The following is a 72089-nucleotide window of genomic DNA, read 5'->3' on the forward strand; positions in this document are numbered from 1 at the left end:
TGAATGTTTGATGTGTTCTTGATGGATTTGAATATATAAAATGTGGTACCAATGGTGGTACATTGGTTAGGCATATTAGGTGATGAATTTGATGTATTTTGGGCATGTTTAATCGTGTTTTGAATGGGTTAAATGATTAATAATTGAGTTGCTTAGTAAAGTAGGAAATGATAAACTTGAGTTTTCAAGTACTTTTAGGTGTACACAGGCTGACCACATGGGCATGTTTCACACACAGGCACCACACATGGGAGTTAGTGAGTTACACGGGTAAGGACACGGGTTGGGACACGGCTGTGTGTCCTAACATCAAGAGTCACACAGTCTGGACACATGGGTGTGTGTCCCTATTTTGATTATTACACAGCCTGAAACACAGGCGTGTGTCTCAGCCGTTTGAGGCACACAGTCTGGCCACATGGGTTTGTGTCTCAACCGTGTGAGGCACACAGCCTGGCCACACGGGTGTATGACCCCTATAACAAAACTTTTGTCATTATTTCCTAAACTTCCTGAATTGTTTCAAATTAGTCCTTAACTATTTATAAAATACTTTTAGGGTCCCGTAGACTCGTAATAGAGGCTGTAAGAGTAACTTTTACTCTAAATTGGAATGAATTAGCGACCCCATATTAAGTGCATTCTACAAACATCATCGAAGATAAATTAAAAAGATAATCGTAGACAGAGTATGGACCAATACTTTGATGCTAATAATTGGAATAGTCTTGTATGTATCCAAATTCTGACATTCTAGAAAGGATAAATAGTGATAAGAGTGTAGACAGTGTAAGACTAAGTTTAGCAATATATAAATAGTGATAAGAGTGTAGACAGTAGAACACCAAGTTTAGCATTGCATAGCATGATTAGTTATTTGACTGTACAAGACATCATTATGAAAATATTAGATTAGCATATATTGTACGACACTATTATGAAATTTTAGATTGGCATGATTTGCGCTTGGATGGTATGACGATATTAGTTAGCTTGTACTACCGTTTGCAATGTAATTAAATATTCTAATTAGTTGTAATGCCAGTGACCCTACCCTAATTTGACGACGGAGAGTGGTTAGGGGTGTTACAAATTGTCATTCCAACCTCACATCGTTTCTAGATTTTTCATTCAAACCCCAAGCTAAAAATAAGAAGCCCATTCAACCACTCCTTCCACCTAGAATTTCCGGCCATATGAGGGGAGATTTCATGCTATTTTTAGCTAACTTGAGCTGCCAATTTCAAGTATAAGTAGCCCCCTTCACTTCTTCATTCAACACACATCTCATCTTTTATTTATCTCTACTCACTTCTCTCTCTCACTCTCTTGTCTTCCTAGTTTGCGCCTTTCTTCCCTTTGACGATTTCCACACTTGAAAAGGAGCTAGCACGCCCTTTGGAGTAGCACCAATCAAGCATTCGCGAAGGCCTTTGATCAACAGAACGAGCAGAGAAGAAGAAGAGTACACTAGTTTGGCTTCGAAAATTCACCGGGATTTGTTTCCTAGTTCCCTTGCAACACCCCTTACCCGTATCTAACATCGAGATAGGGTCCGAGTTATTACCAGACTCAAACATAAACATTCATGCAAAACCAGTTCATAAAATTTCACCCAAATTAAAACCGTTTATACACAAGCATATTGTCCCTTATACGAACCCACGAGGCCTAAAACATCCATTGAATGTGGCTCGAGACTAAACCGAGAACTTTTAGAACTTTTACGATACTTAGAAAATTTTCTAGTTTTGAAGGGTTGCACACTCTATTTATGACGTCATCAACAAAATTAGGGTTACACAGTCAAGTCACACGCCTGTCTGCTTAGTCCGTGTGCCGAATTCAATTCCATACATCAGGTGTAGACTTCACAGGCTAGGGCACACGCCCAAGTCCTAAGGCTGTGTCCTTCACAAGGATGAGACATACAGCTGTGTCTCTGCCCATGTGTTTACTACTGGGCATTCTGTTTTACCTAATTAGGGTGTAGGGGACACACGGCCGGATCACACGTCCGTGGGGTAGACCGTGTGTCACACACGGTCTTAACACATGCCCGTGTGTCTACCCGTGTGGACAAGTTTGAGACTATTTCCAAGCCTTTTGCCACCCTCAATAATACATGCACACTTACACATCTCATAAACATGGATCATGCATATCAACTTCTTATCAATTTACATTAGCTTAAGACTTCATAATTTATTTAGACCAAGCTTACGAAATCACATGCAATATGTAACATCAATTTACTTCCATTTTACACATTCATGCCTTAGTTGTTATTATGCCATTTACTCACAATTCCATCATCAAACATCCATGACCATATTCACAATTCATCCATGCCAAATGAATTTAACCACATCATGAGTGACCATAGTACATGCATGTATATACGAATAAGATTACATCCCCATAATTAATATGAGCCATATCTCATGGCCATATACAAAATAAATCATCAAATCATTATAAGCCAACATATCTGGATAAACCAATATGACATAAAATACTTAAATTTACTATACCCAAAAGATTAGTTTGATAGTGCGAATCAAGCACCGACGTTCTTCGATCCCCGAGCTATCTTGGCGATACTATAAGAAAATGAAAAAGAAAAGGGAGTAAGCATAAAGCTTAGCAAGTTTGCATGTAAATAATTAACAACATTAACCTTGCCTTATTATACACATGACATAATAATATTTAACACAATGTCATCAAGTACCGTAGATACATTTTAAGTTAGGTCATTTACATAAGGTACAATAAAACTCATGATCATAATCCATTCATTCACTTCTTACCGAGGTCTCATCGATTCATAATCTCAATATTTATGAGATTTGTGTACATACCTGTACCCTTTCAACATGATCATACCCTGTCATCTCTTTGACATAATTTTTGGATTACCCGTTGAACCACTTGGACTATTAAAGGATACTCGGGAACTCTAATGTACATAGTAAGATGCCAATGCCATATCCCAGATATGGTCTTACATGGGATCACAGATCGAAGCCGATAACCCAACTATGGTCTTACACGATATCTCATATCGATGCCAATGCCATATCTCAGATATGGTCTTACATGGGATCACATATCGATGCCAATTCCATGTCCCAGACATGGTCTTACATGGGATCACACATAACCCTAATGTCATGATATTTGTATCCTAACTATTCCTATGGTTCAATCGGGGTTTCGAGATATCAAACATCGAGTCATCATTAATTAAATCCATAATGACAATTACAAAATTCATGCAATATTAAAGCATTAAAAACATAATAATGTAATGTTGCATTATTACACACGAACTTACCTCGGTACCAAAATATGAGTAACTGTTCAATTTAGTCCACAACCTTGTTCCGTAGTTTAGGTTCGGACTCTGTTTTTCTTGATCTATAATAGGGAATTTCACTTATTTAATTATCACATTGTTCAAATCAGTCCATAAATCAACCTTTGGCAAAATTACAGTTTTTCCCCTACACTTTTACATAATTACAAATTAGCCCCTAGCCCGTACAATGAAATGTGTTGATTTTCTTTGTTACCCAAGCCTAGACAAACTTACAACATGCTCATAACAGCCCACATTTCTCATTAAATCATACATCTTACTACTCATTTTACAAACTTTACAAATAAGTCCTTTTTAGCCATTTTCACTAGAAATCACGTAGTAAAAGATGTTTATCACACATCAAACATTCATATTCTTCAATTAAACATCAAAACACATGCATGTCATATATGGGTCAAACTTCAAACATGAACCCTACTTCAAAATATGGCTAGAAATAGGTAAATCAGGTTACCAGGGTTTAAAAAGTGTAAAGAGCATTAAAAACTAGTCTAGGATGCAGTTTCTATTGAGCTTGAAAGTTGGAAAAAAACCCTAGCTATGGCTCCTTGAGATTTTTGGCACACATGAAGTGGACACCAATTTTTGACTTATTTTTCTTTTTTATTCTTTTATTAACCAAATGACAAAATTGCCTTTAAGGCATTTCTTTCAAATTTTTCCTATTCATGCCCATTTTTGTCCATAAAAATAGAAATTGGGCAAATTGCTATTTAAGAACCTCTAATTAATAATCCATGGAAATTTCATGCTTAAAGCTTATAGAACTCACATTTTTAACTTTTGCAATTTAGTCATAAAAGTTAAATTTGACACTTATCAATAAAATTTCTTCATGAAATTCTCACACAAGCATGCAATCATATCATAGTCCTTATAATAATCATAAAATAATTATTTCTACTTCAAATTTGTGGTCTCGAAACCACTGTTCCAACTAAATCTAATTCGAGATGTTACAACTCTCCCCCTTAGGGACTTTCGTCCTTGAAAATCTTGCCCGTGAAAAGGTTTGGGTATTGGTTTCTCATGTTTTCCTCGGTCTCCCATGTAGCCTCTTCAACTCCATGTCTTTGCCATCATACGTTCACCAGGACAATACTTTTGTTTCTTAATTGTTTGACTTCCTGAGCCAAAATTTTAACCGGCTCTTCACCATAAGTCATATCCAGTCGAATCTCAACCTCTATTGGTGAAATCACATGCGAAGGGTCTGATCGGTATCGGCGCAACATAGACACATGGAATACATCATGAATTCTTTACAACTTAGACGAAAAAGCCAACTGATATGCTACCGGCCCTATCCTTTTGGTAATCTCATACGGTCCAATAAAATGCAGACTCAACTTGCCCCTCCGGCTAAATTTGAGAACCTTTTTCCATGGAGATACTTTCAGGAATACCTTATCATTGACCTGAAACTCAATCTCTTTCCGTTTCAAATCCGCGTAGGATTTCTGTCTATCCGAAGTGACTTTTAAACAATCATGAATTACCTTTACCTTTTCTTTGGTTTCTTTGACTAAATCAACTCCTCGAATCTGATTTTCTCTGAGTTCGGTCCAATACAAGGGCGTCTGGCACTTACATCCATACAATGCCTCATAAGGCGCCATTTTCAAAGTCGACTGAAAACTATTGTTGTAAGCAAATTCCACCAATGGTAAATACTTTTCCCAACTACCTTGGAACTCAAGAACACAACACCGTAACATATCTTTAAGAATCTAAATTATCCTTTTGGATTGATCGCCAGTTTCTGGATGGGAAGCGGTACTATAATATCCCGAATTAGGGCCTAATCAGAATAGTGGTTTCGAGACCACAAATCTGAGATAGAAATAATTATTTTATTATCATTTTAAGGTCTATGGCATGATTTCATGATTGTGTCAAAATTTTGTTTAGAGATTTTATCGATAGAGGGTCCAATTTGATATTTAGGACTAAATTGCAAAAGTTGTAAAATATGTGTTCTAGTTCACAAAGGTACTAAGTACTTGTGAGTAATGGGTTTTTAAAGTGGAGGTCCTTGGATAGTAATTAGACCATTATACTAGTTTGGACAAAAATACCTAAAGGAAGATAAAACACCATAGTTTTTAATTAAGGGCATTTTGATCATTTAGTTATTAAAATGAATTAAAAACAAAATTAAAAGCCAATTTTTGTCCATCTTCAACCCCTTGGCCGAATTTCACATGAGGAAGACATAGCTGGGGTTTTTCAAGTTTCCAAGCTCGATTGTAAGTCCATTTTAGCCCCGTTTTTAATGTTCTTTACGTTTTTGGAGTCCCAATAACTTGATTAAGTTTATTCTAGCAATAATTTAACCTAGGGTTTATATTTGGAAAAATACCCATAGGTGAAATGTGTTTATTTTGATGTTTTATGGTAGAATATGAAGCTTTAAATTGTGTTAAACAACTTTTGCTAAGCGATTTTACATGAAAACGAGTAAAACGACATAATCGGTAGAAATACCTAATGTTCATAAGTACATGTTAGAGTGAGAATTTGATGTTTCCATAGAAGGGAAAAATGATCAGCATGTCATAAAACATAAGAAAATAGGATGAAGTTTAATTTCCGAGCCTTGGGGAAAAAGTGTAAATATGTAAAAGTTTAGGGGCAAAAATGTAATTTTGCCAAAGTTTGAGTCAAGGACTTTTTTAATAAATGTGAGTATTAAATAAGCTAAATTTGTTATTTTAGATCAAGAGAAACAAGATTCGAGTCGTGATCGATGGAAAAATAAAGTTTACGAGAAATAGGCTCGATTTCTAACATTTTATACCGAGTTAAGTTCAAGTATAAATGTAGGAACATAATTGTCATTTTAAGTAATTTAATGTTATTTATATGATATGATGATTATTATCATGAAATATTATGATTTGTGGATTATTATTTAGTAATATGCAAATCATGTGTGCTACTTGATAAATATGAAATGCTACCAAGTATCGGTTCCAACATTCCGTGGAAGATGATAAAGATGTGTTCAACGGGTGAATCTTGATTCAATAAGGAGAATACTTAAGACGAAGGTGACATGTTGGTAAGTGTGGTGAATGAGAAAATTTGGACAGGCATGCGCTTAAACCCTCCGGTTGAGAACTTGGTATGATGAAATCGTGGTAAGATAGTAAATGCAAATGTAACATGAATGTCTTGGTGATATTTATACAAATGATGTTTTATGTTGGATTGCATGATTATGTTACTTGCTATTTACATGTGAACTTATTAAGCATTTATGCTTACTCCCTCCTTTCCATTCTTTGTAGTTTTGACAAGCCAGCTCAGAAATTGGGAACGATCAGAGGCTCACTCACACTATCCGTGGACCATTTTGGTATAGTGGCTTGTATATTTGAGTATGGCATGTATAGCATTATAATCATTTTGTGTATATGATCTTATGATATGGCTATTGGGTGGTAAGGAAATTTTTGGTAATGATTAGCCATTGGAATGGCTAATCAAGATCATATTTGGTGTTATGTATACTTAATATGCTATCTAATCCATGAAAATTCATCAAAAGGTGAAATTTGCTATAAAACAGTATCATATAATAGCAATGACGTGAGTACCGAAGGATACTGATTTAAGGCAGTCTATACTACGAAAGTTGCATAGTAGTCCTTATGCAATGCATCCTAGTAGGAATAAGATGTATCTAGACCTTCATGAGTTGTATTGGTGGCCAGGTCTTAAGCGTGAAGTTACTAATTTTGTAAGTAAATGTTTGACTTGCCAGCAAGTTAAGGCTAAACATTAGTTACCTCTTGGGTTGCTTCAGCCAGTTAGGATTCCACTTTGGAAGTGGGAAAGAGTGATTATGGACTTCGTTAGTAGGCTGCCCCTAACGCCTACTAAGAAGGATTCAGTATGGGTCATCGTGGATCGACTAACCAAATTTGTTCATTTCATACCAGTCTGTACTGGTTATTCTTTACAGAAGTTGGATAAACTGTATGTGGCTGAGATAGTGAGACTACATGGGGTACCAGTGTCAATAATATCTGATCGGGATCCTCGCTTCACATCTCGATTCTGGAAAAAGTTACACGAGGCTTTGGGTACAAGGCTAGACTTCAGTACTGCATTCCATCCTCAGACATATGGTCAGTCAGAGAGGGTGATTTAAATACTGGAGGACATGTTAGGGAGTTGTGTGATAGATTTCCAAGGCAGGTGGGAGGACTACTTACCGTTAGCAGAGTTTGCGTATAAAAATAGCTATCAAGCTAGCATACAGATGGCACCTTACGAGGCATTATATGGTCGTAGGTGTCGTACTCCTTCGTCTTGGACTGAGTTGGGCGAACGGTGCATTTTGTGCCCTGAGTTAGTTTCTGATACTAAGGATAAAGTTAGACTAATTTGAGATCAACTAAAGGCAGCATCAGAAGACAAAAGTCGTATACGGATCTGAAGCTTAAGGAGACTGAGTATTCTGTGGAGGACTTCATTTTTCTCAAGGTCTCACCTTGGAAGAAGGTACTGAGATTTAGACGGAAAGGCAAGTTGAGCCCTAGGTTTATTAGGCCCTATTGCATACTGAAACGTGTGGGACCGGTTTCCTACCAATTAGAGTTACCACCAGAGTTGGACTGGATTCATGATGTGTTCCACGTCTCTATGTTGAGAAGCTATCGCTCTGATCCTGCACATGTTATTTCAACTGAGGAGATTGAGGTTAAGCCGGATCTAACTTTTGAGGAGAAGTCAATTCGGATTTTAGATCATGATGTAAAATTTTTGAGGAAAAATTTTATTCCACTGGTTAAGGTACTTTGGCGCAATCACAGTTCTGAGGAGGCCACGTGGGAACCTGAGGAGGTGATGCGACAACAATACCCTCATCTATTTGGATCAGGTAAATTTTGAGGCTAAAATTTTCTTTTAGGGGGTAGAGTTGTAATGCCCCAAAAATATTAATAATTATTTTTGTATGGTTGTGACACACAACTGTGTGTTTGCTTCAGTGGTTAAGTGTTCTGGGAAGTGTCTGAGAAGTCTTGGGTTCAAGCCTTGGCTTGTGCAAAATTTCTGTTTTTTATATGAATAAGTCCTGTCTCTAGTCAGTAGGTTCTTAAAAAAATGTGAGCGTTTTATGACAAAAAGGGCCTACTGGTCTAAGGAATAAGTGGCGTGACATTGTTGCTGAAGGTCTTGAGTTCGAGTCTTGTTATGCACAAAGGTGTTTTATTTTGTTGCTCTTGCCATGTTGGAAGTTGGGGTTGACCGAAACACTGCCTAGTTGGGTAGAGTTTGAATTTGGTGGTTGAGGAGATGATGGTGGAGTGATTTTAGGAGGAAAATGTGGGAATTGGAAGTGTAGGGATTATGTAGTTGAATTTGTGAAGGGATATGGGGAAAAGATCATTGGGAGTTGAGGGGAGAGGGAGTGTTGTGTCGAATGGGGATTCTAGGTGCTCATTGAATTTGGCTTTGGGATGATTTTGGTTTTGGTTTGGGTACTTTGCTCTCCACCTCGTTTTCTGTCAGTTTGTTTCGGTACGAATTGTGTTGGGGGTGTGAGTAATATCCTTTGTTTTTGGCTTATTTCGAGTATCATTTAGGTTCATTTCGATTGTTAGCTTTGTTTTCCCTCTACTTACCCTTGTCTAATCGATTCTCATCTCTCTTCTACTTTCCCAAACCTTGGCGAATATTGTTGAAGTGATCTCGTGTTGTATTTTTCTTCTGGCCTTGCTCTTCTTCCTCTACCCCTTTTGGTCAATTATTGTCGAATATTGCTTCTTTTCCCCCTCTTTCTTGATTTTGGTTTTGGGCAATCTTGCTTGCTTTTCTGTTGACTTCCTTTCTCTATTTTTCCTCTCTTCCTCCAACAGGCATGCGTTGGTTGACTATCATGTAGTAAGTCCTTGTTTTGCTCTGGCGCTTTCGGCTTTTCTCCTCTTTTCTTCTCATATTGCCGATTCTTATCTCCTCTCTATTCTTGATGGTGCTCCTTTTGGTTCGTAGAACTTTTTGAAGAGTGAAGGGATTTACAAGTGTTACTGAAGCGTTCAAAACCGTTCTCTTATCACTCAATCGAAGGTAACTCTATTCTTGTCATCGTGTTCAACCTGAGTTATTGGGCTTGCATTCTAAAGTGTGGGTCGAGTGCTTCATTCCCTACTTTTGGGTTCTATGTTTCTGTAAGTTAACCTATGTTGATTTAAGCCATGTGTATGAACAATCACTATTAATAAAGTCTGCTTGTAATGCAGATATCCATCAAGGAGTTTGTTATCAGCCTTCGTCAGCAGTTTATACGTGCTAAACCACACTCATTCAATCAAGGAAAGTCTCAATATTATTTTGGGTTAAGTGTTAAAAGAGAGTGATTAATCCTATTGATTAAAGGACTGATAGAGTGTCTTTATTGGTTATAGGTTTGGTGCTCGTGGGCTTCTGCGCTTTTTGAAAACAAGGTGTGCAGACACTACCCAAATCATAAATCGGCAAAGGCCAAAAACTATGACCATTGACGCTACACGGGCGTGCGCTAACTCGTGTCGTAATCCGGATGCACAAACATGGGCATTTGGTTGTAGAGGCCACAATGAGCTATTTCGTGGGCTTAGGCCGTTTTGGGCCATGTTAGGCCAAAATGGGCTGTGTGGGCCCTACACGGGTAAACCACATGGATGTATAGAGAAAATTGGGCCAGGCTGTGTAGCTCACATGATTAAGGCCATTTTTGAGCTTTGTATTCCAAGCGGACATGTGGGCCCACATGGGCCCGTATTATGGGCCTTGGGCCCATTTTCACTGTTTGACTGTTAGGGTTGCACAGGTCGCCCAAGATGACTGTGGACCTACTGATGGGTCGGAAAGAGTACCTAGAACCCTATTTATGGTAAAATAACTATTATGCCCTTATGAGATGTATGACTGATTGAGCATGTCATTTTATATATATATATATTGCATACATGTATGATGTTATGATATGCTACATGGGAACGAGTTTATGATGATTGGAGGAAGTATACTGTATGACAGCTCTGCTGCAAATACTGTTTAGTGTTGCAACTGGTGCTATCTTGGAGTGTAGGGATGGATGGGTTGATTTTATCCCTACATGGAGTGCAAGGCTGGACAGAGTGGAGTGTAAAGGCTGGTTTGGCAAGATTTTTTATTGCATATCTGTATTGTTATTGTTACTGAAATGGGCTAAGGCCCTAACTGAGACTGAACTATTACTGATACGGGCTTAGGCCCAAACTGTATTTGCCTACTGCATAATTGACTGTATGTTTTTAAGGGATTACACACTGAGTTTTCGTAAACTTACCCTTCTTTTTATCCGTACAAGTAATCCCCAGGCTTAGGCGGGTCAGTGCTGCGAAGGACTCGAAGGTGGCCACATAACCGCACATGCTTCCATATTTGCCTTTTTATTTGCAAAAAAAAATATATAATTTGGGTATTTGTTTTTGTAATAAGGCCTTTTTAAAATTTTAACTTTTAATTTAGGGATTTTACTTATTTTAATTCATATATGTTAGTAGTAGGACGCGGATTTTCAAAAAGATAAATGCTTTTCAAAACACCACATTTACGTAACATATTTTAAAATCTTCCGCAACAAACAATGTTTGAAAATGTAATAGCATCTAGTATGATTAACATTTTGCTAAACGACTTGAGTTTTAACAAAGAGGTTTAATATAGAACGGGTTTTTCAACGAAGTTATATTTTCGAAAAACACATCAATGTGACATCGCCAGATTCGGCTATAATGTTTAGGCCGAGTTTAGGGTGTTACAGGGTGTTTGGCCATAGATGGCCTAGTAAGGCATTGCTTGAATGGCTGGGTGAAGCTTTGTATTATACCACCACTCAGCAAATGGTAACCATGATGCTAAGTCCCCTGGTCGTTACCCACACAGACAACGAGGTATCCTTCTAAGAATCGATTGAGAATTTCAGTTTAACCCTAAAATTTGTGGTAATAAGCTATGGAGAAGTAAAGCTTAGTCCATAACCATTTAAATAATTTCTACAAAAAATGACCAATAAATACTTTGTCTCAATCCGAAACGGTACTTTCTGGTGCCCCATACAACTTGTAGATGTTATTTAGGTATTCTTAAGCTATTGCATGGCGATAAAGGGATAGAATAGAGCAATAAAGTGACCATACTTAGTTAGTCTATCCACGAAAACTAAAATTGTACCTTTTAAATTTGGATAAAGTCCATGCTTACGGCTGACCACGCTTTTTGAAGGATGGGCAATGGTTACAATAGCCCTGAAGAAGTGGTGTGGTCGTGCTTGCATCATTGGCAAACCTTGCATTCTTTAACCCATTCTCGGACATCTTTGGACAGCCCCTTCCCGTAAACAATACCAGACAATTGATGTCTTGTTGCATGAACCCTTAAATGACCTCTGTAAAATCGATTTAGAAAAGATTGAATAACTCCCTCCTAACATCATCGAGAGACCCAATTACAAGCTTCCCTTTTGTCCTAAGGGTGATGTCATCCCATGACTATTTCGAGTGTAGGGAGGTTTAGTGCTATATCTCTATACAAACCTTTTGGAGTTTGGTGTTGTTGGGAGTCTCGAGCCTTTTCCTACAGATCCAAGAGAGTTGTACTGCTAGTTAGCTGGATCAATTAAGGTGTAAAAACTTGTGGTCTTTTTGACGATGTGTTCGCAACCATATTCAATTGTCCTATTCGGTAAGTAACCATGAAGTCATACCGTAAAATAATTGCAACCCATTTTTGTTGGTAAGGGGTGATAGCTTGTTGCTCATTCAAGAACTTGAGGCTCTAGTGACCAATTCGAATTTGAAATCGTCTTCCTAGTAAATATGGGTCCCATTTCCTAACTTCCAAGAGGAAGGCAAGCATTACTTTGTTGTAGATGGAAAGGCTTTGATGCTTGGTACCAAGGGCCTTGCTAAAAAATGCCACAGGTCGACCTTTTTGGTGTATAACAGTCCCCACCTTGGTAGCACAAGCATCGATATCTACACAACTTGTTTCAATTTTTGGAAGGCTTCATTAGTGATAACAATCCACTCACAAGTCACTTTTTTTTCTTAAGCAAATTGGTAAGGGGTCGCGCGAGTATACCATACCCTTAGATAAAACGATGACAGTACCCTAATAGACCTAAAAAACTCTTTAGTTCCCTGATGCAAGTGGGGGTTGGCTAGTAAAGAATGCAATAAACTTTTAAATGATTCATAGCTACCGACCCCTTAGTAATGACGTGCCCTAAGTAGTCTACTTCTGACACTCTAAATAAACACTTAAATTGTTTGGCATACAAAATGTGTTTCCACAAGAGTTCAAGGACCTCCTTAGATGAGATAAATGATCTGCCCAAGATACAGAGCATACTAATATATCATAAAAAAAGTATTGACCTTTTGAGGAGAGGCTTGAACACAAGGCTCATGAAAGACTAGAAGCTTGAAGGGACGTTGGTTAGACTGAAGGGTATGACAAGAAATTCATAACGCTCCTTGTGTGCCCTGAAGGTCATTTTATGAATATCCAACTCCCACATGTGAATTTAGTGATAACCTGAACATAGATCCAACATAATGAAGAAACAAGCTTGCTAAAGCTCATCCAATAATTCTTCGATAACATGAATAAGAAATTTATCCTTGATAGTCATTGCATTGATTTGTCTATAGTCGATTCATAGTCCTCAACTTTTGTCCTTCTTTTTTACCATGACAATGAGAGAGGTGAAAAAACTATTACTATTGTGAATAATGCCTACTTCGAGTATTTATTTGATATTTTTTTTCCATTTCAGTCTTTTGTATGGCTAAATATTGGTAAGGTCTAACCTTGATGACATGGTTTTCATCAATGAGAGAGATCTTGTGATCCTAGAAATTGTACGGTGGCAACTCGTAGGGCATATCGAACACATCCACAAATTCTCTTAACATGTTTTGTAACTTTTCATTCAGTTGCCTTGATGGTAGTTTCAATGTTCTTTGTTCATTAGAGGCCAAAAGCAAGTTACAAGGAATTTTAGTCACTAAAGAATAGTATTTTGGGGATTGAGAACCCATACGATATGGATGGAACCAGGTTGAACACCACCTAAGGAGCATAGTCGATTGTGGTGTATAAATTGCATGGTTAAGGGTGACAAGTTCTAGACAATAGAGCCTAATGAATGCAACCATTACACACCCAAAACGAGGTTAAAACCCTTCAGGGGTAGGACCAAAAAAAATGTAGAAATGTTGTTATCTTAGGCATTCCAATTGATGTTTTGACAAAGTCTCAGTGTCACTAACCTTTTTCCATTGGCTACAGTGACAATAATCTTGGTAGTGGGGTTAACGTGTATGTTGGCTTTCCGTACCATTTTAATTTCCAAAAAAGAGGTGCTACTAGAGTTGACTAAAATGAGTTGTCAACCACATAGTATCTTGTCCTTGAGAGCCTTGCATGACATGCAGAGATAGCATTGGCGTTCAAGGAGAGTCTCCCTTTATCTTTGACTGCTCCAATGATTCATGGCAGTCCTAAAATACTTCCCAACCAGTATCATTTGAGGGTTCCAATACTAGTTGATATAGTTCAGACTTACTGCTTTTATGGCCCTTGACATACTTAGTCCGACACTAAAAGTAAAGCCCTTCCTTCTCCTATCCTTGATTTTTACTTGTGGTAGTGTTTTGGTAGGCTTTTTTACTAATAGGATTTGAGTGGTTTGGTGGTGTCGTAATAGTGATGGGTGTTGACTGAAGTTTTACTGTAAATAAATGGAAAGGTTGAATGTGTTCTCCAACGCTTACTGTAAGTGGTTTTCTCCTTGTGTTGATCCTGATTGTCTCCACCTGCCTAGCTAGCAAATACCCCCCAACTAGCCTTTTAGCTTGAATAAACTCAAGCATTGCCCAATGTCTGCCTTAAGGTTGGGGTAAATGTAACTAGTTCAAAAAGCTTACAAACTCGTCATGGTGGTGGACGACTGTGGATACCTACATGAGAGAAATCAAGTCTACCATAGGGTTTCAAAAGGATGCAGAGCCAAACTTGGCTTTCAATATTCTTGCATAACTCTCATAATTCAAGAGGTTGAAATCGCTTTGCCTCTAGGTATAAAAATGGTGCCAATCTAGTGTTTTCCCTTCTAGATGTAACATCACGGTGAGAACCTTTGTCCTATATGTTACCCCTTCCACCTCAAAATACTGTTTGAATTTGGACCACCACCCTTAATAGTCCGTGCCTTCAAAATTGGGGCAATCAAGCTTATGGGAGTGAAACTGGTGATCGAAGTAGTCTCCATGCACATTTGAATGCAAGTTTTCGAGTGTTGTAGCGTCACCAATTGAGCTCCTCTTGGTGGGTTGCCCAAAACCCCCTTACCGTTATCATGTGATGAGCTCGATGCCAGAGGAAAAGGGAGTTGCTCCAAGTACTGCTTGAACAACCCTTGCATCTCATATTTAAACTCGTCACTTACCCAGATCTGCCATCAAATGTAGTAGTTATTTTAGTATATTTTTACACTTAAGGATCTTGTTTTCTAGCTATTTTTTTATTTATTTTTTCATTTTCAATATTTAGTAGTTTAGTATTAAAAGCTAATAAAGTGTTTTTAACACAATTTTGAGTGTTAGTGACCTATTAGGCTGACATGGGCTTTAGGTAGTTTTAATTTGTGTAATTGAGTGTGCATGATGCTTAATTTAGGGCCAAATGGACATAGGATCAATGTGGAGTGTGACACCCCTAAAGTGACCCTAGTCGGAAAGTGGTTTTGGGACCGCTAAACCGAGTCACCGAATGATTTGAATGTGATATTTATTGTCTAGAATATGTGAATATGAATGTGTGAAAGTTTTAAGCTTCGATTTAGTCGATTGCATGTGAATTTACTTAATAGGACTTATGTGAAAAAAATTCAGAAATGTGCTAGGCAAATGTAAGTGGCCTATTAATGCATGTTATAAGAATGAAGGGTTTACATGTCAAATATCCATTTATTTTGAGTAGTGGCCGGCCATGGATGGGTCATAGATGATAATATGAATTTCCTATTAGCATTATGGGTTTGGAAAATAAAATAGTGAATTAAGAATGATAAAACATGAGGTGAGTGGGAGGAGAAACCAAAGTTGTCCCCCCTTACTCCCCATTGCCGTGACTAGACAAAGAAAAGAAAAGAAAAATGTTCATCCTTTAACATCCTTGGCCGAAAATTCTAAGGAGGAAGGAAGAAGAAAGGTTGAAGAGGTTCGGCCATGCATGTAACTAGGCTAAGGTATGTTTGATGTTGCTCCATGAGATTCATATATATTTTTGGTTGTTAGCTTGAGTTCTACCTAGCCCATGGTTTAAATCTTTGCTATGTGAGGGAGATGATAGAGTTTGAGTGCTCAACAAAAAGGATTGGATGTGAGTGTGTGTGAGAATTTGAAAAAGGTAGGTCTTAGCAACTTCATGAAGCATTCGGCCATGGTAAGAAGTGGAAGAGAAATATAGTTGTTGTTCATGTTAGATGAAGTGGAGAAGTTGTGTGCTAAGGCCGAATGTGACTTTGAATATTATTGGGTAATGTATGTGTTTTGAATTGATGGAATGGAGAGGACGCTCTAATTTTGTTATGAGCAATTATATGTTAAATTAAGGGTTGCTAAGTTAGCTATTAAGGTGAAGTGCAAATGTTAGTATTTGATTACTAGTGTATATAGGTGTTTTAGCCGAGCTTTGAACTTGAAACAAAATGGTAATTAGTCAATACAAGTGACCATATTTGTAGAATGTATTAAGCATATAATCGGCCTCAACATAGACATGCATATTCGGCCACATGAGGTAGATTGGTGTTGCATGTATTCGGTTAGAGGCAAGCATATTGATGCTTTTATCTTGGCTTAGATAATCGGCTAAAAGAGAGTGTGGGCTAATATGTTGAGTTGATTCATGATTTCATATATATATGACTCTAATGTCTAATGTATATATGGGTTAAGTACCTTGAGTTTCTCTTTTTGATGTTCAAATGATTAAATCAATTTATTTGTTAAATTAAGCTCAAGAGCAAAGGGGAACTAAATCCGATAAAGGGAAGGAAAAAGTGATCGAATAGCCGTCGTAATCATTCAGCAACTTCCAAGGTAAGTTTTAAGTGATTAAACGTTGAGTAAATTCAATCATAATAGGACATAATGAGTTGATTTAATAAGATATGACGTGGCCATGATATGTCTTAAATTCAAATGGTAAGTTCATAAGTGTTTGGACTTGGAAATTTAAGAGCAAATTGTAATAATTTGCTTTGGACAGCAGCAGTAACGTGGTTTTAGAAAATCACCATAAATTTTTGGTGTGGAATTATAGGCTGAATAAAATATGTAATCAAAGCTTAATTAGTCTAGTTTCTTGTAAAAGAGACCGTGTGAGCAAAGAAATTTCCTATAAAGAGATACTTAAAGTTGTGTGAGACAGTGTCGGAATGACTCCGAAATCCCCTATTTTGTTTTTAGAAAATCATTATAATTTGTACAAAATTGGCTATAAGATAAAATTTATATTCTTAGACTCCTTAATGAGTCTAGTTTCAAATGAAATAAAATGGAACATATTTTGAATTCTGTACAATGAGAAATTTGATTCGTAGTGAAGAGTGGTCAGATTAGTCAAACAGTGAAACAGGGGAAACTTTAAGAAAAATATGGTATTGATTGGAAAAACCTAAAATTCTGAAAATTTTATGGATGGAAGATATCTGAGTCTATATTCAGGGAAAATTAACGGCAATTGATTTTGAGTTTTGTAGCTCTAGTTATAAATAATTTAGTGACTACTGCTCAGGAAAACAGCTTGTAGTGAATATGTGAATTTGTTGAAAACATTGATGAAACTATTTGAGTTGTTTATAAGCTATTGCTGAAATTGATGCACAAGATAAATATATGTATATGTGGTAAAGCCGAATGGCTAATGTGAAATATGTATGAGATATGTATATGTGGTAAAGCCGAATGTGAAATATGTATGAGATATGTATATGTGGTAAAGCCGAATGGCTAATGTGAAATATGTATGAGATGTGAAATATGTATGAGATATGTATATGTGGTAAAGCCGAATGGCTAATGTGAAATATGTATGAGATATGTATATGTGGTGAAGCCGAAGGGCTAGTGTGAAATATGTAGGAGATGTGTGTATATTGTGGCCGAATGACCAAATGTGAAAGGTGTGTATTATTAGATATTTGATGAGGCAAATGAATTACAAATATGACAGTCGATGTGAATGTTATAACATGTGATTAAATGTACATGAAACTTGAAATATATTCCGGTAAGACCCAAGACTACGTGTGGAGATTTTGTCCGGGTAAGACCCGAAGACTACGTGTGGAGATTTTGTCCGGGTAAGACCCGATAACTTCGTGTGGAGATTTCATCTGAGCTAAAGGCCTCGTCGATAATCCGAGTAGAGGTTAAAGCTATAAGACTTCGTAATAAGAATTGCTTATAAATATATTCAATGCGAAAGGTTAAACAGGTATGTACTCCAAGTTTATATGTGAGCTTGATTTGAACTAAATCATAAGGTAGTTATGTGATGCATACGAGAGCAATCTATGAGACTATTCCTATGATTATGTGACATCGGATCAGTGTGAGAGGTTATGTGAAATCATACAATATATTTATGTCACATGAGCTCACTTTTATGTGAAAGTTTAACTGCCTATTGTGTATGATGAGTTGTGCATATTCGGTAAAAGGATGGTATGCCCGAAGGAAGAGTGAAATAAAATATACGAACAACTATGTTATAATTTGATTGTTATCTATTGACACTGCTTAAAACTTACTAAGCATTGTAATGCTTATCTGCTTACTCTATTTCCTCTGCTTTTATAGATCTCATTGCGAAGCTACTGTGCTCGTGGATAAATCAAGAACTAGTCACACTATCACTATCCACCGCTTGTTACTGTTACGTTTAGAATTATTTTATGGCATGTATAGAATAGACTAGTGGTGGAAGAATATTTTTGGTTAATGTATATAAGCCATGCGAAATTGGCATCTTTTGAATGTTTACTTAGTGAAGTTTAAATTTTACTGTTCTGACATGAGTTACAAGTCCGGTAATGCCCCTTACCTATTCTGGCGACGGTTACGGGATAGGGGTGTTACATGGAGCCCAAGAATTTCAAGGTTATTTCATCACAATCAACTTTATACGAAGACCTAGGATGTATTAAAGACCTAATTCTGGATGTTAACAGCTCTACAAAAAAAAAACCTTAGGGATTTTATGTAACTAAGTCGTCTTAGACGCATCCAAAAATCCTTGTAGTTTAGGAGTATGATTTAGGTTTAGTTTTCCTTTATTTTTCTAAAAAGTTTTGTTCTTTTCTCTTGGAATCAATTTCAATTTTTATGCAATTGAAGTATTCAAGTTTATTCTCCTTTGCAAGAGACAAGATTCATTATCCCAATCGAGAGATTCACTATTTCTCTCTAAATCGATCTAAACCAGGATTATTGTATATTTATTTAGTATTACGATTTAATCGAGTTATTTACATGTTTATATCAATTGAGTTTGAGATTATGAATGCCATGAGTAGTTAAATCCCTTTAGGGAGATTAACAAGTGGATGGGGACATAATTAACGGAGGATTAAGGGTTTGTTAGTTGGTATAAATTACGCGTTCCTAAACTCTAGGTTTGACAATCCTAGGAAGTAATCAAAGGCTAAATAAGGTTGAGAGATAAGTTTGTCTAGTAGTTCGTAATTTATCCTAGTTGAGAAAGTGAGGTCGGGATATAAACGAGTATCAACCAATTAATTAACCAGTTAGAGGCCGGGAGGTAATAATTGGTTAGTTAATAGCTAATCTACCCTAAAACCCAAATCCAAAGTTAATTACAACCCCTAAAATGAATTAATCTTTCTGATTGGTTTATTTGCTTGTTTATTTTATTTTTTATTTCTCTTAGTTATTTAATTTCTAATATTCATATCTTTTATGATTTATTGTAATATAGAATTTAATTATTACAATTTAGACTTATTATTGTAAAGAGGTTTTCAATAGATTTAATTCATCCTACCTTGGGTATGATCCTCGAAACACTTTCCTATGTTCCATTGTAATACATTAATATATTACAATTTGACCCATATACTTGCGTACACCGTTGCTTTAGTTTCATATATATATATATATATATATTTGGTGTAGTATTTTCTAGTCAAACGTTCACACGTTTGGCGGCAGCCATGCCCCTTTTTGGAGCTCCTTAATTTGACTATCAAACTTGGCATCCAACCTTTGTATCTTCGCTTGGAATCTTTCTACAATCTGGTGGTGATATCTTTGCTGGTCATGGAGGATAGGTAGCTCTAATACCTTTGTTGTGAACGTTACAAAAGGAGTCAAGGAGTAGAGATATAAGAGAGAAACAAAAATTGAGAGAGAGAAGATTGAAGAAAGGGGCGTGTGAAAAAAATAGCCAAAAGAAAATCCTGCTCTCTCGTGCACTATTACTGCATGTATTTAAGTAGAAACCCTAGTAGTCTTAGTTGTTACAACAACTGTCATTGCAACAAAATAGAACATAAAATAAAAACAAGGCAAAATGTCCCACATCACTAAAGCCAAAACTCATCATTTTGTTCCATGCAAAAACAACGTAAAAATTAAATAAAACATGCTGAAAATTTTATTCCATAACAGAACCCATCAAGCGATTGCTTGTTATCCATTCTACAAATCAACTGGCATGGATTCTTCGCAATCAACCTTAAATTGGTGAAATCTTTGTCTAATATTTCAAAGAAAGCAATTTCTGATCTAGCCCTGACTATTGGTTTGTCCTCTTGTAACCTTGACTAAACCATCCTTTTGTGTGGATCAAATCCTTCACTGTTAAAAATACCAAAATGGTATGTTGCTAAAATTACATACCAAAATGGTATATTTAGATGGGTGGAGGGTGGTGCATATGCGGCACCACCCTCATTTTCTGACGGAAAACAGAAAAAAAAAATAAAATAATGGTGACATGATGGGACAAGACACAGGTCGCGCCTAGGGAAGAGGCGGCACTGGTAGAGGAGACCATATTATTATTTTTTATGAAATTTATTTGGCATGTTATTATTTTGATTATGTTAATATTTTTTATGTAGGTAAAAGATGAGACCATTGATATTGAATTTGAAATTTATGAGATAAATTAGGAATTAGTTTATATGTTCTAATTATTTAAGATTTTATAATTGAAAATAAGAGTTTATGTCTCTAAATTTTATTTTATGTTTTTATAAATATTACAAATAAAATTCCTTTTGAACTTCTATGCAAAATTTATATTTTTGACAATAATTAAGTTGGTATTTTATTATATATATATATATATATATATTATATTTTAAACCAAATATGTTTACTTATTATCATTTTCAAAATAATAATAAAAATATTTGTATTTATTATGTATCGTTTATGTAATGTTTTTGTTATATTTTTATTGGCAAGTTATTTTTATGTTTTAATATAAAATTTACTTATTATCATTTTAAAATAATAATAAAAATATTTGTATTTATTATATATCGTTTATGCTATTTTTTTTATTTTTATTGGCATATTATTTTTAGTATTTTAATATAATTTTTTGTTTTTATGTGGGTAAAAGATTAAACCATTGGGATGGAATTTTTGAATGGGACCATTGAGTTAGAGTTTGAGTTGGAATTTATAAGATATATTTATTTTGTTAATGTCGTATAAAAATTATGATGTGGAAAAATTGATTGGGTTTTTTTGTAATTAAAAGTAATATATAAAATTTAGGTATTTTGATAAATATTTAAAATCCATCAAACTTTGATATTAATAACCAAAATTTGTTATAAAATTGCAGTATCGCAATGGCTCCATTGATTAAGAACGATGGTCACATATCAAACATAGTTAATAATATGGTAATTTATTGTTATTTGTTAATCACAGGTTCTTTTAGAAAAAGATCTACGTAATTTATGGAAATAAATTATGTTATTATAACTTTTTTCTGTAATTTACCAATGTTAGGGCCAGTACCACGCATTAAGGGGTCGGGTGAATAGTTTAGGATATTCCCCGAATGAACGACTGATGCCATACTTGGAGTTAGCTGGATTCAGGTCAGAAACATTGATCTGTACATTTGATTTGTTGTACGATTTAATATCCACATTAGTCGAGCATTGGTGCCCGGAGACCCACACTTTTCATTTGTCGTATAGGGAGTGCACTGTCACTCTGGAGGATGTTGCATTACAACTTTGGCTCCCGATCAATGGGAATGCCATAACGAGAATAAGTGCGATAGCTGAGCCGACTGTCTTTTTTTATAGCCTACTAGGAGTCTCGCCCGCTGATGCTGAGTCCAATTTTACGGGTTTGAAATTTTCATGGCTGAAAGTCAATTTTGAACATTTATCAATAAATGCCACTGAGTATGAGGTGATGTGCGCAGCTCGAGCGTACATTATGCATATTATAAGGGGTGTATAAATGCCCGATGCGAGCAAAAACAGGGTTCATTTGATGTATTTACCCCAGTTAGCTGATTTGCAGAATGTTCGCTCATATAGTTGGGGTTCTGCAGTTTTGGCTATGTTGTATCGTGAGCTTTGTCGGATGACAAAGCTTGATGCTGTAAACATAGGCAGATGCCTTGTATTGCTGTAGTCATGGGCTCTTTATCGGATGTCATTCTTGGCATAGGTTAGGCACCGACCATACATATTTCCACTAGTGAACAAGTGATAAAATTTAACTTGTTATTAATTGACAATTACTTTATAATGATACTATTCTAACGATACTATATTTACTTGAAATTTGTTTTCGTAGATGGAGTTTTTATCTACGTATCGGGAGTCATACACTGTCCCAATATATCGTCTGATGATTGAACAACATTCCAGGGAAGGGGTAAGCTATTCCAATATTCATGACATGTAATTACTTTGTATATCTTACTCAAACCATGTTAAAATTTAACCATATTATTAATCGTACAGTTTATTTGGATGCCGCATCAGAGATAAAAAATTGTGGCTGTTATACCCTCGTCCGCCTACATTCATTCCCACCTGTGGTGCATTAACACACTAATTATCAATTTTCAGACAGTCGAGTGGTATAACGGGGATCGAGTACTTCGGCAGTTTGGTTGCATCCAGTATATCCCGGATCCTCCATTGCAGGTAGGGAAGACTCACTTGATCAACAAGAGAGGAAAACATGGAAATAATTGGGGGGTTGTACACTGGAAATGTAACACCCCGAACCCGTGACCGTCACCGGTGTCGGACACGAGGGGTTAATGGGCCAAATCTTCTCAAGGTACCAACCAATTTGGCATTTCCAGACAGGCTGGGAAACTGCATCACTGTCGCCATAAAAATCATATCTCGAGTTTCAAAACTCGGAAACTGATTCCGTAAATTTTTCCTGAATTTAGACTCATATATATATCCATGGATTTATTTCTAGAATTTTTGGTTGGGCCAATTGGTACAGTTTATTAGTTAAAGTCACCAATGTTACAGGAGTCGACTACACTGACCTTCGCGCGTTAAAACTTGAATATCTCTCAGTACAGGGATTTAATACTGGTGCCGTTTGTTTCTAATGAAACTAGACTCAAAATGGAATCTGCACATATAAGGTATGACTTCTAATTCTTTCTGGATAATTTATAGTAAATTTTCAAAGTCACGACAGGGGACCCAGAAACCGTTCTGGCCCTGTCTCACGAGAACTTTAATATCTCTCAATATACTGCTCATATGGTCGTTTCGTTCCATCCATATTAAACTAGATTCATCAGGGTTCAATTTCATAATTTATTCACTATTTAATTCTACTTATACTATTTTTAGTGATTTTTCAATCTCACCTCACTGCTGCTGTCTGCAACAGTTACTGCAGTAGACTATGCCAATTTCATGAATCTTTCCTTGGCCTTAATCATCCATCAAACATGACACAAATTATGGCCACCTTATCAAAATTAAAGTTTCTAAGACTCGTGGCTATAGGTTCTAGCATCCCACTCGACGACCACATAGGCCATTTTCACATGGCTTAAAGTTTACAACCCACAGTTCAACAAAATATAATAGCCTATACATGCCAAATGTTCTTCAACAACGAAGACAATACCAAAATATTTCAGCCGGTGTGATGACTTCAACGACGGTTCCGAGCACGCAACAATACGAGTCCACGAGACCTAAAATGGGTGACAAGAAAACACCGAGTGAGTTTATAACTCAGTAAGTCATAAGCACTTTACAATTATCCATTAGCTAAATTCATCACAAAGTGAAACAATGAAACAAGGCTAGGTACTTCATCCATATCGAACTATACCATAATTCCTCGGACCTTTCGGGTTCAATCTCATACCAAGCCATACATCCACATTTCATATTTATACGATAAGATATTTGAGGCATTTTCACACACTAACTCATTTTCACCACAATCACACAATTGCAATCATCACATAGATTTAAAGCTTACCAAGCTCAACCCCGAGCATGAACATATTGTCTATTCGTCATGAGCTCAAGGTACTTACCCGATTCGCTGTCCGGATTAACTCGATAATGTCGCACACTCAGTGCCAATTGTAATACAAGAGCATATAGTGAATCCGCACACTTAGTGCTATATATTTTCAGCTCGCACACTTAGTGCTATAGAATCAAACTCGCACACTTAGTGCTGTACAATTTTATACCCGCACACTTAGTGCCAATCTTGTCACCGTCTCCATTTATACCCGCACACTTAGTGCCGTGACCAATACCTTATGCATTTTGCTGCCTTTTATACATTCAACAATGGCATCATTCCATACACATACATTTTCATTTACACATCAATTCATTAAACACAATTGCATATATATTATGATCATTTAAATCAATACAAAATATATGCTTAATGACTTACCTCGGATGTTGTCGCACGCTTTCAATGGCTATTCGATTACTTTGTCTTTCCCTTGTCCAACTTTGATCCTTTGAGTTCTTGAGCTAGTTCACACAAATTTAACTTATTAAAACCTCATTATGCTAGCTTATGGCGAATATGACAAGGAGTTTAAATGGTCATATGGCCACCCTTTTGCTTGGATACACATTGGTCATGCACATTTTATATTACATCAAGCAATTCAATACAATTCATTCAAGCATCAAGGAAAAGCTAAGGCCCTCAATAGGCTACCTAAGGCCGAATATACACATCAACATATGTATTCGTTCATGTGGCGAACATACACATTCATGTTAAGGCCGATTTCCACACTTGATACATTCAACAAGTAAGGTCGCTTGTATCGACTTAACACCAATTTGATTCAAGTTCACAACTAGGCTAGTATGCATATATACACTAGTAAATCAAACACTAACATTTGTACTTCACCTTACTAGCACTTCTCATTCAAATGACATGAACAACAAACATAGTTTCCTTTTATTTCCTACCATGGCCAAATGCCATACAACACCATACCATGCATCATTACAAGCTTTACCTTTAGCATGCAAATAACATCCACAAATCCACCTTAGTTGAACCTTAACTCATCTTCATGCCTCACCACCACAACATCAAACATCAAACATCAATGATACCAAGAAGACAACACCCATGGCCGAATATCATCCCCATTTCATGGTAAAGGTTTAGACCATGGGTTAGGTGGAACTCAAACTATCAACTAAAAACATGCATAAATCTCATGGATAACATCAACATACCTTAGTCTAGCAAACTCCCATGGCTGATTTTCTCAAGCTTCCCCCTTTCTTCTTAGTACATTCGGCCAAGCAAGGAGAAAATGAGAGAATGAACACTTTTTTTTTTCTTTCTTTCTTTGTTTTTGTTTCTCCCATGTACGGCAAGGGGGGGGGGAAGCATCCACACTCTTTTTTTTTTGTTATCATCATTATCTTTTTTTTCCATTTCTTTAATGCTAACTTTCTTAATTTATTGTTTCCTACATGCATCACTAGTCTAACATGTTGGAGACATGTTTCCACCCATAGTATGGCCGGCCATCATGCTTCATTTTGGCTAATTTGACATGCAAGGACAACACTTTCCCACATGTATTAATAGGCCACCTTACATTTGCCTAGCACATTTCTAAATTTTCTCACATAAGTCCTATTTGATAAAAATTCACTTACAATTAACAAAATCCAAACATGAAATTTTCACACATGCATATATACATATAATGAGCATCAATTATGATAGTTAATTATTATTATGACTCGGTTTAGTGGTCCCGAAACCACTTTCCGACTAGGGTCAATTTAGGGATGTCACAACTCTCCCCACTTAAGAAATTTTCGTCCCGAAAATCTTACAGTAAATAGGCTCGGGTATCGCTCTTTCATAGAGTCCTCAAGTTCCCAAGTGGCTTCTTCCATTCCGTGTTTATGCCACAACACCTTCACTAACGGGATTTTCCTATTGCGCAACTCTTTTACTTCACGCCTCATAATGCGAACCGTTCCTCTTCATAGCTCAAATTAGGCTGAATCTCAATCTCGATGGAGCAATTACGTGCGATGGATCGACCTATATCGTCAAGCATCGAGACATGAAAACGCTAGAATCCTTTCGAGCTCGGGGGCAAAATTAATCAATATGCGACTGGCCCAACTTGTTCGGATACTTCATATGGCCCGATGAACCTCGGACTCAATTTGCCCTTACGACCAAATCTAAGCACCTTCTTCCAAGGTGAAACTTTGAGAAAGACCTTGTCTCCAACCCGATATTCAACATCTTTTCTTTTCAAATCCGCGATACGACTTTTGGCGATCCGATGCGACTTTCAAACTTTCACGAATTACTCGAACTTTTGCTCGGCATCCTTAACCAAATCAACCTCAAGAATTTACCTTCACTAAGTTCACCCGAATAATGGGGTACGGCATTTACGATCAGTATAAAGCCTCGTAAGGCGCCATCTTAATACTTGATTGAAAGCTATTGTTGTAAGCGAATTCAATCAAAGGCGATACCGCTCCCATGAACCACTAAACTCAAGGATACAACATCTCAACATATCCTCGAGTATTTGGATTATCCGCTCGGATTGACCATCGTTTGGGGGTGGAAGGCGGTGCTGAAATGCAACTTGGTACCCAAAGCTTCTTGCAACTTCTTCCAAAATCGCGAGGTAAATCTCGGATCTCTATCCGACACGATGGAAATAGGCACCCGTGTAATCTCACAATCGAGAAACGTACAATTGGCTAGTTTGTCCATTGAAAATCCGCACGACGGGATAAAGTGAGCCGACTTAGTCGGTCCATCGACAACGACCCAAATCGCATCCTTCTTACTCACCGACAATGGCGATCGGATACAAAGTCCATTGTGACTCGATCCCATTTCCATCGGGTATCGTGATCGGTCAAGTAATCCTCAAGGCACTTGATGTTCCACTTTCACTTGTTGACATATTAAACATCTCAAACAAAATCGAGATGTCTCGTTTCATACCATGCCACCAAAACCGACGTTTCAAATCGTTGTAAATCTTCAGACTCCCGGTGGATTGCCATTCGGCTACAATGGGCTTCGTTCAAAATTATTGGAATAAGTTCAATTCTTTGGAACACACGACGACTTCGAACCTCAAACAATCGTCATCATCGATTTGAAATTCGAGTCCTTGTTCGAACACACTCATCCCGTTTTGCAACCAACTCATCGTCGACTTTTCGAGCTTCACGAATTTGACGTATCAATAATGGTTTGGCTTTCAATTCAGCTACTAACACATTGTCGGGTAGGATAGACAAGTGTACATTCATCGTCATAAAGCAAATAGTGATTTCGGCTTAAGGCATCCGCAACCACATTAGCCCTTCCCGGTGATAATCAATGACGAGCTCATAATCTTTTAACAACTCGAGCCATCGCCTTAGTCGCAGATTTAAGTCTCTTTGGGTCATCAAATATTTGAGACTTTTGTGATCCGAATACACATGGCACTTCTCACCAAATAAGTAATGTCGCCATATCTTTAAGGCGAATACGATGGCGACCAATTCGAGATCATGGGTCGGATAATTTTTCTCATGTGGCTTTAATTGTCTCGACGATAGGCCACAACTCGCCCTTCTTGCATCAATACGCAACCCAACCCAAGTAGGGATGCGTCACTATAAATGACAAACTCTTTGCCCGATTAAGTTACACTAGAATTGGGGCTTCATCAAATAAGCTTTCATTGATCGAAACTTTTCGACATTTCTCCATCCATTCGAACTTAACATCCTTTTGGAGTAAGCCGTCATTGGCGTGGCTATCGTTGAGAAACCTTTACAAATCGTCGGTAATAACAAGCAAGCCCCAAAAGCTCCTAACTTCGGTAACATTCCTTGGTGGTTTCCAATCGACTATGGCTAGAATTTTGTTCGGGTCCACCCGACACCGATGCGGACACCACGTGCCCCAAAAGCTAACCTCTTTCAACCAAAATTCACATTTCTTGAACTTTATGTATAATCGCTTATCTCGTAAGATTTGCAACACTAGCCTCAGTGTTCAAGATGTTCGGTTTCATCTCGAATAGACCAAAATGTCATCGATAAATACAACTACGAACCGATCCAAGTATGGCCTGAAAATTCTATTCATTAAATCCATAAACACCGCAGGGCATTAGTGAGCCCAAACGGCATCACCAAGAATTCGTAGTGACCGTACCTCGCTCTAAAAGCGGTTTTGGGTATGTCCGATTCTCGGACCCTCAACCGATAGTACCCGACCTCAAATCTATCTTTGAAAACACCGAGGCTCCCTTTAATTGATCAAACAAATCGTCAATTCGTGGCAATGGATATTTATTCTTTATCGTCACTTTATTGAGTTGGCGATAGTTGATGCACAACCTCATGGTTCCGTCCTTCTTCTTCACAAACAATACAAAAGCCCCATGGGGAAAAACTCGGTCGAGCGAAACCTCTATCCGTCAATTCTTGCAATTGAACCTTCAATTCCTTTAATTCCATTAATGCCATACGACGGGGCTATTGAAATCGGCGTAGTACCCAGTACAACTTCGATGCCGAATTCCACTTCTCGAACCGGTGGCAATCCAGGTAACTCCTCAGGAAAAACATCTGAATACTCACAAACCACTGGTACCGATTCGAGTTTCCTTTCCGTCTCTTTACTTCCAAACACATACGCAAGGTATGTTTCACACCCCTTTTTCACATACCTCCGAGCGGTCATAGAAGATATTATCGCTGGCGCTCCTTTTAAATCAGTAGACTCGACTCGGACTACCTCATTATTTGCACTCCTCAAATCAATGGTTTTCCTTTTGCGTCCACCACCTTGCATCATGTACGGTCACCAATCCATACCAAGAATAACATCGAATTCATGAAATGGTAGAAGCATCGATCGGCCGAAAACAGATTCTCGAATTATTAGGGGCATCTCTTGCACACTTTATCAACGAAAGCACGTATTGACCCAAAGGGTTTGACACTCGAATTACGAACTCAAGAGACTCAACGGTAGAGTCTTCTTGGATGCTAAGGTTTCACATACATATGAGTGAGTAGAGCCGGGTCAATCAATGCAATCACAATAGTATCAAAGAGAGTAAAAGTACCGGTGATAACGTCAGAGAGGATGCCTCCTCTCGTGCGCGGATGGCATATGCTCTAGCAGAGCACGGGTCTCGGATCGGACGGCCAGATTAGAGGCTCTTCTCGATTACCACCCCTACCTCCAGAGATTCTGGGGCCTACCTCCACCGCCGCTCCACTAGGTCTTGCACCTTGCGTCTTATTCCTCTCATCTAGCTCCTGCAATCTCTAATGAAGTGGTCCTTCGAACCGCATCCATAATGAGCCCTATTAATGACTTACCCCAACATTCATCTAGGTGTCGTCTTCCACATTGGGGGCATTTAGGTCTCTCTTGACGATTATTGCCCACACTAGCTACTGAAGTAGCTCGGGAGTCCGTCAATGGTCGGGCTCTAATGGAAATTCCTTGATCGTCCTCGACTTCATCGGTGTCCTCCCGAACCTCTTTACACCGAGAACGGAGCTTTACTCGTCGATCTTTTACGGTAATCTCTTGCTTTAAATTCAGCCTTCTTCTTCTCCTTCCCAAGTTCTTCCGCTTTGCGTGCTCGTTCGACTAGTGTCACGAACTCCTTTATCTCCAAAATTCCGCTAGTAACTTTAACTCTTCATTCAATCCTTCTTCAAATCTTTTGCACATCGCAACCTCATCAGCCACACACTCCCGAGCATACCGACTAAGTCTTACGAACTCATGTTCAGATTCGAGATCTGATCATCCGCCTTGCTTGAGTTCCAAGAATTCCTTACGCTTCGATCGATGAACTCGTTGACTAATGTATTTCTTTCAAAATTCGGATTGAAAGAAATCCCAAGTAACTCGCTCATTTGGGACTATGGAAATTAAAGTCCTCCACCAATAGTAAGTCGAGTCTCAACAAGGATATAGCACACTTAAGACATTCATCGGTGTGCATGACAGTTCATCTAACACTCTAATGGTGTTATCGAGCGTAACTCGGCCTTTTCGGCATCATCAAGAACTATGGCCTTGAACTCCTCGCCCCACGCTTCCTAATCAAGTCCACGGTGGTTTACTCAGCCTCACGGGATCGAGAATCGGAGGCATTGCGGGCTCTTGGGTGGAGTATTTAAATTCGGAATGGTTGGACAGCCGGGTTGGTTCGGGCATATTTGCGACCCACTCATTCATCATGGTGAAGAAGGCTTGTTTCGCCCTTCATTTTGATTATTCGCGGATGATCGAGGCTCAACGGCGGTGTCCCTTGCGCAGAGCAGCCGCTACACTTTCAACGTCATCCGCCAAGGGTCTCTACCCGGGTTCCATTGCTAATCAAAACAAAAAATTTCAACCGTCAAGTCATCACATTATTAAGCACTAACAATTTGGCATGTATAGCTAGACTCACACGCGCTATGGTAGTCCTAGAACCGACTAAACCTGGCTCTGATACCAATAAAATGTAACACCCCGAACCCGTGACCGTCGCCGGTGTCGGACACGAGGGGTTAATGGGCCAAATCTTCTCAAGGTACCAACCAATTTGGCATTTCCAGACAGGCTAGGAAACTGCGTCACTGTCGCCATAAAAATCATATCTCGAGTTTCAAAACTCAGAAACTGATTCCGTAAATTTTTGCTGAATTTAGACTCATATATCTATCCATGGATTTATTTCTAGAATTTTTTGTTGGGCCAATTGGTACAGTTTATTAGTTAAAGTCACCAATGTTACAGGAGTCGACTACACTGAACTTCGCGCGTTAAAACTTGAATATCTCTCAGTACAGGGATTTAATACTGGTGCCGTTTGTTTCTAATGAAACTAGACTCAAAATGGAATCTGCACATATAAGGTATGACTTCTAATTCTTTCTGGATAATTTATAGTAAATTTTCAAAGTCACGACAGGGGACCCAGAAACCGTTCTGGCCCTGTCTCACGAGAACTTTAATATCTCTCAATATACTGCTCATATGGTCGTTTCGTTCCATCCATATTAAACTAGATTCATCAGGGTTCAATTTCATAATTTATTCACTATTTAATTCTACTTATACTATTTTTAGTGATTTTCAATCTCACCTCACTGCTGCTGTCTGCAACAGTTACTGCAGTAGACTATGCCAATTTCATGAATCTTTCCTTGGCCTTAATCATCCATCAAACATGACACAAATTATGGCCACCTTATCAAAATTAAAGTTTATAAGACTCGTGGCTATAGGTTCTAGCATCCCACTCGGCGACCACATAGGCCATTTTCACATGGCTTAAAGTTTACAACCCACAGTTCAACAAAATATAATAGCCTATACATGCCAAATGTTCTTCAACAACGAAGACAATACCAAAATATTTCAGCCGGTGTGATGACTTCAACGACGGTTCCGAGCACGCAACAATACGAGTCCACGAGACCTAAAATGGGTGACAAGAAAACACCGAGTGAGTTTATAACTCAGTAAGTCATAAGCACTTTACAATTATCCATTAGCTAAATTCATCACAAAGTGAAACAATGAAACAAGGCTAGGTACTTCATCCATATCGAACTATACCATAATTCCTCGGACCTTTCGGTTCAATCTCATACCAAGCCATACATCCACATTTCATATTTATACGATAAGATATTTGAGGCATTTTCACACACTAACTCATTTTCACCACAATCACACAATTGCAATCATCACATAGATTTAAAGCTTACCAAGCTCAACCCCGAGCATGAACATATTGTCTATTCGTCATGAGCTCAAGGTACTTACCCGATTCGCTGTCCGGATTAACTCGATAATGTCGCACACTCAGTGCCAATTGTAATACAAGAGCATATAGTGAATCCGCACACTTAGTGCTATATATTTTCAGCTCGCACACTTAGTGCTATAGAATCAAACTCGCACACTTAGTGCTGTACAATTTTATACCCGCACACTTAGTGCCAATCTTGTCACCGTCTCCATTTATACCCGCACACTTAGTGCCGTGACCAATACCTTATGCATTTTGCTGCCTTTATACATTCAACAATGGCATCATTCCATACACATACATTTTCATTTACACATCAATTCATTAAACACAATTGCATATATATTATGATCATTTAAATCAATACAAAATATATGCTTAATGACTTACCTCGGATGTTGTCGCACGTTTTCAATGGCTATTCGATTACTTTGTCTTTCCTCTTGTCCAACTTTGATCCTTTGAGTTCTTGAGCTAGTTCACACAAATTTAACTTATTAAAACCTCATTATGCTAGCTTATGGCCGAATATGACAAGGAGTTTAAATGGTCATATGGCCACCCTTTTGCTTGGATACACATTGGTCATGCACATTTTATATTACATCAAGCAATTCAATACAATTCATTCAAGCATCAAGGAAAAGCTAAGGCCCTCAATAGGCTACCTAAGGCCGAATATACACATCAACATATGTATTCGTTCATGTGGCCGAACATACACATTCATGTTAAGGCCGATTTCCACACTTGATACATTCAACAAGTAAGGTCGCTTGTATCGACTTAACACCAATTTGATTCAAGTTCACAACTAGGCTAGTATGCATATATACACTAGTAAATCAAACACTAACATTTGTACTTCACCTTACTAGCACTTCTCATTCAAATGACATGAACAACGAACATAGTTTCCTTTTATTTCCTACCATGGCCAAATGCCATACAACACCATACCATGCATCATTACAAGCTTTACCTTTAGCATGCAAATAACATCCACAAATCCACCTTAGTTGAACCTTAACTCATCTTCATGCCTCACCACCACAACATCAAACATCAAACATCAATGATACCAAGAAGACAACACCCATGGCGAATATCATCCCCATTTCATGGTAAAGGTTTAGACCATGGGTTAGGTGGAACTCAAACTATCAACTAAAACATGCATAAATCTCATGGATAACATCAACATACCTTAGTCTAGCAAACTCCCATGGCTGATTTTCTCAAGCTTCCCCCCCTTTCTTCTTAGTACATTCGGCCAAGCAAGGAGAAAATGAGAGAATGAACACTTTTTTTTTTCTTTCTTTCTTTGTTTTTGTTTCTCCCATGTACGGCAAGGGGGGAAGCATCCACACTCTTTTTTTTGTTATCATCATTATCTTTTTTTCCATTTCTTTAATGCTAACTTTCTTAATTTATTGTTTCCTACATGCATCACTAGTCTAACATGTTGGAGACATGTTTCCACCCATAGTATGGCCGGCCATCATGCTTCATTTTGGCTAATTTGACATGCAAGGACAACACTTTCCCACATGTATTAATAGGCCACCTTACATTTGCCTAGCACATTTCTAAATTTTCTCACATAAGTCCTATTTGATAAAAATTCACTTACAATTAACAAAATCCAAACATGAAATTTTCACACATGCATATATACATATAATGAGCATCAATTATGATGGTTAATTATTATTATGACTCGGTTTAGTGGTCCCGAAACCACTTTCCGACTAGGGTCAATTTAGGGATGTCACAGGAAATATATTGTACTGTAGGATAACCTGATGGCGCGGAGACCTCAAATGGATATTTCTTCCGATTTGCAACCATTGTTAGAGTACATACAATGGTACTCTAGTACAGGAAAGCCATATTTACTTGGTGGGCAGTTGACTGTAGTCACCCTGCACATGCAACGACCTGGGGCATACGAGCCAGTGGCCTATATAGTGGTCGAGCCAGAGCCAGAGGCAGATCTCGAGCCCGAGCCCGAGCTGGAGGCCGAGTCTGAGTGATCGCATACACATTCGACTGATAGTTCTTATCATCCGGATCTGCTGGTCAATGACTATTTCCCAGGTTCGTCAAGACACGAATACCATTCTGGGTTTGATATCTTTGGGTCGTATCCACCGCAGTACATCACTTATCCTGACTCGTATCCACTGGTACAAGATTCCCTACCAGATCGGCGCGTAAAGATTCTACTCCACTGGTCATATCTACCGCAGTATGGCACTTCTCTCGGATCAAGTTCATCAATGGCATTCGTGGCATATGATTTTTATTTCATGCTTCGTACAAACCCATCTGCGACTGAAGAAGATGTTGTTCGCCGCAATCACCCACAACACGAGCGTCGACCCTCGTTGAAATATACCCCTAGGACCACACCATCAAACCATCAATTTTAGGGGTTTCTTTTGGTTTTGATATTACAAAGTTTGTATTCTTTTTATTCTAAAAAATATATAAATCAAGAAAAGGACAATCTTTGTATATATTTAATTAGATTAATTGAAATTTAAAATTGGAACAAAATTTGTGATCACAAATTAGATTAATTGTAACATTACAATATTAAAACACTAAAACTTGTAACAAACTTAGTTACAGTAATGTAAATTTTGTTATATAAATGAAATACATTACACCATAATCTAATTGGAACAAACTTTGTAATATAAATTTTGTTATATAAATTAAATACATTACAACATTAATCTAATTGGAACAAACTTTGTAAAAAAAATTATATAAACTAAATACATTACAACATTAAAAATTGGAACAAACTTTGTAATATAAAATTACATAAGCTCAATTTCTACCTGATCGTGACGATTGTTCAACATGATAGTTTCGCTGAGGGCATTTACTCCGATTTTGACCAGTTAATCTGCATAATCTCCAATCCTTACCGTCAGATTTCTCCCTAATGCCCATTTTATTACGGATTCTAGATGATTGTGGATGACCTTTCAGATTCCTACGCAACCCTCTGTCTGGGACAAGCTTGAAAGTCGTTGGAGGCACCTCTCACGTAGATAGGTCAAGCAGGACGGGAGACTCATTCTCCCAGACATGCAACATGAACTCGAGTGTGTACACATCATTGACAAATTATTCAACATTGAGCGAGACTTTAGCACACACTACCACGACATGCGCACACGGATAATGAAGTGTTTGGAACCTCTTGCAATCGCATCGTCTATTCTGGAGATCAACTCTATAGGACCTAGGTGGTATACCGGGTCCACGACCGATGGTCTCTGTAACTCAAAACATTTCAAGAAGTAGTGAATATACTTCTACATTTATCGACCTCGCCATCCGATGGTTTGCAACCATTGCATCCCTGTCATCTTCGACAAATACGTGTCCCACCTCCATCTGGTTAACTTGTTGCTGACTCATTCTTGGAATCAAGATAGCCAACCTGTAGAGTGTAGCCAAGAAGACAGATGAAATCGGAAGATGTCATGTCTTCAATAACACAGCGTTGATCCCCTCCACTAAGTTTGTGGTCATTTGACCATAACGAAAGCCCTCGTCAAAACTTTGAGCCCATTACCACGACTCCATGGTACGCAACCACTGTTGAAAGGATGTGTTGGTTTGACCCTCCATATCACTCTCAAGTCGAGTCATTCTTTGGCAGAAAATATGTGGCTCTAGCTCGTGTGCTGTATATGTATTAAGAAAAGATAAGTTACAATATTGCACTAAAACATTAAAACTTATATTAAAAAGATAAGGTTATCTTTTACCCATTCTCACAACTTGTCTCCGCCAGTCTGCATTCTTAAAATCTCGATGAAAGTTAGCCACGATGTGCCGGATGTAGTAAACGAATCTCCATAGCACACTGGAATGCCTAATGGCGACAATTAATCCTTTCCCTCTATCGGAGATGATGAAAAAATTATCGTTGCTAATAACATACCTCCGCAGGTTAGTAAGGTAGAAATTCCTACCATTCCATGTTCCCTTTATCTGTGATGACAAATACTATCGGAAGCATGTTCTGTAACACCCCTAACCCGTACCTGTCACTGGAATAGAGTTTTAGAGCATTACCAGAACAGTCAGAACATTTTTCAATTAATTCATGCATGTCACTATTCGTTAATCGAGATTATTTATAACGTCCCTTAATTGGAACCTTGAGGTCCAATACGAGCATTAGAATTGAATCGGGACTTAATCTGGACCTATAAGAATTTTTCGTGAAATTACAAAATTTTTCCAAGGTGCAGGGCTCACACTCCTGTGTGGTCCAAGGGACACGCCTGTGTGACCCTGGGACATGCCCATGTTAGAGGCTGTGTTCGACCCTATGTAACTCTCTAACTTGCACATACGGCCATGCCACACGCCCGTGTGCTAGGCCATGTAGTTAATTAATTTAATTTGAATTAGGTGCAGGTTTCACATGGCCAAGACACATGCCCATGTCTCTGCCCGTGTGCTCAATTCTGAGCATTCTATTTTTCAAAAGTCAGGTGCAGAGGACACACGGCCTAACGACATGCCCGTGTTACCAGGCCGTGTGTCACACACGATCTAGACACACGCCTATGTGTCTGCCCATATGGACAAAATGAAGCCATTTCATAGTTTCATTTCTCACCCAAAATCACCCAAAACCTTCACATAAAACACTCAACTTATTCCAACCATTTCAAGCACTCCAATTGAACAAAATCATCATTCATCAAGGCATACCATTTTGTGCATTCATGGTTACTAACTCACCTTAGCTTAACTTAGACATTAACAACATTTTATCACATGAACTTAGCATAACACATGTGGATATATATAAATATACCATAATAGGTTACTAAATCATATCCAAAATGAACCATCACTAACCATTCTAATGGCTAGGTTACAAAATGACATTTCAAGCCACTATTGGCCAAGTTTCCCTATACATGCCATTACACCAAAATGATTTCACTAAATATACCCAAAATGCTAGTTGATAGTGTGACGATGCTCTAACGATCTTCCAACCTTCATGAGCTTCTGAGTAGTATAAAAAAGGGAAAAATAAAAAGAGTAAGCATTGCATGCTTAGTAAGTTCGTATAATAGAAACTAATCTTACCAATCTTGTTTATTAAAATCTAGGCATACAATGTTATGTTTCCATCCATTTGGCTAAATGGCCTAATTACATACATTTTGTCAAATCACCAAACTATTTATATAAATCAAGTAACATAGATGAGCTCATTAAGCAATATTCTTTCAAGTCATTATCAATTAATCTCAAAGTTCTTGTGTCATGTCGAGAGTTATATGTCCGTAGAATTATTGAAATTCTGATGAAAGCTCAAGTAGTACACTCAAGGTGTACGATTCATTAATCTGTCAATTCTTACCAAGGGTACCCCTTAGGGCACTTAACCAAGAAACACACTCAAGAGTCACATGTCATATAACAGGATTACCAGTCTAGGCTAAATCCCTTTATATAGCGTATGCTCACAAGAGCTCAATTAGGGTTATCAGTCTAGGCTAAACCCTAATCATAACATGTGCTCGAGAGGTATTATATTAGGATTACCCGTCTGGGCTAAATCCCTTTTTTTTATAACAAGTCATTGGGATTACTCGTCCGAGCTAAATCCCTTCCACAACAAATGCAGGACCTTATTAGTTTCGGGAAAGCATATACATTCATCGGACTTCAATATTCAATCAAGACTTAACCCCTTTTCATCATTCCAAGCATGTATCAATTTTTCATAATAGCATACAAATAATCACATCAACATAAATCACATTACATACAAACACGACATTTAATTAAGATAATTACATGCTGATTAAGTTACACGAACTTACCTCGACACTTGTTCGTGTAAAAGTCTACTAATTTGAAATATTTTCTTTTCCTCGATCTATCCTTGAATTAGTGTTTTCCGGATCTCTATAAATGAATTTAATCATTAATTTCATTCATTTCATATTTAGACGGACTCAATTTACGTCCAAGGTAAAATTACCATTTTGACCCTAACTTTTTCAAAAATTTTAATTTTGTCCCTAGGCCCGGAAAATGAAACTTGTACAAATTACTCCCTATTCTAAGCCTAACCAAAGCCCCATTACAAATTTTTCAGCACATGTATTCATAAACTTTCAGAATTTTTCATCATATTTTACAACTTTTCGTTTTAGTCCTTAAATCATGTTTTCATCAAAATTTACTTTGTAAAAGTTGTTTATCTATCAATAATCTTTCATTTTCTACCATAAATTTCTAATTTCCAGCATGATACATCCATGACCCATTTTCAGACCTTGATAACTTTTCAAATTAATCCTTCAAATAGATAGATGAAGCTATCTTGGTTTCAAAAATACCAGAATTACTAAAAAAGGGACAAGTGAACTTACCCAATTAGGCCTCAAAAGCTTCTTTTCTCTCTCCTAGGATTTCAATGTGTTTTTAGGTTGAAGATGATGAAAATAAGATGTTATAATTTCTTTTCACCATTTAATTAATTAAGTATTTTGGTATTTCTAATTTAGTCCTTTGTCGTTTTTTATAATTCCATAGGTGAGTCACAATAAAAATCTACATACTTTTATTAATGGTCTAATTACCATATAAGGACCTTAAGTTTTGAATTCCATAGCTATTTAATCCTCATTGCTACTAGAATTCAACTTTTGCATTTTACATGATTTAGTCCTTCTCGTAATTAGGCACTAAATCGATAAAATTTTCATATCAAGATTTTCACAAGTCATTTTTATCTTATTACGGGCCATATGGTAAAATAAAAATAAAATATATTTTGGATCGGATTTATGGTCCTGAAACCACTGTTCCAATTTCACTAAAAAATGGGTTGTTACACTTTCTTATTATCGTCTTGAGAAACAGCAAGAAGTAGGATCCGTGTATATTTTCCATATAGCTAGGTCTCATCTACTTGACCAACGGCTTGCAGTGGGGAAGTGTGCACACACATGGATCAAACGTCCAGAACATCCAATGAAAAATTCTTTTTCCTGGTTGTAGTTGGTCATCCGGGCCATAATAAGGTCGTGTCTATAACTCAATGACAGTACCTGGTATGGACTCTTGCATAGCGGCTATCCATCCCTGTAGCTCATTATATGATGCATCAAAATCCCCGTACAATTGCTCTATTTCCATCTGTTTAGCTATCCAAGCCTTTCGGTATGATACTCGATACTAGAATCGTGCCTACATTTCGGTAATCAATATCGAAACTTTAATGGTCGGCATATCTTTCACCATTGGCATGATACATGTACAGATAGTTTTGGAATTAAGTTTTCGATGATCTTCTTTAATACGTGTTGATGTGCATTTGTGAAGCCCAACAAATTTTTGCATCTCCCACATTTGTGGATTTTGAATAAATACAGCTCGTACCCACCAATTGCAGCCTTCCGCCGACTGCCAACACTTCCCAATTTATAATGTTGATCTAGACACTGTGACTTTATAATCCACTGATATATCCATGCTATACCGCTTAATAGAAAATACGCACTCTTCCTTACTTTCGAATCTTTGGCCAACAAACAACTCCTCAGGATTGAAATTTAGGCCAGTCGATGAGCAGGACATATTTTAGGGTACTTTGAGAACTCGGCTACATGTGTCGCGTCGAGGTCTATGAGCGACATGTGTGCCCAGGATTATTGTGTATCACAATAAATCGAATCTGGCTCTTGACTAAAGACGCGTTAATGTTTCCATCGTCATTCACGTCTTTATCGTCAATATCATCGGGAACCTCATCCACATTGGGATCACTATCACTATCGACCTCTTGATTACAAGGATCACTACTATTGTATCCATCATCACCAATCACATCAATATCGGGTGTAAAATTAAGATCGGTATTGATCCCGCATACAATCGATTCACAATCAATGTGCGATATTGGAGCCACCATGCATGGTTCTTGAGCTTTATGTTCTTCACCATATGCAGTGAGATCTTCATTTTGCTCCATACCAGTTAACTCAGCAAATAAGTGAATCGATGCATTTTTGGCACTCCGATTCCCACAGTAAAGGGCAATCATTGTCTCCATGTCTTCGTCGTCTACAAGTTCCATTTCTTTGAATTTGATGGGATCTGTCGAAATTGGAAACTTGTAGAAAAGTTTCGAGACCCTTCTCCTACAACGTCTAACAATTTTTTCATTAATCCTTCCCTTCATATCATACAACGAGACATTTCTATTAAATATCATTGCAATTTTTTGCCGACATTCAAATATACATCCAACGGTTGTTGTCAAGACGATTCCATCAAAGTAAATGCATACAAAAAACTGATTATCCATCTTCAATATTCAATCATGTTAAAAATTAACAAAAAATCTCAAAACAATTTGAACAACATAAAAATACTTAAAAAAATTAATGAATGATGATAGTACATTTCTAATAATATCAAATTTATTGTCATTTCTAACAATATCTATGCCTAAAATATTTTCTATATTTATCTATTTTTTCCTGTTTTTATCACTAACTAATAATTACTTTATAATAGTTACTAATATAAAACTTTCAAATATATTGAAATTTTTGCAAGATAACATTCTCAATAATCTAAACACAAAACTTACTAACAAATCACAATAAACAAAATAACTTTAAAACAAAACATAAAAATAACACTAAACAAACTATATAATACTAACAAAATATTTTTTAATATTAGAAAGAAATAGAAAAAAAATGAAAGGAAAGAAAAATAAATAAATAGATTAAAAACAATAAAGGTGCCGTGTATATTTAATATATCATAAACATCTGTAAATTTATTTTTAAAATTTTTATATTTTTCTAGTTTTAATTTTTATTATATATATTTATTTTTAAATTATTTTATATAAATAATGATGTGATATTACTTATTTGCCACATTTTCTTATATAATTGGACCATATCATCATTGAATATAGTTGATTAACAATTAATTAAGGGAAGTATCCATGAGAAAAGAATATCTAAATTTTGATAAAAGAATTTTAAGTACCAAAATGAAAAAATGAATATGGAAATTTTTGTGTTAAACCTTTTAAAAAGAAAGGTATTGCTCAAGATTTGAAAGAATGGCAAAGTTTTATATTTCCATGAATAGGCAGGCATAAGATATACAGCCAACAAGCTCACAATTATTGGTAAAATCTTTTTAGTACATTAATCATCTACCTGTTACAGTCTGTTCCGAAAAATAAAAGAAAGAAATCTAGAGAAGGTGTAACAGTCCATTTTCGGTGAGATTGGAACAGTGATTTAGGGACCACAAATTCGAGTTAAAAATAAAAAATAATTTTATTTTATTTTATGGTTGGCATCATGATAAGAAGGTCACATGAAAATTTTGATACGAAAATTTTATCGATTATGTGGTTGATTAGGTAAAAGACTAAATTGCATAAAATGCAAAAGTTGGATTCTAGTAGCTATTGGTATCAAATAGCTATAGAATTCAAAACTTAAAGGTCCTTATATGGTAATTAGACCATTGAAGAGTAGTTAGTAGATATTTTAATGACTCATTCATGGAAAAATTAGAAAAAGGTTGGAAATCACTAAAATTAAAAGATTGAAATTAAATAAAACGAAATAGTCATCTAATTTCATATGATCTTCCCCAAAATTTCTATGGACACCCTAGGAGAGAGGAAGACAACTTACCAAGCTTGAAAAGGTATGAAATCAAGTTTCGTTTTTAATGATTTTTATATTTTTTGAAACTGGGATAGTCTAATCTCTCTATTTAAGGGATTAATTTGAAAAGTTATTGTAACGCCCCTGTACCCATGGCCATCGCCGGAGTCAAGCACAAGGTGTTAACGGACTTAATTCATTAATTAAACAGCTCAAACAATTTATTTTAGAATTTCTAGACAAGTTGGCTAACTACGTCACAGTCGCTAAAATTTCATATCTCGAGTTAAAAAACTCGAAATCCAATTCTGTAAATTTTCCTTGAAAATAGACTCATATATCTACTTAATAAAATTTTTTCTAGAATTTTTTGTTGGGCAAATTAGTACAGTTTATTAGTTAAATTCTCCCCTGTTTTAGGGTTCGGCTACTCTAATCCCTGTGTATTACAGATCAGATATATCCCTGTCTAGAGTTTCAATGACTATGAAGTTTATTTCTCATAAAACTAGACTCAATAAGGATTTCATACATGTAAGGTAAAACTCCTAATTATTCTTTTACAATTTATGGTGAATTTTTAAATTTAGAACAGGGGATTCAGAAATTACTCTGACCCTATTTCACCAAAACGTAAATATTTCATAAAATACAACTCTTTTACCTATTTTTGTTACTTCCAAATGAAAATAGATTCATTAAGCTTCAATTCCATATTTTATTCATCATCTAATTCTATCTCTACTATTTTTAGTGATTTTTCAAACTCACGTCACTGCTGCTGTGTGATTCTGTTTTATAGCCAATTTCACCATTTTATGGATTTCCATAGATTAGTTAGCACATAAAGCATACGTGTTATCAAATATAATCTCGATTAGCCACTCCAATAGCTAATAATTCTCAAACATTTTCATGCCATCCATGACCTATATCATAAGATTATATACACAAAAGGATTATAATGCTATACATGCCATATTCCCAAAATATGCAAGCCACCATACTGAGATGGTCCATTGATAGTGTGAGCGTGCCTCCGACCGTCCTGATCTCTAAGTCGGCTTGTCAAAATTACAAGAAATGGAAGGGAGGGAGTAAGCATAAATTCTTAGTAAGTCCACATGCAAATAAGAAATAACTTAACAAAGCAATTATACCAACCAACATTATCATAATATCACCAAAACATATATCACATTTCTATCCATCATTCATCATCTTACCATATTATTGTTGTCGTATCAAGTCTCAACCCGAGGGTTAAGTACATGCCTGTCCAAAGTGCCCATTCCAGAACACTTACCAATACATCACTTGCATCTTGAGTATTCTTCCATTTCACTAGAATTTTACCCGTTGAACACATCAGAATATAAATCGGATACATGGAAAGCTTGCACATAAGTGCCATATATGTAGCCAAGCTACCATGTAACCCGCCCATAAGCGAACTTGGACTCAACTCAACGAGCTCGAGCGTTTGCATCCATAAGTGAACTCGGACTCAACTCAATGAGCTCGGATGCCTAGTTACGTCTCACGAACTCGGACTCAACTCAACGTGTTCGGACATTCTCATCCATAAGTGAACTCGGATTCAACTCAACGAGTTTGGATGCCCAAATATCCTAACCTATTCCTAAGGTTCAACGGGATTTTCCTCGTTCGTACTCCCTTACCATTCTCCTTGGAATACCCATGACAATACTTCGGTAGTCTTTCACATTTTTCACATAATTTATAAAATTTTTGCATGTTGTCCAACAATGACCACAAAGCATAGAATTGCATGATAACAATCAGAATATCGTATAATAAGTATTAAATGATTTAAAATAATGGTTATATTACAATATTTACATATGAATTTACCTCGATACAAAATGAGAATAGTCGAGCCTATTCCTCGTAAACTTTATTTTTTCCCCGATCTCGACTCGAATATCTTTTCTCTTCATCTATAATACCAAATTAATTTATTTAATACAAACATTCATCAAAACAGCCCTTAATACGAACTTTGGTAAAATTACCATTTTGCCCCTAAACTTTCACATATTTACACTTTTTCCCCAAGGCTCGTAAATTAAACCTCATCCTATTTCCTTATGTTTTATGACATGTTGGTCATTTTTCCCTTCTATAGAAACATCAAATTCACACTCTAACATGTACTTATGAATATTAGGTATTTTTACCGATTATGTCATTTTTCTCGTTTTTATGAAAAATCACTTAGCAAAAGTTGTTTAACACAATCTCAAACTTCATATTCTACCATAAAACATCAAAATTCATACATATCATCCATGGGTAAAATTTTAAATATAAATCCTAGCTCAAAATATTGGTAGAAATAGTTAAACCGAGCTACGAGGATTTCAAAAATGTAAAGAACATTAAAAACGGGCATAGAAATCACTTACAATCAAGGCTTAAAAGTGTTGAAACCCTAGCTATGGTGGAGAGTAAAATTTGGCAGCAACTTATAGAGAAGATGATCATTGTTGTGTTATTTTTCCCATTTTATTTCATTTAATATTCAAATGACCGAAATGCCCTTCCTTACTAAACTTTCAAAAATTCCATCCATGTCCAATTTTTTTTCCATAAATTAGAAATTGGTCAAATTGCTATTTAAGACCTCCTAATTAATATTTCAAAGCAATTTCATACTAGAAACTTCTAGAATGCAAGTTTTGTAACTTATTCAATTTAGTCCCTAACTTCAAATTAAGCACTTTATGCATAGAATTTCTTCACGAAATTTTCACACAATCATGCAATCATATCATAGACCTCAAAATAATCATAAAATAATTATTTCTATCTCTGATTTGTGGTCCCGAAATCACTATTCTAATTTGGCCCTAATTCGGGATATCACAGTTATCAAGGTATGAAATTTGGGCCATGGATGAATACGTTGAAAATTAGAAATTTATGGTAGAAAATGAAAAGTTATTCATAGATAAACAAATTTTACAAGACAATTTTTGATGAAAACTTGATTTAGGGACTAAAATGAAAAATGATAATAACCCATGGAAAATTCTAAAATTTGTGAAAAATGTGTGCTGTTAATGTTGTTTATAAATTTCGACTAGGCTTGGAAAGGGGTAAATTTCATGAATTCCATTTTTCGAGCTTAGGGACGAAATCAGAATTTTTGAAAAGGATAAGGGCAAAATGGTAATTTTTCCTAGGATGCAATAGAACACGAATGTATATGAAAGATTAATAGTTAAATTTATCCATATAGATCCAGAAATACCAACTACAGAACTAGATCGAGGAAAGAAAAAGGTTTCGGATTAGTTGAAATTCAAAAACGAACCATTTTTAAGGTAAGTTCGTATAACTTAAAAATGTATGTTAATATGCTTGAATTGAATTTATGATTGTGTTGTTATGTGTAATATGGACAAATTATTGTGTTCCGGTCGAATGTTGAATCTTGATGGGTTGAAAATAATAGTGCATATATTGCAAATAGAATTTAGCTTGGACGAGTAGTTCTAATGTAAGCCCTATTGAGTTAGGTTATAAATTGGATTTAGCGTGGATGGGTAATCCTTATTAAGCTCTTTAGAGCATATGCTACGATAGGATTTAGGCTGGACTGGTAATCCTACAGTAAAATGTATGGCTCAAGGATGTGCCTTTCTATTATGTACCCAATGGGTACTTTTGCACATGTGTATATTACCCGAACATCCATCGAGATTTCAATAGTTCGACGAAAAAGACTCTTGAAGGGTGGAAAGGTGAAATTAATGGAATTTTGTAATGTGTGCTTGTGTTAATAAATAAGACCGGTAAGTTTATTTTTCCATTATACAAACTTATTAAGCATAAAATGCTTACTCCGTTTATTTTTCCCTGTTTTATAGTGCTCAAAGCTCACGAAGGTTGGAAGTCAGTCAGAGCAGTCATCACACTATCCACTATCTCATTTTGGTATAAATAGAATCTCATTTTGGTATAATGGCATGTATAAGCTTAGTTGGCCAATGATGGCTTGAAATGGTTGTTTTGTAACCTAGCTATTGGAGTGGCTAATGAAGGTCTAAGTTTGGCTATTTTAAAGTGATGTTTTGATAATCACATAAATGCTTATTATGTGTTGGTTTGATGAAATTGTGTTAGCATATGAGTTTATGACATGAGTAAGTTTATATTTATTGATGCATGAGATAATACTATATGATTGATGTCAAATTTCTTGTGAATACAATGTTGGATTGGTGGATATATGTTTGTGAGTTTTAGTGAAGGAAAATGGTAAGTCTTGGGTGACAAATGAGGCTAGAAAATGGCCTTATTTTTTCCACATGGGCAACTGCCTTGGCTGTGTGTCTCTTGGCCGTGTGTGACACATGCTTGTCCCATGGGCATGGTGGTCCGGTCGTATGTCTCCTCCATCTTAAAAATAAGAAACAGAGTGCTCAGAATTAGGCACATGGGCAGAGACACGGGCTTGTGTCTCAGTTGTGTGGTTGACACGGCCTTGGAGATGGGCGTGTTACACGGCCGTGTAAAAATTGCACCTAAATTTTGAGAACAAAAATTCGTCACATATCCTAGCACACGGGCGTGTGACTTTAATTTCTTCATGCTTTAAAAGTCAGAGGGTTACATGGGTTAGGGACACGGGCATGTGTAGTACACAGCCTGACCACACAGGTGTGTGAGCCCTACACTTAGGAAAATTTTTAGAATTTAGCAAAAAATTCCCTGAGTTCTTGATTTAGTCTCGATTTGATTCCAACACTCGTTTTAGGCCTCGAGGGTCCATATTAGGAATGATATACATGATCTCGGTAAATGAATAGTAATTTACGTATATTAATTGAAAAATGTTCTGAATGTTTCAGTAATACTCTAAAACCCTGTTTCAACGATGGATACGGGTTAGGGGTGTTACAGAAGGAATAAGAGAAGAGAAAGAGAGAATAAAGAGATCAATGTAGAAGAAGAAAACTCATCCAAAATCATTCCATAACTGCTTACTTTCACCAACCATGCTAAAATGGAAAGAATGGGCAGTAATAGGGAAATCAATTAAGAAGCTATTACATGAAAGATGTTAACCCTTAGCCCAAAACTCATCATTTCATTATACAAAACGCATCACTCTTAACCTCATTTGAAAAGCACCATTGTACTAACATTTTTTTTACTTAAAAGAAAATATTGGATTAATTAACTTTAATGACCCTTTCCTACTATTAATTCTTGCCATAAAAAATAATCCCCTGCTTGAGAGATTCTTGTCCTCAAGGATCAAAATTAAGAAATTTCTTTTGCAATTCCTAAAGAGATTCCACATCGCATCTTCAGGGATTGTAACAGCCCGATTTAGACCTTAGTCAAAATAGTGGTTTTGGGACCCCAAATCTGAGTCGGAAAGATATTTTAATATTATTTTTGGTGTTTAAAGTATGTGAATTAATGTGTGAAAGTTTCGTGTGAAAATTTTATCGTTTGTGTGATCTGTGACAGCCTTAAAACGACCCTAGTCGGAATGTGGTTTCGGGACCACAAAACCGAGGCATGAAAATAATTTAATATTTATTTTATTGCCTATAATATGTGTTAACTCATGTGTGACATTTTTGATGCTTTAATTTAGAGTTATAAATGTGAATTTCACTAGAAAGGACCTAGTAGAAAACTTTGAAAGTATGATGGGGGAATGTGTGATGACTAATTAAAGCATGCATGCAAAACAATGGCCTTGCATGTCAAATACCCTTCTTTTTACAAGTGATGGCCGGCCATGACAAGGGAGTATGGGCTAAACATGTCATGAAACATGTTTTGTTGGTGCATTAGGGAGAAACAATAAACAAATAAGTATGGGTAATAAAGAAAGAAAAAAAAATGTGTGTGTGAGTGAACCCCCCCCATTGCCGTGCATGGAAGAAAAGAAAAGAAAAAAAATTTTTCTCATCCATTTTTTCTCTCTTGACCGAAAATACTAGAGGAAGGAAGGAATTTTGCTTCATGTTTGGTTTGGAAGAGGATTAGGAAGAGGTTTGGCTATACTTGCATCAAGATTAAGGTATGTTTGAGGTTATGCCATGAGATTCATGCATGTTTTTAGTTGCTAGCTTGATGTTCTTGTTAGCCCATGGTTCAAATCCTTGCTATGTCATGGGAATGACATTCGGCCAAGGTGGATGTGGGGTTAATGCCATTGCATGCTAAATATCAAGCTTGATAATGATACATGTGATGGGGGGGTTGAGGACTCTTAGATTTTCTTTTAGCACCTTTGAATGAGATACTAAGTTCTTTGTTTAACCATGACCAAATTGAAACGGTATGGTGTTGTGGTGTATTCGCCATGGTATATCCATAAGTATGATTCATGCATGTTGCATGGTAAGTAAGATTTAAGCTTTGGATATGTGTATATATTTGGATATAAGCCACTTGAGAATCGGCCCTTGCACCTACATGAATATATGTTTGCACATGATGTATTGGTATGACATATATACTATTTCAAGTGTATATTTGCTTGTGATGATGTTTCAGTTATGAAGTAAATGAGAGATGTGTATTGAGCTACGATATGTAATCGTTAGTTAATAAAATGTATGCTGTTTTTTGTGGTATTAGTGTATAATTGGCCTCAACATGGACATGCATATTCGGCCACATGAAGGGAAATTGGTGTGCATGCATTCGGTTAGAGGCAAGCATATTGATGCCTATTCTTGGCTTAGAAAATTCGCTAAGAGGAATATTAACTAATGTGTTGAGTTCGATTCATGATTTCGTACATATGCGACTTTAATGCCTAATGAGTATATATATTGACTAAGTACCTTGAATTCCTCTTCGATGCTCAAATGATTAAATCGATTTATTTGTTAAATTAAGCTCAAGAGCAAAGGGAACTAGATCCGACAAAGGGAAGGAAAAAGTGGTCGAATAGCCATTGAAATTGTTCAACGACATCCTAGGTAAGTCTTGAGTAATGACCCTACTTGAATTATATTGAAATCATGCTCCTTGTGTGTGTGGCTATTGAGCCGAAATTGTAAAGGTTTGATAAATATTTTGTGTTTGAGCCTTAGTAACGAAAATGAATTATGGATGTGTCGTGAATATTGATATATGTGTAAATGAACATTGGAATGATATCCGGCTAAGTCCCGAAGGCAATTGTGCTAGTAATTATATCCGGCTAAGACCAAGGCATTCGTATGAAGTTGTTATATCCGGCTAAGACCAAGGCATTTGTGCAAGTTATCAAATTCGGGTTAAGACCAAGGCAATTGTCGAGTCACTATAACCGGCTTCGTCCGAAGGCATTTGAGCGAGTCATTATATCCGGTTAAATTCAAGGTACGTGATTCGAGAATAAGCGATCTTGCTGTAAAATTTCAGTTAATACGCTTGAAAAATTCCAGCAATGAGGTATGTTCATATGAGCTTGAATTAGTTGATTCCCTTCGAATAATATTCGCTCAGTCGAGTAATGAGTTTCCGGTATTTGACTAAGGTGATCCCTTATGTATGAGCATAGGGGTTGGAATGTGAAATGAGTATGATATTGAGAATTTGTGCATATGAAACTATCCGTTAGCTTTATGAATGCTATGCTTTTGTTGTGCTGGAATTTCTTGCTCAAACTTACTAAGCATAAATTGCTTACTCCGTTTTCTCTGTTTCTCTGTTTTATAGATTTTGCTCGTTAGCTATCGGATTCGGGATCATTGAAGTCGAAGTCATCCACACTATCAAAGCCTCCATTTTGGTATAATTTTGGTTGAACTTTGAAATGACATGTATAGGACTACCCTTTTGTTGAAGGTCATGTACCTTTCGGTTTTGTGTAAACTTGGATAGCCATGCGAAAATGGCTTATATCGTTTTTAGTATAGTACTATAATCGTTTGTATGTCGATCATTATGAGGTATGGAATTGTTTTGAAACGATTAGCCATTGGAATGGTTAATCATGATCACACTTTGTGCTATGTATGCAAAAAGGGGCAATTGAATCATGGAAATCATGAAATAGGTAAAGCCTACCTTAAAGACAGATGCTGACTGCAGCAGTGATGTGGATGTGAAAAATCACTAAAAATAGTAGGAATGGTATTAAATAATTAATAAATTATGTAAATGAACCTTGATGAGTCTACTTTCATATTGAATAAACGAAACGGTCATAGGAGTTACATGTTAAGAGATATTAAAGTTCTCGTGAAACAGGGCCAGAACGGTTTCTGGATCCCCTGTTCCGACTTTGGAAATTCATTGTAAATTAACCAGAGATAATTAGGAGTCATGCCATATATGTATAGATTCCTCTCTGAGTCTAGTTTCTAAAGAAACAAACGGCATCAGTATTAAAGCCCTTTACAAGGAGATATTCAATTCGTAACGCATGAAGGTCAGTGTAGTCGAACCCTGGGATAGGGGAGACTTTAACTAATAAACTGTACTAATTGACTCGACCAAAAATTCTAGAAAAAAATCTGTAGATGGACATATGAGTCTAGTTTCAGGGAAAAATTACGAAACTAATTTTCGAGCTTTGAAACTCAAGATATGATTTTTAAGGCGACAGTGATGCAGTAACCAGCTTGTCTGGAAAATTCTAAATGGACTGTGAAAATAGTTAAGTCTGTGTGCACCTTGTGTTCGATTCCGGTAACGGACTCGGGTACGGGGTGTTACATGATCGATTTTATAACAGGACTTAATTGTGTAAAATGGAAAAGTGGCTAGCTATTTGTTAAAGTGCTACATTGTTATGGCTTTTAGTTTGTGGAGTTCTTATGTTGAAAATTGACCATTAAATATTTGAGTGGACAAATATGGACGACCATTATATAGTTTCTAATTAAATACTTAAGGTTAAAATAGTAAAAAGTAAAATAACATGAAATAAGATAAAACAAAAATTAAAATGGCCATGCATTCATCTTTCTTGGCCAAAACATAAGAGAAAATAAAGCTTTGAAAGCTTTGAATATTCAGCACCTTTGGAAGCTTGATTCGGGTATGTGTTTTGCTCGATTTTTGATGATTTTTACGTTTTTAAGATCGTTGCTTCGAATACTAGTTAGCCCATGTTTGAATTTTTGAATTTGTTAATGTGTTCATGAATTGCCATTGATGATAGCATGTGGTTTTTTTTTTTTTGATGATGAAAAATAAATATATGTTGTTAGATTATCATGTTTAATTAAGTGATTTTTGGTAAAAAATTGTATTAAGGATTAAATTGTGAAATTTGAAAATTTAAGAGTCAAAACATGATATAAATGAAAGAATTAGGCTGTTAGGGACCTTAGTAAAATTCGTCTATGCTTGGGTGGTGAAATCTTGAATATTTTGTGTTTTGTGAAATAAGGACTAAATTGTGAAAAATGTGAAATGTTAGGGGTAAAAGTGTAATTTTTCCATTTATGCGTTTATGGATGAATTTGAATGAATATATGATTAAACAAGTCAAATTTTTATTAATTTAGATCAAGAAAAGAGGAAATCGGATTTGGATCGAGAGAAATCAAAAGTTGTCGATTAGTCGTTCTGGTTCGCTCGTCTCCGTACGAGGTAAGTTCATAAGTGAATAAATAATGTTAAATTGAATGTATTTATTATGTACATAGCCGAATTGAATTGTATGTATGTATAACTACATTTTCGAATTGAATTTAGCATGGAATGATTTATTACGAGCATGAATCGATTGAATTACGACGTCCGAAAGCCCCGTATGAACCTTAAGAATAATTAGGATATATATGTTTCATGACATAGGACTCCGATATGTGATTTCGTGTAAGATCATGTGTAGGACATTGGCACTGATAGTTGATTACGTGTAAGACCACGTTTGGGACGTTGGCATTGATAGTTGATTACATGTAAGACCATGTCTTGGACTTTAGCATTGTACAAGCCTTTCGAGCTATCCGAGTATCCTTATTGATTTCGAATGGTTCAACGGGAAATGTTGAGATAAGATCGAATGTGAAATTGAGCCAAATGTTCAGGTACGTGCAAAGTTATATGTTCATGAAAATAGGGTAAGTATAGTACTTGAGATTATGATATAAACTATGCATGTTAAAAGAGTGATTTATATGTATATGAGATTGTTCATATTCGTCCTAATTGAAATTATATGCTAATTTTCATTTAATAATGTTATTTGCTTATGACTTTTAAGCTTACTATGTGTGTGGTCGTTAGTTGTTTTATAGATTTTGGAAGCTAGTTACGAGCTCGGGGATCGTCAAGGAACTTCGTCACACTATCAATCTCTTTTTCGGTATTTTATAAGTTTGAACTTTAAACCTATGGCATGTATAGGCTAGATAATATGTTTGATCTTGAAGTATGTATATATTTTAGCCATGCAAAAATGACTTGATTATAATGCTAATGGTTGTGTAAATTTGGTCATGTGTTTTGGCAATGAGGTAAATGATGGATGCTTGTTGAGTTATAGTATGTAATATATCAGTTAAGTAATATGCATGTCATATATGTGTGGTGTGCTTGGTATATGCTTACGGTTTAAAGTAATGATATGTATGGCTTATGATTGTTCATTATGGTAAGCTTGACATATTGGTATGTTTTGTGTTTGTTGATTTTTATGATTAGGCTCAAACGAAGTAAACATGGTTGATGTATATATATTTCAATTGTGGCTTAATATTGGCTTATTTGGAATGTATGATTTGTATTATGAATTAGTTCAAGTTAGTAAGCTTAATACAGAGTATATATGTTTGTGATGTTTGTTATATGAATCGGTAAAAGGGTAATGATAAGCATAATGTATATTCGGCCATGATACTAATTTATTTTAGAAGTGTGTTTTTGGCATATTTTATGTGATGGAATAGTATGATTATTATGTATATAATTTGATTATTTGAATGTTATAAAGGATATGTACATATGATTCGTATAATTGAGTTTATATTACCTTAAACATGAATAGTAATGAATGACTCTTCTAAGCTGTGTATTGTTCGGTAATGCCTCGTAACATTAATCTGGGGACGGATACAAGTTAGGGGTGTTACATTTAATTGGCATTAGAGCTTCGGTTTATTCAATTCTAGGACTAACGTAGCACGTATGAATCTAGCTATACATGCCATATTTTTATAATGCGATAGTGTGATGATTCCTGACATTTGAAAATGTGTTTTCATGTAGTAAATGGATCTTGATCGAGCTGTAGCTGATGATGTTGAAAGTATAGCGCCTGCTCCCACTCAAGGGACAGCACCGGTTGATTCTAGGCCAATTTCGAGTAACCAAGAGGTAGAGGCTAAACAACCCTTCTTCCGAATGATGAACGAGTGGTTCATGGAGTTCGTACGAATGAATTCGGCTTCTCAACAACCTCCACCCCTACCTAATCCTCCTCAGATACCTGTAATACCTCAAGTTATTCATTCGATGATATTAAATAAGCCCCCGATTGATAAAATCAAAAAATACGGGGCTGAAGAATTCAGAGTCACTATTGATAACGATGCTGAGCAAGCTGAATTCTAGCTTGATAATACTATCCGTGTGTTCGATGAGCTATCCTGTACCCCTGATGAGTGTATTAAATGTGTTGTATCTTTGTTTCAAGATTCTGCATATCACTGGTGGAATACACTAGTATTGGTGGTTCCAAAAGAGTGGGTTATCTAGGAGTTCTTTCAATCTGAATTCTGAAAGAAATATATCAGCTAGAATTTATAGATCAAAAACAAAAAGAATTCCTTGAGTTAAAATAGGGTTGCATGACAGTGACACAATACGAACGAGAATTTGTGAGACTTAACAAATATGCCCGGGAATGTGTATTGACCGAAGCAATAATATGTAAAAGACTTGAAGACGGGTTGAATGAAGATATTAAACTGCTAGTCGGTATTTTGGAAATAAAAGAATTCGCCATACTAGTCGAGTGAGCATACAAAGCTGAAGAGCTCAGGAAAGAGAAAAGAAAAGCTGATTTCAAAGCTAGAGATTCACAAAAGAGATCATCAAGTAGGTCATTTTAGTCGGCATCAAAGGAATATCGGGATGATTTTAGCTGTTCAAAGACTACTGTGGGTTATTCTAAACGGGATCGAGATAGTCCACTTGTGGGTTCGAAAGTCATCTCGATTGCTAGTGTTGGTAACATTAGGCCAAACCAACCTAAGTGCAGACATTGTGGTAAACGACATCCTGGCAACTGTAGATTGAATGATCGGGCCTGTTTTAAATATGGATCAATAGATCACTTCATTCGTGAATGCCCTGAGTTAGTTGAATAAAACAAAGTGCTGAACAGTCAACTCGAGGTAGACCACCCAAAAATATGGGTAATGTGAGTAGCAGTCAGAGAGGAACTAAAGACACAACTGTTAGATCTGAGGCTCGCACACCTGCTAGAGCTTATATTATTCGTGTTCGCGAAGAGGCTTCATCCCCAGATGTTATTACCGGTACTTTCACTCTCTATGATACTAATGTTGTTGTATTGATTGATCCTGGATCAACTCATTCTTATGTATGTGAGACTTTAGTATCTAGTAAGACTTTGCCTGTAGAGTCTACTGAGTTTGTGATTAGAGTATTGAACCCTTTAGGCCTGTAAGTCTTGGTTGAGAAAGTATGCAAGAATTGTCTGTTGATGATTCAAAATTCATGTTTTCTGGCCTATTTGATGTTGTTGCCATTCGACGAGTTTGATATAATTCTAGGTATGGATTGTCTAACGTTTCATGATGCTGTTGTGAACTACAAATGGAAGACTATTGATTTGCAATACCAGAATGGTGAGATAATTCAAATTGAGTCTAATGATCTTAATGGTTTACTGGTAGTGATTTCTTCAATGCTAGCTCAGAAATATGTCAGAAAGGGTTGTGAATCTTACTTTGCTTATGTACTCGACTCTAAAGTGAACGAAAAGAAGATTGAATCTATACCAATTGTGTGTGAGTATCCGAATGTGTTTCCTGAAGAGTTACCGTGTAACACCCCTAGCCCGTATCCATTGCTAGATATGCATCAGATATTACAGTTCAAAACTTTAATCACATCAATGATTATAATTAAATTGATTATCGAAACTTAAGAAAATATGTCATTCACAGCATGATATAAATTAAACATAATCTAAAATATATTAAAACAATTTATACATATACAGAACATGTAACACATCAATAATTTCATAAATGGAATATCAGCCTAATTTTGTAAAAGTCTTGCTCACATACATGTTGTACTATGAATGGAATAAATTCAATACCAACTTGTCAATTCAATTATACAACATTACTATGTTAATCAATGTAAATTTTATATCTCATAAATTAAATATAAATTTAATACATCCATTCAAATACATGTATATATATAAACAAATAAAGGCAACTAATTATATATATTTGAAATAAGCTTAATAGTAAATTATATTTATGGGTTGAATAAAACAACCAAAGTATAAAAGATGTATCAGGTTCCACCAAGCTTAAACACATATTACCATTTTTAATAAGCAAACACATATGCAACTTTAGTACAATTTAATATGACCGATCATGCTATTAATGCATGTATGCATGGTGCATATTTACCCTAAAACCAAGGCCACACTTAACATTTGAATACATTCTAAAACGATTGACCAAAACAAACATGGAACATTTTTCATTACTTATTAACTTGCTTAGCTAAAACATATTACTTTAAACCACAGACACAACCAAAATTTCCATCACCAAATTATCAAAACTAAACTCATTAAACATTAATACTAAGAACATATTAAATCAAAACTGAGCATAATAAGCAAGTTCACATATATACCATATCTTAGTATAAAACACATCCATACCAAACAAACATGCTTATAGTTGATTCATTCATGCCACTTCCAAAGTCATTAACCAACTTTAATGCCCAAACACATGTCACTACCCAACCATTTCCAAAACATATATCATCTATTACTCATGCCATTCATTCACAACATATAGCATCATCACCAAAATAATTAAAACAATAACCAAGCATAATCAAAACCAAACTTAGAGGTAAAGCCATTTTCGCATGGCTTTAGTTATACATAACCAAATTTCAAAATTTCAAAACACATTTCAGCCTATACATGCCATAATTCGAGTTCAACTATTTAAATATCGAAGCAGTAGATAGTGTGATGAACTTTGCTGACAATCCCTGAGCTCGTAACTTGATCCAAAAATCTATAAAACAAAGTAAACATGAACACATAGAGTAAGCTATGATAGCATAGTAAGTCATAAGAAAATGAACAACCTAATGATATTATCAACTTAATTAAACTAAACCAAATTATATTATCAAAAGACATTTAGATCCAAACATATAAAGTTCATATTATATATATATTCTTTCATAAATGTCACCTTGACCGAATGTTCATATAGCCAAATTAACATATTATCATTTTACTTCCAAAGCCAAATAGTCATTATAAACCTAGTTCACGTACACACAAATACATATGCTCGTGTGTCACAATATAATTTCATGTACATATATTAGTTATGTGGTCGAATACTCATAATCACACATGCATATAATTAAGACTCATTCAATAATATTCACAAGGCCGAATACACTTACCTAGTTCATATATAATCCTTATTTGCATTACACATGACTTGTTATAAGTATCAAGTTATTCACTTACCTTATTTTAAGTAAACAACAAGCTGATTCATACTTGGCCATTTAGCTCGTTTTACACACTCGAACACAACTTATCTTTGCCCGATTAACCATTCGGAATTGGATAGGAAACTCGAATAATCACACATATCGTACAATGCCAATGTCCGAGACGTGGTCTTACATGTAATCACATATCGATGCCACTGTCCCAGACAGGGTCTTACTTATGCAGATATATAGCAATCACATATCGATGCCATGGTCTTACTCGTACACATATATCGGAGTCTTATGTCATGACATATGTATCCTAATTATTCCTAAGGTTCATACGGGGCTTTCGGACGTTGTAACTCAGTCGAAATTAATTCAAAAACACAGTAGTCAAAGTTATTCATATTCGGCCAAAGCATATATAAATTCATATATTTCATTTCAACATATATATTTAGCTTTTAATTAAAATTAAGTACGTTTATTTTCTTATAAACTTACATTGGACGATGTAAAACGGAACAGGACAACTAGTCGACAACTTTTGTTTCCCCCGATCCAAATCCGATTTCTCTGGTTATTGATCTAAACATATTCAAATTAAGCTCATTGAAACATATTTTCATTCAATTTAGTCCAAAAACAAATAAATGGTCAAATTACTATTTTACCCCTAACATTTACATTTTTTACAATTTAGTCGTTATTGCACAAAACACAAAATATGCAAAATTTCCCTATACCCATGTTAGGCTGAATCTTACCATATTCCTACAAGTCCATATATTTTATTTATTTCACATTTGAGTCCCTTAAATTATTATTTTTGCAATTTAGTCCTAATGACTCAAATTCATCAAAAACTCCAATACAAAACATGTTAATATAAAACACATCTTTCATATTTCATCATAAAAAAAAATCACATGCTCTCATCAATGGCATAACTCAAAATATTCATCAAAATCAAAAATTCAAGCATGGGTGTTGAAAATAACATAGCAACGATATCAAAAATGTAAAAATTATCAAAAATCGAGCTAAACATATACCTTGATTGAGCTTTAAAGATGGCCAAACCCTAGCTTCTAATATTTATTTTTCTTTTTGTTTAGTTTCGCTGCAAGAACAAAGGAAATAATATAAATATGTTAACTTAATTTTTGTTATTATATGTTTATTAACCAAATTACATTTTTAACCTTTATAATATAATATAAAACCATTATTTCCTTGGCCATTACCATCCACTTATTCATTTAATGGGCTAATTGCAACATAAAAGCTTCCATTTATAAAGCCAAATGCAATTCGGCCCCTTTTAGAAATAACCACCTAATTTTCATTTTACGCTATTAAGTCCTTTATTCAATCGGACACTCAAACGATAAAATTAAAGCAAGAAAATTTCACAAATATAAATTCACACAAAATAAATGCAGAAAATAATTTTTAAATATTTTTTTAACTCAAATTCATGGTCTCGAAACCACCATTCTGATTAGGATCTAAATCGGGCTGTTACATACCAAGTTTGTCACCGATTCGAGAGGTAGAGTTTGGTATTCAATTAGTACCGGGGACAACTCTGATATCGATAGCTTCGTACAGAATGACACCGATCGAATTAAAAGAATTGAAAGCTCAATTGCAAGAATTGACAAATAGAGGCTTCGCAGGACCGAGTTTTTCTCCTTAGGGTGTACCAGTTTTGTTTGTGAAAAAGAGAGACGGAACTATGAGAATGTACACTGACTACCAACAGCTCAATAAAGTAACTACAAAGAATAAATATCCTCTACCACAAATTGATGATTTGTTCGATCAGTCGAAAGAGGCTATAGTGTTTTCAAATATTGATTTGAGATCAGGTTATTATTAGCTGAGGGTAAACTGAAAACTACTTTTTGAACGAGGTACAAATACTAGGAGTTTCTAGTTATGCCTTTCAGAGTTATAAATACACCTGCTGCTTTTATGGATCTAATGAATCGGATCTTCAGGCAGTGTTTGGATTGATTTGTGGTTGTGTTTATAGTTGACATCTTGATATATTCCTGCAATGAATCCGAGCATGCTGAACATTTGAGAATAGTGCTACAGACTTTGCGTGATAAGCAGTTGTATGTAAAGTTCAGTAAATGTGAATTCTGGTTATGAGAAGTCAATTTTCTGGGACATGTTGTATCAGCATCGGGTATTAGATTTGATCTGAGCAAAATTTTTGCAATTTTAGATTGGAAGCCTCTGAGAAATGTTTTTCAAGTCTGAAGTTTTCTGGGACTCACTGGTTATTACAGACTGTTCATAAAAGGTTTCTCTATGATTGCAACCCTAATGATGAGTGTAACATCTTGAAATAGGGCCTAGTGGTGGTTTCGGGACCACAAATTTGGCATCAATATATTTACTTTATGATTATTATGAGGCCTAGAATGTGAGTATATACATGTGTTAAAGTTTCATGAAGAAATTCTTTGGGTAAGGTGTTCAATTAGAAATTAGGGACTAAGTTGAATAAATTGCAAAACTTGAATTCTAGAAGAAATTTGTATGAAATTGCTTTGGGTTATTAATTAGAAGGTCTTGGAGAGTAATTTTCCCAAATTCTAAGTTTTTGGACAAAAATGGGCTTGCATGGATGAAATTTTAAAGAAAGGGCATGAGGGCATTTCGGTCAAAAATGAATCCAAAATCAGCCATCTTCTCCCCCATAGCTGCCAAAATTCTCTTGTCACGATAGTTAGGGTTTTCAAACATTTCACGCTCAATAGTAAGTGCTCCCAAGCCCCGTTTTTTCACGCTATTTGTATTTTTGAAATCCCGGTAACTTGCTCTCTCCATTTCTACCCATATTTCATACTAGGGTTCATGTTTAAAAATTTACCCATGCATGAGTTGCTTGTATTTTGATGGATTATGGAGGAATATGAAAGTTGAATATGTGTTAAACATCTTTTCTTAGGTAATTTTCATGAAAAACCCTTACAGGGACTATTTTGAAAAAGATGTAAATGTGTGGTAGAAATAAGAAAATAATGGAAAATGTGGGCTACTATAAGAAAGAAAAGTGTTCGGCTAGGCTTGGTTAAGATAGAAAGTGCATGTGTTTCATTATACGAGCTTAGGGACTAAATCGTAAAAAATGTGAAAGGTTAGGGGCAAAATGGTCATTTGGACCGAGGGTAGATATTAAACTTGAAATGTATAATTTAGTGTATTAATGAGTCAAATTTTGTTGTTATAAACCCAGAGGAACAAATTCCGGAGGTCGATCGAGGTAAACGCAAGGTTTCTGAATAACCGAAACACAACTCCGAAAAAAATATCAGGTAAGTTCGGATAACTTAAAGTAAACCCCTAATATGCATAATTGAATGATTTATGAAAGCATGATAATTGCATTTATTATTAGCATGAAATATCATAGAAATGCATATTTGATGGTAACATGTGAAAAATGTCTCGGATGAGGTTGACAAAGGGAATTCGATGGATAAACCCTCATTGATATGTGTAAAGAGATGCTGTATGTGTTGCAGTAAGGATTTAGCCCGGACGGGTAATCCGTGATCTCAAATATGAAAAGGATCTAGCTCGGACTGGTGTTCCTTGAATGATCAAGCGTCCCGAAGAATATGTGTGCATTATGGATTTAGCCCGGACGGGTAATCTGATTAGGGTCTAAATTTTGCCTGGACTGATAATTTAGATCTGAGCTCATTAAGGGTGTTTGTCGTTATAAGGGATTTAGCCTGAACTGGTAATCTCAAGATCACCTTATGAGTTCATGATATGGGAGATTTAGCCTGGACTAGTAATCCTGCCATGAGATGTGAGGTTCACGGGAGTGCATATATGTGAAATGATCATTCATAAGAATTGATGGATAATGGGTATTCCATCGAGATTTCCTAGAAACTCAACGGGATTAATATGATGTATGTCAATAAGATGATGAATGATGAGCTCATCTACATAAATTACATGATGCTTTGTTACGTAACTAACTCATTAATTGAGTGCATGTGATAGGGAATCGTTTCATAATTGATGATTTCATAATTTAAATATGGATGTATGATAATTACTCGGTAAGTTTACTTTCCAGTTGTTCGAGCTTACTGAGCATGTAAATGCTTACGCCTCTTTTTTTTCGTGTCTCACAGAGCTTGAGGACTCGAAAGGATTGGAAGATGATTGGAGAGTCAACACACTATCCACTAGACAAGCTTTGGTATAAAAGACTTTGTTTGTTTTGTTCAATGGCATGTATAGTATTTTTGAGTATTTTGTTATATGTGTCATTTGATTTGCCAAATGAAGGCATGTAAAAATATGTTTATTTCTTTGTATATGGCCACAAAAATTGGCTTAATTGGAGTAGGCTATAACCTACGAATTTATGCATGGTTTTATTTACAAGTGATGGGTCATACCAATTAGCAATGAGTCACATGAACGAGCCAATTTCGGATGAATTAAAGTGACAGGGGAACCCATAAACACTAAGTGGGAAATAACCTATCATGCATGAAGCCAATGATATGAGGTTGTCATACATCTAGTTTAATCAAGATTATTTACAAGTGTATAATTGTGTTTTACTTTGAATTTGGTAACCATTAAGCACAAGTAGTAGAAAGGGGTGACTAAAGGCTTGGAAAATAGCCTATTAGAGTCCACATGGTTAGAGACATGGGCGTGTGTCTAGGCCGTGTGTGACACACGGTTCCCTCCCATGGGTGTGTGTTATGGCCGTGTGTCCCCTGCACTTAAAATTTTAGCTCAAAGTTGTACACGGGTAGGCCACACGGGCATACACAATGGCCGTGTTTAAAAGTCAGTGTTGTCCACAGGTGGGCAGCACGGGTGTGTGCCATGGCCGTGTTGATAAGTAAGTGTTGCCCACGACTGAAGGGTATGGGCGTGCCCCAAGTCACACGGGCGTGTGAGTCCACACGGCCCACCTACATGGGTGTGAGACACTTTATGATAAGGAAAATTTTCCTAAAGAGCCCAAGGTTTATCGAACATACCAAAATTTGTTCCGTACTGTCTCTAAGTATGTTATAGGACTCGAAGGCCTATATAAGAGATGAGTTGTTCATGGATGAAAAGCTTAAAATTTGAGTAAAACTTGGTGACCCAATTTGGTACTTTTCGAAATGTAAAGTCCTGGTAATGCCTCAAACCCTATCCCGGCGTCGGGTACGGGTGAGGGGTGTCACAACGAGACTACTATAAAAAGATGTTAAGTTTGAGTGGTCAGAAAGTGCCAGAAAAGTTTTGATTAGTTGATATCTTTGTTGATAGAAGCTCCAGTGCTAGTTCAGCCAGAGTCGAGTAAAGAATTTGTAATCTATAGTGATTTGTCTTTGAATGGTTTGGGCTGTGTTTTGATGCAGGAAGTCAAAGTCATAGCTTATGCCTCGAGAAAGTTAAAGCCGCACGAAAAGAATTACCTGATGCATAATCTAGAATTGGCAGCTATTGTGTTTGCATTAAAGATTTGGCACCGCTATCTGCTCAGTGAGAAATGTCATGTCTATTCTGATCACAATAGATTAAAATATTTGATGACTCAGAAAGATCTTGGTTAGAATTGTTAAAAGATTACGAGCTAGTGATTGACTACCATCCGAGAAAGGCCAATGTTGTTGCTGATGCTTTAAGTCAAAAATCTTTGTTTGCTCTTCGCACGATGAATACGCATTTGGCTTTATCTGATGATGGCTCGATTGTAGCAGAGTTGAAAGCGAGACCGTTATTTATGCAGCAGATTTGCGAAGCTCAGAAAATTGATAATGAATTGTTAGCAAAATGGGCTCATTGTGATTTGAATATTGATTCAGACTTTTGAATTGATGCTGAGGGTTGCTTGAGATTCAGAGACCAAATTTGTGTTCCGAGAAATTCAGAGTTGATTCAAATGATTTTAAATGAAGCTGACAGAAGTCGGTTATCGATTTACCCAGGAAGTACGAAAATGTACAACGATCTGAAATAGTTTTACTGGTGGACTAGTATGAAGCGAGATATCTCTAAATTTGTTTCAAAATGTTTAATCTGTCAGCAAGTCAAAGCTAAGTATCAGGTGCCGTCTGGGTTACTGCAGCCAATTATGATTCTCGAGTGGAAATGGGACAGATTCACGATGGATTTTGTATTAGGTTTGCCATTGTCACTGAGTAAGAAAGATGCAATCTGGATAGTTGTTGATAGACTGACTAAATTGGCTTATTTCATTCCAGTGCTCATAGATTATTCACTTGATAAGCTTGCTGAATTGTGCATTTCTAAGGTTCTGAAATTGCAGGGAGTACCTATTTCTATTGTCTCATATAGAGATCCAGGATTCAAATTGCGATTTTGGAAGAAACTGCAAGATGCGTTAGGTACGAAGCTACATTTCAGTACTGCTTTTCATCTGCAGTTAGGTGGTCAATTCGAGCAGATTATTCAGATATTCGAGGATATGTTGAGATGTTGTATTATTGAATTTGAAGGTACATGGGAACGATACCTTCCACTGATTGAATTTGCGTATAATAATAGTTGTCAATCGTGTATAAAAATGGCACCTTATGATGCCTTATATGGTCATAAATTTCAAACACCTTTGTATTGGACTGAGCTCAACGAGAATAAGATACACAGGGTCGATTTGATCAAAGAGACTGAACAGAAAGTAAAAGTGATTCGTAATAGTCTAAAAGCAGCGTTAGATCATAAAAAATCGTACGCAGACTTAAGATAGAAAGATATTGAATTTTAGATCAGGGATAAAGTGTTTTTGAAAGTCTCACCGTGGAAAAAAATACTCCGATTCGATCGTAAAGGCAAACTGAGTCCGAGATTCATTGGGCTGTATGAGATTATTCAGCGTATCAGCCCGGTTGTTTACAGATTGTTGTTGCCATCTAAGTTAGAAAAGATTCATAACGTATTTTGCATATCGATGCTTCGACGATATTGATCTGATCCCTCGCATGTGATTTCACCATCCAAGATTGAAATTAAGCCTGATATGGCATACGAAGAACCGATCCGAATTTTAAATCGCGAGGTTAAAGAATTGAGCAATAGGAAATTTATTTAGTGAAAGTCTTATGGCATCGACATGGGGTAGAAGAAGCTACGTGGGAGCCCGAAGATGCTATGAGAGAACGATACCCAAACCTTTTTGCCGGTAAGATTTTTGGGGCGAAATTCCCTTAGAGGGGAGAGTTGTAACAGCTCGGTTTAGACCTTAGTCTGAACAGTGGTTTTGGGAACCCAAATCAAAGTCAGAAAAATATTTTAATATTATTTTTGGTGTTTACAGTATGTGAATTAATATGTGTGAAAGTTTCGTGTGAAAATTTTATCATTTGTGTGCTCTATTTTATAAAAAAAGGACTTAATTGCGTAAAATGCAAATGTGGCTAGCTATTTGTTAAAGTGCTACATTGTTATGGCTTTTATTATGTGGAGTCCTTATGTTGTAAATTGACCATTAAATATTTGAGTGGACAAATATGGACAACCATTATATAGTTTCTAATTAAAAACTTAAGGTTAAACTAGTAAAAAGTAAAATAACATGAAATAAAATAAAACAAAAAATAAGATGGCCATGTATTAATCTTTCTTGGAAGAAACATAAGAAGAAAATAAAGCTTTGAAAGCTTTGAATATTCGGCACCTTTGGAAGCTTGATTCAGGTATGTGTTTTGCTTAGTTTTTGATCATTTTTACGTTTGTGAGATCGTTGCTTTGAATACTAGCTAGCCCATGTTTGAATTTTTGAATTTGTTAATGTGTTCATGAATTGCCATTGATGATAGCACGTGGTTTTTTTTTTGTTTGATGATGAAAAATAAATATATGTTGTTAGATTATCATGTTTAATTAAGTGATTTTTGGTAAAAATGTGTATTAAGGATTAAATTTTGAAAATTGAAAATTTAGGAGTCAAAACAAGATATAAATGAAAGATTTGGGCTGCTAGGGACTTTAGTAAAATTCGGCTATGCTTGGGTGTGGTGAAATTTTGAATATTTTGTATTTTGTGAAATAAGGACTAAATTGTAAAAAGTGTGAAATGTTTGGGGTAAAAGTGTAATTTTCCCATTTATTTGTTTATGGATGAATTTGAATGAATATATGATTAAACAAGTCAAATTTTTATTAATTTAGATCAAGAAAAGAGGAAATCGAATTTGGATCGAGAGAAAGCAAAAGTTGTCGATTAGTCATTCCGGTCCGTTCGTCTCCGTACGAGGTAAGTACATAAGTGAATAAATAATGTTAAATTTAATGTATTTATTATATACATAGCTGAATTGAATTGTATGTATGTATAACTACATTGCTGAATTGAATTTAGCATGGAATGATTTATTCCAAGCATGAATCGATCGAATTACAACATCCGAAAGCCCCGTACGAACCTTAGGAATAGTTAGGATACATATGTCACGACATAGGGCTCCGATATGTGATTTAGCTTGCAATGGCTAATAATGATCATGATTTGTAATGGTAAAGTTAGTTTAATATTGAATGGTAAATTTTTTTTGTGCTACTTTTGAACCTAAATTTGATAAGCAAAATAGGTGAGAAGAGAATTGGTTATGTGAGTGCAATTTATGCATGATAATTAGCATCCGAATGGGGTGTACTACGGTTTGTATTTTGTGCTCATATAATGGGTCATAGTGATAGGCTAAAATGCGCATTATATGTATGTTGCATTAAAGTTATGTTCGGCCATATGGTAATGATACTAAGGTTGCATATGTGTTGGACAATAACTGGTGTGTAATAGTTTGTGTAATAGGTTGCATATTGTTTTTGCCGAAACTTGAGAAAGAAAGAAAATAAAGCTAAGTATTCGGCCATTGTTGAGCTTGATTAAGGTATATATCTAGCTCGGTTTTTGATAATTTTTACGTTTTTGAGATCGTTGCAGTGTAATGTACAAAGCCCATGCTTGAATTTCTGATTTTGATGAATATTTTGAGTTATGCCATTAATGAATAATTGAGCTTTGTGATGTTAGTTGATCAATTATGAAAGATATGTTTTGGATTAATATGTTTTGTATTGGATTTTTGATGATTTTGAGTAACTAGGACTAAATTGCAAAAATAATAAATTAAGGGACTAAAATGTGAAATAAAAAAAATGTATGGACTTGTATGAACATGGGTAGCATTCAACCTAAGCATGGTATGTGCAAATTTTGCATGTTTTGTGTTTTGTGCAATTTGGACTAAATTGTAAAAAGTATTAAATGTTAGGGGTAAAATGGTAATTTGCCCATTTATGTGTTTTTGGACTAAATTGAATGAAATTATGTTTCAATGAGTTTAATTTGAATATGTTTAGATCAAGAACTAAACAAATCGGATTTGGATCGGGGGAAAACCAAAGTTGTCGATTAGTCGTCCCGTTCCAATTATCGTTGTCCAAAGTAAGTTTATAAGCAAACAGATCTAATTTATTTGATTAAATATGAACTTTATATGCTGAAATGAATAATGTGATAATATATATGTGGAATTCGAATATGTATAAGCTTGAAATTTATGTGTACGAATTTGATTTGACTGAGTTACGTTGTCCGAAAGTCCTGTACGAACCTTAGGAATAGCTAAGATACATATGTCATGACATAGGATTTCCGATATGTGTTTTCAGGTAAGACCACGTCTGGAACGTTGGCATCGATATGTGATTATGTGTAAGACCATGTCTAGGACATTGGCATCGTATTTGATTCATGTAAGACCCTGTCTGGGACAGTGGCATTGATATGTGATTGCATGAAAGACCACGCCTGGGACGTTGGAATTGTATAATATATGTGATTATCCGAGTATCCTATTCAATTTTGAACGGCTCACCGGGCAATGATAATGTAACACCCCTTACCCGTTACCATCGCCGGAACAGGATACAAGGTATTACCAGAACATAACACATACCATTAAACATAACCGAAATATAAATATGTCATCCAATTTGATAGTGCATCGTATAATATATGTCTTGAACAATATTAGCCAACTTTAATGGCTTGTACAAATTAGCTGGTCGAGTACTGTAACTAATATTTTAAACCTAGACAAATATGACACGTAACAAAATAATTAAGCCTACTATACATGCCATAATTCAAAACGTTTAGTTCAAATACCCTAAAGTATGATAGTGCGGGTAGATCTTCACGATCCTTAACTCCTGAGCAAGCCGAAGAACACTATAAGACAAAAGAGAGAAACAAAGTAAGCTTATAGCTTAGTGAGTAAGTATGTAAATACTAAAAAAATCTAACATGTTTACACAACAATTCAAGTATATCTACTTTAACTTCACTATTCATTCCACTTTGATTAAGCTGTGTCTCTGCTGCGTCATATTCACTAAATAAATCATAACTCGAGTTACAAAACTCAAATTCAAATCCGTAAAATTTCCTGAATCTAGACTCATAAAGATTTTTGCTAATTTTTTCTATAATTTTTGGTTCAGCCGATTAGTACAGTTTATTAGTTAAAGTTTCCCTGTTACACAGCTCGACTGATCTGACCTCTGTTCACTACAAATTGAATTTCTCTCAGTACACAATTCAAACAACCCTGAAGTCTGTTTCATTTAAAACTAGTCTCAATAAGGAATTTAGGCATGTAAACTATATTTCTTAATTTTCTTTGTACAATTTTTAATGATTTTTCAAAGTTGGAACAGGGATCACGTATTCATCTGAGCAAGTCACATACAATTGTAAATATCTCAAAATATAGAATTCCTTTGCTTGCTCTGTTTCTTTTATATGAAAGTAGACTCATTAAACTTTAATTTCTCATTCAACCTCTAATTATATTCCTCCTATTTTTGGTGATTTTTCAAAATCACGTCACTGCTACCTTCTAAAAATAGTTTTAATGCTAATTTCACTCTTTCACACATTCTTTATGCTAACCTCATTTTATCTTATATATGTATATACCACAAATCATTTTCACCACATTTCATTCACCATAAGTGTAGGTCCAAACCACAATATCACCACAAAACCATCCCGTTGAACAATTCGGATCAATCCTCGATATTTAATGGTTTGAGACACACCCCACCATCATACTTCGTTTAGTTCGGCTCTCTTGTACACATGGTGAACACTTAGTACCACTCATGCGACCCAACCGATTTGTCTCGTAGCTCTCTTGTCTACATGGTGTCCTTCACTTGGAATCACGCATGCGACCTAGCTACATTTATCTTTCACGTAGCTCTCTTGTCTACATGGTGTCCTTCACTTGGAATCACGCATGCGACCTAGCTACATTTATCTTTCACGTAGCTCTCTTGTCTACATGAGATACATCTCGTATCACACATGTGACCTAGCTACTACTGAGGTGTCTCGTAGCTTTCTTGTACACATGATGTGCACTCAGCATCATACATGTGACCTAGCTACGCCCTCTATTTCATTCGATCTCTCAGAATGTTCAACCGGATCTCTCTCTATATTTATTTCCATTCTTCCAATAGTCGATTTATATTTTAACATCAGCTAGTATATTTATATAATAGGCTGAAATATAAGAATGTACATGAAATTATTGTAATATTTACATACAAACTTACCTTGGTGCAAAATGTGGAAATTTTGCAATTTAGTCCAAAACATTTTCCTTCCCCGTTCGAGATCAATTTCGCGTCTTTCTTGATTATGGAGCTTGAAAATTGAAGAAACCCTAGCTATGGAGAGAGGAGAATTGGCAGCAACTAAGGAGGATGATGATCAATTTTGTGTTATTTTTCCCATTTTATTTCATTTAATATCCAAATGACCAAAATGCCCTCCTTACTAAACTTTCAAAATTCCTTCCATGTCCTAATTTTGTCCATGAACTTAAAATTGGTCAAATTGTTATTTAAGACCTCCTAATTAATATTCCAAAACAATTTCATACTAAAACTTACGGGATGCAAATTTTGCAACTTATTCGATTTAGTCCCTACTTTCAATTTAAGCACTTTAGGCATAGAATTTCATCACGAAATTTTCACACAATCATGCAATCATATCATAAACCCCAAAATAATTATAAAACAATTATTTCTATCTCGGATTTGTGGTCACGAAACCACTATTCGATTAGGCCCTAATTCGGGTTGTCACAATTCTCCCCCTTTTGAGATTTTCGTCCCAAAATCTTACCGTAAAGAGGTTTGGGTACTATTTCCTCATAGCTTCCTCGGGTTCCCACGTAGCCTCTTCTATCCCATGTCCGTGCCACAATACTTTCACTAAAGCTATACTTTTATTTCTTAAGCTGTTTAACCTCTCGAGCCAAAATCTTTATTGGTTTCTCCTCATAGGTCATATCCGATCGAATCTCAATTTCTGTTGGGGAAATCACATGTGAAGGATCAGAATGATAACGTCGCAACATTGATACATGAAACACGTTATGAATTCTTTCTAACTCTGTCGGTAAGGCCAACCGATATGCCACTGGTCCAATTCTCTCAGTAATCTCGTACGGCCCAATAAAACGCGGACTCAACTTGCCTTTTCGACTAAATCTCGAATCTTTTTCCATGGTGACACCTTCAAGAACACTTTATCACCCACGAAATTCAATCTCTTTTCTTTTAAATCGCATATGACTTTTGTCGATCTAAAGCGACTTTCAAGCAATCCCGAATTACTTTTATTTTCTCTTGGTTTCTTTAACTAGATCAACTCCATGAATCTGTTTCTCACTAAGCTCGGTCCAATATAAAGGAGTTCGACACTTACGACCATACAAGGCTTCGTGACGGTGCCATTTGTATACTTGATTGATAAGCTGTTATTGTAGGCAAACTCAATCAAAGATAGATATTTCTCCCAACTACCTCCAAATTCTAAAACACAAGATCTAAGCATATCTTGAGTACCGGATTACTCTTTCCGTTTGACCATCTGTTTGTGGATGAAATGCGGTACTAAAGTTCAATTTTGTACCCAAAGCTTCTTGTAACTTTTTCCAAAATCTCGAGGTAAATCTTGGATCTCTATCGATATTATAGACATAGGTACTCGTGCAACTTCACAATTTCAGCAATATATAATTGGCTAATTTATCAAGTGAGTAATCAGTGCGTCTTGGTATAAAGTGGGCTGACTTTGTTAATCTATCAACCACTACCCAAACAGATCCTTCTTTTAGGAGTTAAAGGCAAACCGGTTACAAAATCCATGGTAATCTTGTCCCATTTCGACTCGAGCACCATTACCGGTTGAAGTAATCTCAAGGCACTTGATGTTCACTTTTACTTGTTGATAGATCAAACACTTGGTTACAAATTCGAAATGTCCTTTTCATACCGCCACCAATCTGACTTCTTTAAATCATTATACATTTTGTGCTACCGGGATGAATCGATAAATGACCATTGTGCGCCTCATGTAATATTTTTCGAATCAATTTATCGTTTTTCGGCACACATATCCCGTCTCGAAACATCAAGCAGTCATCCGGTCCAACTCGAAAATCGAGTCGTAACTCGATTCGCATTGAGTTCTCTTGATCCGCAACTCACTATCATTCTTTTGAGCATCACAAATCAATCGGAGAAATAACGGTTTAGCTCTCATCTCGCTAAGATTGACCCATCATCGACAATGCTAACCCGTGTTCATGGCTTTCAAAGTAAAAGAAATTTTCTACTCAAGGCGCCAAGAACTACATTTGCTTTTCCGGATGATAATCAATCACTAAATCATAATCCTTTAATAATTCAAGCCATCTTGCCGCATGATTTAGATCCTTTTGATTCATCAAGTACTTCAAACTTTTGTGATCGGTAAAATTCGGCATTTTCACCGTACAAATAATGTCGCCAAATCTTCAAGGCAAAACAACAATGACGATTCCAAATCATGTGTAGGATAGTTCTTCCCATGCGGTTTTAACGTCTCAAGCATAAGCTACCACTTTACCCTCTTGCATCAACACACATCCAAGGCACATCAATGATGCATCACTATAAATTACGAACTCCTTTCCGACTCGGGCGTACTAAAATTGGTGCTTCATCAATCGTGCTTTCAATTTTTCAAAACTTTGTTGACATTTATCAGTCCATTCAAACTTAACATTCTTTTGCAACAACTTAGTCATAGGAGAGGCAATCATCGAAAATCCTTCAACAAAACGTCTATAATACCCAGCTAAGCCTAAAAGCTTCTAACCTCGGATACATTCTTGGCGGTTTCAATCAACGATCGCAGAAATCTTGCTTGGATCCACCGAATACCATCACCGAGACTATATGCCCCAAAATCCGACTTCACGAAGCCGAACTCACTTTTACTAAACTTGGCAAGCAGTTTCTTTTCTCTCAAGATCTGCAATATAGTTCTCAAGTGTTCGGCATGTTCGGACTCATCTCGAGAATAAATTAAAATGTCATCTATAAACACTACTACAAACTTATCCAAATATGGCGGAAGATCCGATTCATTAAGTCCATAAATATATTTGGAGCATTTGTTAAGCGAAAGGCATCACAAGAAACTCATAATGTCCATACCTTGTCCTAAAATTTTTTTTTGGCACATCGACTCCTTAACTCTCATTGGTAGTAACCGGACCTCAAATCAATCTTTGAAAACACTGTGGCCCCTTTAACCGATCGAATAAATCATCAATCCTCGACAGCGGTACTTGTTCTTTATAGTCACCTTATTAAGTCGACGGTAATCAATGTAAAGTCTCATTGAACCATCCTTCTTCTTCTGAATAATACAGAGCACCCAGGAGAGAAACTCGGTCTCACAAATCCCTTGTCATTAACTCCCGCAATCGAGCCTTCAATTCTTTTAATTCATGAGCCATTCTATATGGAGCAATCGAGATCGGTGCGATGCCGGCAACAAATCAATGGCAAAATCTATCTCTCGTTCGGAGGCAACCTGGCAATTCCTCGGAAATACATCCGAAACTCACAGACTATCAGATCGATTCAAATTTCAGTTGAGGCAACTCAATATTCATTACATAAGCGGATAAGCTTCACACCCTTTTCTCATGTATTTACGTGCGAGACATGTGTGAAATCACCATAGGCAATTTATTTGATTCATCTGTTTCAACCCACGAATTTCTCCATTTTCACATTTCAACTCTAGTGTCTTTTGTTTACAATCTACCTTAGCATCATACAATGTTAACCAGTCCATTCCCAAGATAACGTCAAACTCACCAAATGGTAATGACATCAAGTTGGCGGAAAAGCAGTGACCTTGAATCATTAATGGGCAATTCTTGCAAACCTTGTCAACTAGCACATATTGGCCTAAGGGTTCGACACTTTAATCGTAAACTCGGTAAACTCAACAGCAACTTTTTATTGGATACTAAATTCATGCAAATATAGGAATGAGTGGACCCGGATCAATCAATGCAATAACAATAGTATCATAGAGAAAATGTACCGATAATAACATCGGAGATGATGCATCTTCTCGCACGTATAGCATAAGCTCTAGCAGTGCTCTAGCTTCGATCTTGCCGTTAAATCTTTCATCACGCTTTTACTACTAGTCCCACCTCCAGATTTCTTGGTGGTCTACCTCTACTAGCAGTGGTATTACATCTAGCAGCACTGAAATCTTTCTTCTTTAACTTTCTCCGGACAATCTCTAATAAAATGCTCGCGAGAACCGCTTTTGAAACAAGCTCGCTCGGTCCCCAACACTCACCATAATGTTGCTCGCCACATTCTTCGACACTCGGGCTTTCTAGGTCGCACATTACCCACACTTGCCACCAAGTAGCTTGAGCTTTAGACCCGAATATGCT

Source organism: Gossypium arboreum, chromosome 2 (genome assembly GCF_025698485.1).
Source record: "Gossypium arboreum isolate Shixiya-1 chromosome 2, ASM2569848v2, whole genome shotgun sequence".
NCBI lineage: Eukaryota > Viridiplantae > Streptophyta > Magnoliopsida > Malvales > Malvaceae > Gossypium > Gossypium arboreum.